The 58,212-nt window shown below is 51.2% G+C and overlaps 2 protein-coding genes across 10 annotated transcripts; one reads left to right on the top strand and one right to left on the bottom strand.

Annotated features, from left to right (window-relative positions):
• The first annotated feature begins 8,468 nt into the window (after positions 1-8,468).
• Positions 8,469-35,774, top strand: RRBP1 (ribosome binding protein 1). Of its 9 annotated transcripts, none has more exons than XM_075088589.1 (24): positions 8,469-8,552; positions 14,711-15,412; positions 18,705-18,853; positions 19,085-19,207; positions 20,217-20,369; positions 20,696-20,814; positions 21,620-21,773; positions 23,676-23,814; positions 24,166-24,353; positions 24,530-24,567; positions 25,745-25,835; positions 26,538-26,630; positions 27,006-27,098; positions 27,202-27,282; positions 27,383-27,472; positions 28,513-28,605; positions 30,501-30,572; positions 30,760-30,855; positions 31,284-31,367; positions 32,675-32,767; positions 33,599-33,682; positions 34,180-34,278; positions 34,798-34,941; positions 35,226-35,774. In XM_075088589.1, exons 2-24 carry the CDS (start codon positions 14,731-14,733, stop codon positions 35,262-35,264), a joined length of 2,997 nt encoding a protein of 998 aa, XP_074944690.1. In that variant the 5' UTR covers positions 8,469-8,552; positions 14,711-14,730; the 3' UTR covers positions 35,265-35,774. The 9 variants fall into 9 exon arrangements, with proteins under 9 accessions (XP_074944690.1, XP_074944686.1, XP_074944689.1 ...); XM_075088585.1 differs by having other exon boundaries at positions 33,599-33,709; XM_075088588.1 differs by having other exon boundaries at positions 8,474-8,571.
• Positions 35,775-40,361: 4,587 nt separating this feature from the next.
• Positions 40,362-52,630, bottom strand: DSTN (destrin, actin depolymerizing factor). Its single transcript, XM_075088581.1, has 4 exons — positions 52,388-52,630; positions 43,376-43,683; positions 43,063-43,139; positions 40,362-41,775 (listed from the first exon to the last, which is right to left on the bottom strand). Exons 1-4 carry the CDS (start codon positions 52,388-52,390, stop codon positions 41,666-41,668), a joined length of 498 nt encoding a protein of 165 aa, XP_074944682.1. The 5' UTR covers positions 52,391-52,630; the 3' UTR covers positions 40,362-41,665.
• Positions 52,631-58,212: the final 5,582 nt, after the last annotated feature.

Genomic DNA, 58,212 nt, shown 5'->3' with positions numbered 1-58,212 from the left:
GATCAGCTGCTGATGGGAACTGGGGAACATGGGATCATGTGAGCTTACTGTTGTCCGTACTGCAGTGTATCTAACCCTGCAGAGTATCCATGCCTGCAATTTCTTGGTGTCACCAGCCACACAGTCACCCTTCTGACTTTGTCCCTGACTGGTGCTGCCATCCGCACGCAGTACCAGTATGGACACTCTCTCGTGCACAACTGAAGAGAGGGAGTGTCTCTTCCTACCTCTGTGCTTTATGCAGGTTGGACCAGGCAAAAGGTACCTGCAAAAGCAAATGTCTCTGCTCTTCTCAAAGGGTGCTTCAACCAGGGGAGGAACAGTGTCGCACGAGTTTCACGTTTGAGGTGTGGTGGCAATAGGCAGACTAGGCTTGTGAACATGGGAGAGCTTCAACCAGAGAAGCCTGCCCCCAGAAGAGGTGTGTTTCTTTTGAGGCAGAGGTACTTTGTGGCTTTTTGTTTAATCCTGCAAGTGCATTCTTGTCCTTTTATGCTCTGTAGTGCTAGCATCCTCAAAATATCTTAAATTCTCCATCTGGGGCCATGCCCTGGGATTTCTCAAAGCTGGGAGCTGTGTTTATTCCTGGCATATTAGGAGGTCCTTCCTGGGCTATTTTCAGTTGGATTACAATTTCCAGATGTTGAGTCAGGCAATGAGCAGAGCAGAAACCCTGCTAAGATTATACATGGAAAGTGAGAAGAGTTCCCTTGATATAACCAGCGATTGCCCCATCGCAATCTGTTGGCGGTCAGGCAAGACAAGCTGCACGTCTCTGAATGACTGCAACCCTTCTTGCCAGATTCTAAGTCCTGCAGAAGTTTCTTGTTAAGCCCCAGCTCCTGGAGTCATGTGAGTTTGTATCCAGCCAACTTTTCAAGAGAAGCATGAAGTTATCTGGACCTGAACCAGTTTAGGGATGGGAAGAGGAGGACTCTCCAGCATCCAGTGTGGATGAAGAGAGTCTAGAGGAAAGAGCTCCCTATGCTTTTTTCCTTCCCTAGACAGGAATGCCCTTTCTTCCAAGCTTCCAAGCCCTGCTCCTGCAGACAGGGCACTGGGTTGCATGGTGAGGGATTAGGTAATTTCCTTCCCTTCTCCTCTGGAAGGTGTTTTGATTAGCATAACCATTGTGTTCCCAAATTAGCTTGTATTCTTGCCTTTGCCCTTAGGCTGGCTTTTCCTGTTAGATGCCTGCTCTGGCACAGTGGTACAGCTTTCCATGAGCTGCAGCATCGCAGGGTGCAGCTTAAGTAAGGATGGATCTAGCTATGCTCAGTCTATCAGCTGCCCTTCCTGAGTGATCTCAGGCTGATGCTGAGACTACAGAGAGCTGGGCCTACAGCCCTGCAGCTCTCCAGTGCCTGGCGTAGCTGTGTGGAAACTTTCAAACAGCCCAAGTTTTGATGCGAGGCTTGGGGTCCATGGCATGTGCTGGACCAAGACCAGGAGCAGCCGGGACAACGGTGCATCTCCTTCCCTGCCATCGTGGCAGATGGAATGTCAACTTCTGGCACAGGCTAAGGTGCCTACCTCTGGTATCTCAATCCATCCTGGCTAGATGGGCCGAAGCCTGCCTAGCACATCACTGTGGCATTCACTCACCTGTTCGCACTTTCCTCGTACCAGGGATCATTCTGAACTGAAACAATGCAAAGTTCAGGGTGAAAATTAAGAGTAGAATGTGAAATATTTTCCAAGTGCCAACAAGATAGACACACACACACACACAGAGTGATGAATCAGGGGCCCCTGAGTGCCGTGGAGGGCAGGAGCTGCTTGCACAGCGGGTCTGGTCAGACATGCAACTGAGAAGCTGAGGTTACTGGTTGACATGTCTCTTTGTTGTCAAGCTTTATCCCCGGAAGATGTGTCTGGAGGTCTGATATCAGCTGGTTAACACTCATTCTCTGCTGGATGAGCCACAGGAGGTGGTATAGCTTCACAACCCTCCCTCTGTGGAGATAGGTCTGTTTAAGTAAATTCTTCAACAGAACAGGTTTAAGTTCTGCTTAAAATATTGCCAAAGAGGGATGGAGGAACTGAAGAACCACATGGATATTTGACTTTGCCCCATTGCAAAGCGCATGTCATAATGCCTTGAAATGGCCTGGAGCAATCTTCCACCAGATTTCAGATGGACTTACACAGTGGGGAGCCCTGTTATGGCCAGAGAGGAGAAGAAAAGATGCTGCAAGAACATGATGTTCTTGATGAGGCCAGCAGGCAACGTGGGAAGTAGCTGGGGAGGAGAGAAAGAGGTTACCTTCTCAAAACCTTCATGAGCTAATTTAACTCCAAGTTCCTCATCAATGCCATCTACTTCTGTAGCAGTTTGATTGTCAGTGGGCCCAAAGACAAAGTCATTGAACTTTTGGTTTCTGGTTGCCATTTTTGCAGGCTGGAGTGGCTGGAAAGGGGAGGGGAAGAATAAGCTAAAGTACAGATGTGCCTCTTATGACTAGGTGGTGGTGATAGTGCAAGAGCAGGGGCTGGCCAGCAGCCTCCGGCACACACAACTGAGGAGTCCTCCACCAGGGACAGTTGCAATGTGACATCCTTTTCATCCTTGCTCTGTCGTGGCTGGCTTTAGGGGCTCTGTGCTCACACTGTCCATGTGCACAAGCAGCACAAGGCCCCACCAGGTACCTTGTTTTGTGCTTTGAAAACCTGTGGTTTGGTACCCACTTGTTTCCCTGCCAGCACAGACTCAACCCTTTGCTCTTCCCTAGCATGCTTCCCAAACTGTTCCCTCTCAACCTTCATTTTGGTAAGCTGAACAGCTAAACTTTTGGTTTCCTTCATAACTCTGTGTCTCCATTCCCCGATGGCCCCGGGGCCCTACCCAGCAGCTGCTCCTGGAGGGATTCACTTCCTCCTTTGAACATGAGCAACTAGAACTGCAGCCACCACCCAGGAGAGGTCCAAGGGCAATGCCAGCAGCAGTTCAGAGGGATTTCTGGGATTGCAGGTTTCTCTCTTGTGCCTTGAACACCCCCACCTGAACACACTCAGGTCCTTCTCTCCCACAACCCCTTCCTGTGCAGGGATTCCCCTGGGCATCATTGCGTCTCCAGGTACACAATCTTGCCCTTAGGACTACTGAGTCCTAATTTCCTCATGTCCTCAGGGTCTGCCTGCTCTGCCCATGAGATATTCACCCCTTCTCTGACTTAGGAGAAAGACAGCCATCCCCAGGTCCTGCATGACAGCCCAGCTGACCAGGAGCAATTCTTCTCCTATACAGCTGTCACTCCTATCTCAGAAGGAAAGGGCTTGGGATTCATGTCTAGTTGCAAAGTTGATTTGCAAGTTGTACGATGTTACTCCCAACTACTCTGGCCTCCCTCTAAAGTTCACATGTGCCATATCAGCACTTTCTTCCAGCTCACAAGAGATCCCTTAACTGGGAGCCACCTGAGGAATGTGGCTTCCACCAAAACCCATTCTTGACTCTGGGGTAGCTCTGTTCTAGAGGAACAGGACGCCCACCTTCAGCAGCAGTGCAGCTCAATTTTTTCCACTGGAAAGGCAGGCTGGGTGGGTGCACCTCCTTGGTTAAGTGGCTACCAGCTGCTTGGAGGTTGGTAGCACAGCAGTGAATGCCTCACTGGGAAAAGACAGAGGCTTTTGGGAGCTGTGTGGACTTCCCAAGGGGCGCTCCCGCCTCCCACCCCATGACTCCACAGCTAGCACTCCTCCCACCAGCACTTGGGGCATCTCATGGAGCAGAGCTGTGCGGACAGGTAAACAGTGGAATAGGGATCTAACAGGTGAACACCATGAGTGCTCCTTTATAAGAGTTATTTTACAAACACCCAGGGCAAAGCCCAGCTGTTGGGACACAGGGATTTAGTGCCCTCTGGGAACTGGGCTGTCCTGCTGGTCTCCGGCTGCCAGCCCACCAAAGCGGGTGTCTCCTGCAGGTCCTGGTTCATATTTCATATTCAAGCAGTATTTTCCAGTCCCACACGGAGTTGAGTCAAAACAGGGGGAGGCCAGGGTGTACCTTGCTCCAGAAGCAAGCACAGCTGTGGCATGGTGCATTTTCTAATCCAAACCCCAGCCGTGTCACTGCAGAAACATGGGCAAGGAGGGAGAGGAACAATCCAGAAGCTCTTCCCACCACTCCCTGCAGTCGCACCATGGCTTAGCACCATGCTCCGCTGCAGTATCCTCCTCCAGTTTCCATCACTGGAGCAGAGCCGCCACTTATTAAACCCAGACCAGTGGGCATTTGGTAAGGCGTGCGGGCGAGGAGGGACTGCCAGGGAGGCAAGCAAAGGCCAGAGGTACTCATCCCTGCTTCTATAAAAAAGGGGCAGCTGCTTCCAAAGTCTCCAATGGAATCCAGTGTGGATGTGGGGCTGCTTGGAGGATCAGACCAGCTGGTAGACAATGCAGCACCATGTCCATAGTGCAGGCAGCAGCCAAATCTGGAACAAAGGACTCTTCTGCTCTCACTCTTACCACCTTTTGGTGTATTTCTGTAGCAGTAAGTATCCCACCATGGCAGTGAGGGTGGCAGGCACTTCGCCACCTCCCTAAGGGCTCAGGATTGAAATGCACAACCGAGCCCAGGCAGAGCTGACTGCTCTCCTGTAAGAAAGCACAAGCCGTGCCTGTCTGCATGTTCAGCTGCAGCCTGGATGTGGATCGCATGGGGATGGGATGAAGCGCTTGGTCGCAGTTCCAGCTGGCTCCCCAGGTAGGATTTTGTGGTTGATTCTGCATAATTCAGCCTGGATCTTCAGAAGGAGCTGGGCTGCAAGGGGCCTTGGGGAGTCCTGCAGACCTCACCCCTGCCTTGCGGCAGGGTTTGTTTGACGACTGCTGCACAGAGCTAAAAATACCCCAGTGATGGTTATGAATTTAGGATAACTAATACATCCAGTGGAAAGATTTGGAGCTGTTCCAGGGCTTAAACAACAGCTTCTTCACCAACAGCCAAAGACTTGTGGATGCAAAAATAACTAGGAACTGAAAAACTTGAGCTGGAGCAAGGGATTTTCAAATCAAACCCAAGAAAAACTTTCTAATGGTGAGGACGACCATGGATAATCGCCAGCACTTTGGTTGTTTTAACAACAGGGTACACAGACCTCTGGATTCAGGCTGGATACTGCCTCTGGGCAGGAGTTGGGAGAGCTAGTAGTTAGGGATAACTCCTTTGATATGGGGTGAAAGCAAATTATTCTGATAATACAGGACCCAGTGGCCTAGATCAGCAGTGCACTGCAAGAATCAAAGGGAAACACCATGGTGGGAGATATAAGTTTGACATCTCAAAAAGTGGGGAGAAAGACCCAAGAATAGACCAACTGGAGACCACAGATGCTGGGAGGAGTGCTGTGGGGTGAACCAGCTTTGAGCCATGTAGATATCAGTGAGCAGAGGGTGAGCGAGGGTTCCGGATTTCTGTCTGCGGACACAGCTAGGGAGGGTGCCATCCTCTAAGCGTATCTGCATCTTGGTGGCAGAGGACACCCAGGTTCACATCCCAGATCTGTCTGACCAGGGTTTCATACCACACCGTGCATTTCTCCACACATGCATGTGTCACTCTGCCCTTGTTTTTCCATGATGCAGTGGACACTCAATTATTCATTTGGCTGGAGACAGTAAGAGTGAGCCCACCTCCCTGTGCCCTGGGTGGTTGGCTGGGGCAGTGTGTGCCAGTCCCTGTCCTGTTGAATAATGAAGTACTCAGGGCTTCGCTAAAAGTGCTTGAGAGAGACCAGTCCCACGTGTCCCACGTGCAGCAGGCATGAGATAACTCCCCCAGCCTCCTGGGATGCTCACAGCAAGGCAGGCGGCTGGGCAGGGTGCAGACAGGGTGCCTGGTTGCTGCTCCACCATGGATGCAGCTGGGGAAAAAGGGACTTGTGGGGCTTGGGCCGTCAGAGCTGTTCATACCCCCCATTCCTGCTTCTAAGCATGGTTCTTGCAGGGTTTAACCAGCTGATGATCCCAGGGGGACTGGGGCAGGGCTGGACCCTGAACCTTCATGACTTTGCTTGAAGAGCTGAATGTTGGATCAATCCCTGCCTATGGCCATCCTTCACGTTTGTGGGTCTTGCCAGTCCAGGTCCTGCCTGTGGTGGGGAGCCCTGCCCTGGCCGGTTTGACTGCAGTGTGTAGAAACCCCCCAGAAGTCTCCAAGTTTTCATGAGTGCTGAGAATAGAAGTGTTTGTGCCTGTTTCAGGTCCCTATGCAGAAGCTGTATTATCATAATTAGCCAAAACGCTTCTCCATTAGCATATTTGTTCTCTTCTTCCATCACATCAGTGTGCATGAAACGGTCACTTATTCTCCTTGCCGTTGTGTCGAGATGTACCAGGCTGCGGGCAGGACCTGCTGCCTGTCTCCAGCCCAGCCTCAATGGCACTGCTTGTTCTCTGTGCACAGGGCAACGATGCGGGATGATGCTGAGAGCAGCCCCAACCACCACCCCCGAAAAGGTCTGCCCACTGAAATACATTGGTGCCACAGGCTGCAAGAACAGAGATGGCAGGAGGCTGGAAGATCCCAACAGCCTGCCCTGTAATGTCTAATTATCGCTCCCTCCCAGCCACTTTTATAGCAAATGAATTTCTTACTCCACAGTCAGTGCCTAGAAAATGCAGAAGCTAGGGTGTGCACCGCAACGTGGCCAGGGAGGCACAGGAAAGGGAGAGAGATGGCCTTGAGCTTGGCTGAAAATATGGAGGCATAGGAGACATATTCCCACCTGAGTCCAGACCTTTTGTGCTATTTTGGGTGAAAAGTGTACCCAGTGCAATCTGTGTGTTTCAGAGTAGGCAGCAAACTTCTGCTCTGTCAGTTTATGGCTCCTGCTTGGTTGGGTGTCTGGGTGGTGGGTTGGTTTTGGGGGCACTTTCCTGGGGAGATGGGCCTTTGGTCAGAGACAGCTCTTATGCTCTTATGGCACAGACCAGCAGGGTACACCATCTCCTGAAGGGTGCCCTGGGTCTTCTCTGACAGTTCAGCCTATAGTTAGCCCCCTCCAACACGAAGGGAGTCCCTTCTAACCCCTCCCTTTCCATTTCCAAGGTTCTGGGGCATCCAAATCACTTTCAGATAGCTAACTGCTTCTCGTGAAGACAGGCACCTGTGTAATACACCTCCAATCTCTTCTGTCCCACCATGGAAGGGCACGGAAAGGCCAGGTGGCACGCAGAGGGCGCATGCCCAGAGGACAGCCACCACACTGGGTGGCACTGGCCATCGTGGACAGCTCTGCACACAGTTTTGTCCCTGTCCTGGGACCAATGAGCTGGTGGATGATGGATGAGACCCAGTGCTGTTTAAGCACACAGCATTTGCAAACCATGAAGAAAGGCTGCTGCTGGTGTCAGGCATGTTTAGTGTTTGACCTGCTTCATGGTGCCTGCACCCAGCCCTTGAGGAGGGTCCAGTGCATGAACCAGCATCCCCACCCCTTGCAGGGGACTCCCCAGGCTTCCCATCCATCCTCTCCCAGACACGCCTTAGGGCTGGTGCTGACACCCTTGGCAAGCAGGGCTGGCAGCCACAGTCAGCGCAGACTGATCCCTGGCAACTCGACCCAACTTGGGGAAGAGTGGCTGGAAAGCTGCCTGGCAGAGAAAGACCTGGGGGTGTTGGTTGACAGTTGGCTGAACATGTGCCAGCAGTGTGCCCAGGTGGCTGACAAGGCCAACAGCATCCTGGCTTGTATCAGCAATAGTGTGGCCAGCAGGAGCAGGGCAGTGATTGTGCCCCTGTACTTGGCACTAGTGAGGCTGCACCTTGAATAGCGTTCAGTTTTGGGACCCTCACTACAAGAAGGATGTTGAGTTGCTGGAGCATGTCCAGAGAAGGGCAATGAAGCTGGTGAAGGGTCTGCAGAGCAGGTCTTATGAGGAGCAGCTGAGGGAACTGGTGTTGTTTAGCCTGAGGAAGAGGAGGCTGAGGGGAGACCTTAATGGCCTCAAGCTGTGTCAGGGGAGGTTTAGATTGGGCATTAGGAGAAATTTCTTTACTGAAAGAGTGGTCAGGCATTGGAACAGGCTGCCCAGAGAGGTGGTGGAGTCACTATTGCTGGAGGTGTTCAAAAATCGTGTAGACGTGGCACTTTGGGACATGGTTTAGGAGGCATAGTGGTGTTGGGTTGACAGTTGGACTTGATGATCTTAGAGGTCTTTTCTGACCTTACTGATTCTATTCTATTCATTCGATAACCCGCCAGCACCGCCGGAGCAACGGTCTGCGAGCTCCCCAGCCCTGGGCTGGTGCCGGACCCCAGGCCGCCTCCCCTTCCCTCCCGGCGCTCCCCCGCTGCCCGCGCGCCTGGCCGGGCCCCGGGCGAGGCCCCACAGCGGTGGGAAGGGCGGGAGGCAGCACCTCCACCCGCGGGGTGAAGCGGGGACTGCCCGCCCCACAGTGCTGGGGCGGCGCGTCCCGCCCCGCCGCGCTGAGTGGGCCCCGCGGCGCGGCGCGGAGCGGCGGGGCGGGGCGGGGCGGGGCGGCCGAGCCCGGCGAGACAGCGGCGGAAAGTGCCACGACTCCACACGGTTGCGGCGGCGAGGAGGTATCGTGACCCGGCACGGGTGGGTAGGCGGCGGCAGTCACCTTCTCTCTCCCTTTCCCCTTCCACTTCCACGCGGGGGCGTCGCACCATCGGACACCCCCCCCCCGTCTGCCCCCCGCGGAGAGGCCCCCCCCTTCCCGTTCCCCCCCTCCCCCCGGCTGTCAGTAGACGTGGAGCGGGGTGGGGACACACACACACACGCGGAAGAGTGTCCCGCGTGGAACCGGGGAAGGGAGCGGGGGGTGGGGGTGGGATCCCGCGTTTGGGGTCTGGCCACGTTTGCGGGGGTGTTCGGGCGGATGAATGGCCCGCGGCGCGGCGGGGGCGGTGCGGAATGGCGGCGGGGGCGGCCGGCCCGGCCCGGGAGGGAGGGAAGGAGGGACACCCCCGGGCCCCCGGCCCCGCTCCCCGCCCGCCCGCAACCCCCCGGGCATCGCCGTCCGCTCCGCACCGCTCAAACCCATTTCCCTGCCCGAGCGCCGGCCTGATGAAATTCATTAATCTGATTAAGCGCGGTTACAAAAGGTCACAGCTGACAGGCTTAGGTTTTTTTTTTTCCTCAACTAAACCCCCCACCCCCCAAAATCTCTTCCAGCCCTTGGAGACCCCCGGGAGTGTGGGGTCTGACGATGCCAAAAGCATTTAGAGAGGGTCGGCGACCCTGTAAGCAGAGACCCCCTTACCCCGGGGTCTTTCTGAGCTGGATGTTGTTAGCTTCCCCGTGGGTTTGCCGGCAGGACACCCCGCTCCTTGCCGTGCTCCTCTCCCCGCTCCTCGTCCCGTCGGAGAAGCGGTCCAGTGGGGAGAGCGTGTGCTTGCACACATGGCTGGGCGCGACCGATGAACCTCCCCGCCTGAAATGTCAGCTTTCCTCTTCACAGAAGCGATGGCAGCGGCCTCCCCTTGCCCACAGCGCCGGGAAATGGCTGGAAGGAGTTGGGTGAGGCGGGAGCCACCTGGGATGGGAACCCCAAGCTGAAGCTGAGGAGGGCCAGTGGTGAAACGCTGCTGCGGGCCGGGGAGGGGAGGGAAAATTTGTGATAGCCGCCGCAGAGGTTAGTCAAGCTGCAGCTGCGTTATGGTGCTATTACACTCTTCTCGTGTGTATATATGGGGTTTTGCCTTTTTTTCCTTGTTTTGTTTTCACTCCAAGGCTTAGGAAGAGAACTGGCAGCCCTGCCAAGGGGGCTACGGCTGCTGCCGCTGCACTGCAAGAGCTAATGGAGTGCTAAGACATGTTCAATTAAGTTAAGCGATAACTGCTGATGATCGGCGCAGCGGCTGTTCTGGAGTTGCTGTGTAGAGTAACACATGCTGCCAGGAGGCTGGAAATGCACAGTCACTTACAGAGAAAATGTATTTAAACAGAGGCTGCCAGGGATGCAGGCAGGACCCGCTTACAGTGCCATGGGCTTTTTTCATTTGTTTTTAATTTTTGTCTCTCTCTATCACACCAGGGCGGAGACAGAAACTCCGGGACAAGTATCTGGTGGTTGTCTTTTATCTGGTAGCAGTGCTGCCACCTCCTCCTGCTGCTGGGCTGCCCTGCTATCGGCAGGATCAGGCCTCCCAGTTCTCTCGTTCTCTTGCTCCTTTGTGCTGGAGCAACACTCTCCCTGGCCATGTCTCTGCCCTTGTGCCACCTTTTGGCATGGGAAGCTGCAGACCAGGGGCAGGGAAGGAGATGAGACCTTATTTTTTTGAACCAGAGACCAGACAGTGCCCTCCCAAAACGGCAGCTGGTCCCTTAGGTTCTGCCAGCTTCTCACCTTCACGGTCGAGGAGGTAGTTTTATGCTTTGGAGGAAGCTGAAATCTCAGCCTGGAAACTTGTGTGCTGGGTCAGCAAGCTTCGACTGACTTGTGTGTGCGTGTTTAGGGAGGGGAGAGCTTTTTATTTGGGTCTTTTTAACCTGCTGGGAGGTGCTGTAGCAGCAACAGCTGCAGGTGCTTTGCAGGCAGGCGTTGCTGTGGGCTATGCAGAGCTCAGCTGCATGAACCCAGTTCTCTTTCTCTGCCCTCTAACACCCCATCACCTCTTCTACATTGCTGTAACCAGAGGTGCCACCCTGATGCCATGGCAAAGTGCAATCCCTGAACTGCAGGGGAAACAGCTGTAAAGAGCATCTTTTCCTATCTAGACCAGGGGGAGTTAACGTGTGTTTTCCTTCGGCTGTGTAAAAAAGAAAGTTTCTGTAACTCTTGCACAACCTGTCTCTTCCTTTGCTCCTGCCCACCTGATGCTTGACCTAGCTGGTTTAAACCAGGGCTGGTGGAAGGCTGAGTTGCAAAGATGTCGAATTCCCATGGATTTTGTGGAAGCACAGGGGAAGAAAGGCTGGACAGGTGAGGATGCCTTAGCCTGGTTTTTGACTTTTAGCTGTCTCTGGCAAATGTGGCTGCAAGACACTGAGGGTGGCCCCTGTGCTGTTGTGCTGCTTGTCTGTGGGTTGGTTAGTCCTAGAAATTGTTTGGTGCTGAAAACCCAGCAAGGCTGAGGGCTTTACTGGTTTTGCTTCCGTACAGTGAGTTAGACTTTTGCTCAGGGCAAACAGAGGTGACTGCATGTGGAGGCTGGCAGGGGAGGTTGGGTCTCCCAGGCTGTTATCTGGGATGTTGGGAAGTTTGATGGATAATGAGAAAAAGCCACAGGGGCAGAAGAGTTGGAGCACAGCATTTCAGCAGGCTCCTTTACATGAGAAGGCCAAGTGAAATAGCAGTTGTTTGTCTTGTTCCTATTCTGGTGGTGGTGAAAAGCTTTATCTGAACAAGGTATTTTGAGAATGGAGTTTGCGTATGGAGATGTTTGATGATTTCCACTGTTTTGGCTGGGTGATGAGTAGAGGATGATCCTGCTGAAGAAACTTCACGCAGATAAATGTGCTCAGTGTCGGACATGAACTTGATTTTTTCGAACGTGGACTCCTTGGACGTGATGTCCTTGCACCCCTTAGGCACACAACCCCCTCCCAAAGCAGCCTGGGCATCAGATAGAAAAGCGCCATCGTAGGGAGAAAATCCCATGCCCCAATCCTCCGGCTTGCCTCTAAAGACTGGGAGAAGGTACAGAAGGGAGGATGCTGAAGTCTTCAAGCCTCTTCAAAGCCTGTCTGTCAAGCCGAACCTATACACGCGGAACTATCCTCTAGGCATCTGCAAGCAGGCAAGAATGCTCTTGCATTTACGTATCAGGAATTTCCCAGAGGAAGACCTTTGCTTATACCCCAAATGCCAAAGCCAGCCTGGTGCGTGGTAGCGTACAGCCTGCGTCTGTCTCTGTGCCATCGGAGCGATAGGTTCTTCCCTGAACGAGTTGTTGGGCTGGTCCATGCCAAGTCTCGACCACAGGAGGAACTCTACTGGTAGAACTTGCTCCTTGGAATCAGTACCAGGTCTGCTAGGAACGGCCCCATGCCGTGGGCTGCAGGGCACGAGCGGTGAGACAGGACCAGTTTCTTATTGCCATGATAGCACTGCTGGGAGTAAGTAATTGCTGCCCAGTTGTTATCTCTCACTCTTCATTTCGGATTTTCTCCTGGCCTGTCCTGGGGAACAGCACAGGCTTTCTCTGGCCCAGCAGTGGGAGCTTGTGAATGGCCCGTGTGAGCATCTCAGCTGCTTTTGCAAGCCCCAGCTGTTGCAATGGCTCTTCCAGCAGGTCCTCAGTTCCTCTAGGTTAGTGCTCTGTGCTGCTTTTTTCCTTGTGTTGGTTTTGTTTTGGAGGGGATTGTTGGGGTTTTTTTGTTTGGCTAGGAAGGACTTTAATGCTAATCTGCATCATTATCTCACCCTGGCTGTAAAGCCTGAGAGGAGGCAAGGTACAGGCAGCTTTTACTGCAGTGGGGCTGGGTGAGGCTCCTGCCTTCTGCCTGTGGGGAGAGGAGGGAGTGTGGGGCTCAAACACCCTGCCTGTGTAAGGGCTTTGGAGAGGGGACAGCAGTGCGGGGTGAGATGTGGGGCAAGCAGAGGGCTCCAGCGCTGTGGTGCTGTATCTGGCACCACCATCTCACCCACCTCCCTGCCCCAGCCTCTGTGTAATAACACCATCCTCTCATCCATCCTCTGTGTGCTGGGTGCCTCTTTAGCTTAGCGAGGTTTGGGTTTTTTCCTCTGTTCCCATCTTCCATGGGCTGCATCCAGCTGCTTTTGGAGGTGGCAGTAGCAACTGGTGGGGTTGGAGTGCATTTGCCAGTGCTCAGTAGTGCTGTTGCCTTAAGCTGGAGCGGCAATTTTTTATCTGAATATGAAGCTGTGGTGGTGTAAGGTCAGGAAGGGTTTATTTTTACTGATGTGTTGGGGTTGCTTGGAGAGGAATGCAGGTCACCTCGTTCTGCCCCTGAAAGAGCTCCTGAGTGCTTTGGTGTAGCCCTAAAAACAGCACAACATTGTGGTTATGTGTTTTTCAGCCCTACTTTTTATTTACTGCCAAGGAGAGGAAATCCAGCCCTTTTCACCCTGCAGGTTAGGGATAATCTGTCTGTCCTGGTGGGGACCATCCCAAAGCAATGCTACCTAGTCAGGAGGAAGCGACTTGGCACCAGATGGGCTGCGACAGAGCAGGCTGAGGCTGTTTAAATCTGAAACGGCTGGGGCAGACATGAAATAGCGATGTGTGTAGTATCAGCTGGGATCTGAAGCTGTGCCCCAGGGTAGAAAGTTGGCCCTGCCAGGGGAGGCTGGTTCCAGCTGGCATTGGCAGCCTTCCTGCCTGCCAGCTCTCTCCTGCTTTGCCTGGGATGCTTGGACAGGCAGGTAGGGAGAGCTGGGCTGCTGTTTAAAACATCCTTCCCTGGCAGGTGGGTATCTCTGGTGGGAGATGGCTGCTTTGCAGCTCCTTGCAGCTCTGCACCTCCTGCTTAGGTGTTGGGGGGAGTTTTTCCTCACACTGTCATCACCTCGCTGCAGAAGCATCTTTGAGCTGCGTTCAGCTGTGAGTTTGTTGCTCTGGCTGTCGGAAGTGAAAAGGCTCCGAGGTCTCTCCCTGTGAGCACTGGGTTTTGAAAAGATGCTGATCTCCTTAGTTTTATTTTTGCCTCCTCCCCTTCCAGCCCCTCCCTCCCTCCTCAACCCACAACCTCTTAAAGAGGAAATTTGATAATGTTTACAGTTAAGCGTGGGGTTTGGAACTTCTGATAGCTGAGGACCTTCTGCATTTTCCTGACTATGTTTTGAGGCACATTAATGAGAAATGGCAGCCTGGCACCTCCTGGAAAGTGGCTGTCACAGATTAACTGCCTGACTTCAGCATCTGGGAGTTCATGAGCCACCTTGGAGCCATGTGGAGGTGATGCTCCAATGGGAGAAACACGTGAGTGGGACAGCAGAGAAGAGATTGGTTTCAAAACTAGGGACTGGTTTCAATTAGCAGTTAAGAGTGGAGATAGCAGCATCTTTCTCTGTGTGTGGCTGCACCCTACCTGCCAGATCTCAGACCAGGCTGTATGGCCTCCGTTGCTGCTCCATGTGTTATGGGTAGAGAAACTGAGTCTGGCGAGGAGGATGGGGAGGACCCTGTGCCTGGTTTGCCTGCCAGCTAATAGCAGAGGTGGAAAGGCGAGTGCCACATCTAGTGCTCCCTCTGCAAAGCTCACTTCTTCCTGCAGGTATCTGTTGGGGAGATGAGATAATTAATGACCATGTTTGGTTTTTTGGTGGTTCTTCCAGGGGGATGTTTTATCCCAAACTTGAGACCTGGATGTGCATCTGGGTGCAACAAAAAGGCCAGGCACTCCAGGGAGAGCCCAGATCTTGGCCAACCTGCACCAAACAGTCCAAAATCGGGTTCTCTTACAGCTGCAGATATTGCCTAGGGTCATGCAGAACCATGCCATTGGACATGTAATGCTCATAGCTGCCTCTGATTGAATCCCTGTTTTTTTCTTCTCCCTTTTTGGCTCTTCTGGAGAGTGCTGCAGCCAGTGAAATTAGTCACTGCAATATGACTGGACCACTGTGCGTAGGTAACATAGTGGAGAAGCACAAACTTGGGAGCATGTAGGCAGGTCACCCTCACCAGAGTTGTGTGCATCTTGGGCATTTGTCTTCTCAGTGCGTGGTGCCATTTGGAGACACAGATGTCTGTATGAAACTCACTGCTCTGAGAGGCTGTTGCATCTCTTTTTTTTCCCCTCCACTAACTGTTGTTCTGGTGTCTTGCAGGCACAGAAGAATAAGGAAGGATGGATGTGTATGACCCTCAGACGCTGGGTGTTATGGTCTTTGGAGGTTTTATGGTGATATCAGCCATCGGGATCTTCCTGGTGTCCACCTTCTCCATGAAGGAGACATCTTACGAAGAAGCCTTGGCCAAGCAACGCAAAGAGCTTGAGAAGACCCAGCAGCAGAAAATAGAGAAAAAGAAGAAAGAGAAACCTGTTGAGAAAAAAGGAAAAGCAAAGAAAAAGGAAGAGAAACCTAATGGAAAGATCCCAGAGCAGCAGTTGACTCAGGAAGTGACGGACTCTCCCAAGGATGTGGTTCTTGAACCTGCTGCCATGCCTGAACCTGTAACTGTTGAGCCTCCAATCGCAGCAGTGGCAGCAGCCCCCCAGGAAAAGGAGAAACCTGCTCCATCACCTAAGGAGAAGAGGAAGAAGGAGAAGAAGGTGGCAAAGGTAGAGCCTGCTCCTAGCCCGGTGTTGGCTTCGTCTCCTGTCAGTGTCCCCAGAAGTTCTCCTGTCTTGGAGGTGACCCCTAAGGAGGTGCCTGTTGTGGCCGTACCACCAGTTGGCACGCAGCAAAGTGTTCCAGTCATCAGCTCAGTCGCCATCAAGAAAGCCGAAGCTCTTCCAACCCATGAGGAGCAGAAGCATGATGGACCTGTCAAGAAGAAGACTGCATCCAAGAAGAAGAGCGAGCCAGGTAAGGCCAAATTCCTCTGCATATATCCCCATCGAGTAAGCCAGCAGGGCATCTTGGTTCTGTTAAAACAAAGCTATCCCATTCTGAGATCTCTTTGTCCTTCAGTGTTGGAAACCAGGCAACTGTAGAGAGGCTGCCTCTGGTGAGATGGGCCATGTGTGCCAAGAGGAAGGTGGGTTGAAAAACCCTGCACTGGACTGGTGTTCTCACTGCGGGGAAGTAGAGTTGAAGTCAAGACTGCATTGGGTACCCATGCTTGGTGTTTAGCTCCTTGGTCCAGCACATGGGTGTTGGAGAGTTACAGGTTCCTCTCAGATTTGCTTTTGTGTTGGGGTTTCTGAGCAGATCTGCACACACACTGAGAATGAATGGAAGGTGCACGTACCTGTCCTGGGAGAGGGAGCAGCTGCCAAGGTGCTGGACATCTGTGGAAAGCCAAGATGAGGTGTTTTCCCCTTCCACCTGTGATTATTAAAAGCACACAGGAGCTCTACCACTCTTCTGTGGGGAGGTGGGTCACTGCTAGAGTTTCCTCCTTCTTCAATGGAGGTTTAAAACAGCCTATTGGAGGAGAGAGGATTGAAGGGATTTTATGCTGTGGGGGATTGATCATAGGATAGTTAGAGGGAAGTGACTTTGGATGACACAGGGAAGGGAAAATTTGCCTGTCATCTTTCATGCCTCACCTGATAGACTTGGAGATGGAAGAGATTAAACTGTGGTCCTGAACTCTCCAGGGTGTAAATAGGTGTAGGGAGGAGAGAAACAGCTCTGTAGCTGGATTCTTGCCTTTCATTGCACCAACGTGAACAGTTTGGGTTTTATTTTTGGTTAAGTGATAATTACAGGCACTAAAAATGTGAGTGCTTTCAGACCTGTAGAAGTGTTCCCATATGGACATGTGGGAGAAATCTCTCAGGTGTTCTCAAAGATGTGGTGTGGATGGGAGATGAACTTCTAGCACTTGTTAAGTTGGGAGATTTTTTGGCTGCTCTGAACGTCCACTCCTTTGGGTATGAAGTGCTGATCCTGCATGTCTTAAAAGCCAAGAGTGATGTCTTAGCTGCTCCTGTGGGATTTTTCAAAGGAAAGCTCTTGGCAGTATTTGCACCACAAAGCTCGCTGTAGTTTGACCGAAGTATTGTGGGCAGCCTTTAGGCAGCTGTGGTCTCTCCTCCTCAAAGGCAGAAGCAACAAGTTATCCTGTGGCAGATAAAAATGGGTGTTCAAAGACATATGCTCAGCACTGACACGGATGGCAAACCTGACAAGAGCGTCTTGGGGTATTTTTCTCTTGTGCGGTTCATTTTTAGCCTCCTGCATCACACAAAAACTGGCTTGCAAGTGGTTAGTGTGTACTCAGATTCCAGGTCGTTATCTGTGATAACAGGAGCCATGCTCTCCCATGAAACACCTCCCGGCTCCACGCAAGGGTCACCCATGTTTCCCATGTCCCCCTGGGTTTGAGAAGTGGGTCTTCAGACCCCTCATCCCTGCTGTGCTTTCCCATGGCAGGTTTCCCACATGTCTGCTTCTTGCTTCGCTGCTTCCTTCAGCAAGGGGCAAGACTTCTGACTCTGCAAATGGGCTCGGCAGCAGTGTAAGCTTCCTTTTACTGTGGCTTGGCAGGCCGCCCCAGCTCTGTTTGCCAGCTGCAAGGTGGGGTTTGTGCCTTTCCCGCCTTGTGCAAGGCTCACTTGTGCAGTGCTGCCAGGAGATGGGCAAAATTTCACTTGGTGGGTCCCTCTGCCCAGTGGGACGGGACAGGGGATGTGATGCGTTGTCCTGCATCTGCACTGTTGCCAGCATGAGTAAAGTGTGAGCCAAGCTCTTGGGCCCCAGTTGCACAAGATGATGGAGCTGCCCCGGCTGTGCTGCCGGGAAGTGGCTGCTGGTGGTGAGACAGACTCTGCTGCTGCCAGGGCTTAGCATTGCCATCCCAAATGGATCTACCAGAAGCCAGGAGCAAACAGTGCATGCTGGAGATGCTAGGCATTCCCAGACTTTGCTGCTCTTCTGCTGTGGTGGGTTGACTGTGGCTGGCTGCCAGACACCCACCCAGCCGCTCTCTCACTCCCCCTCCTCAACAGGATGGGGGAGAAAATAAGATGGGGAAGCTCATGCATGGGTCGAGATAGAGTCAGGGCAATCACTTAGCAATAACTACACAGGCAAAACAGACTCGGCTTGGGGAAAACTAATTTAATTTATTGCCAATTATAATAGATGAGAAACAGAGACAAAAACAAAGCAACACCTTCCCCCCCGCCCCTTTTTCCCAGGCTCAACTTAACTCCTTCCCTCCCAACTCCTCTACCTCCCCTCTCTGGTGCAGGGGGATGGGGGCTGTGGTCAGTCCATAACAGCTCTTCTCTGCTGCTCCTTCCTTCTCACACCTTTCCCCTGCTCCAGCGTGGGGCTTTCCCATGGGCTGCAGTCCTACAGGATGAACCTGCTCCAGTGTGGGCTCCTTCCATGGGCTGCAGGGGAATCTCTGCTCCAATGCCTGCAGGACTTCTTCCTCCTTCTTCTCTGACCTTGCTGCTTTGGGGGTCCGAGCTCTGTGTTCCAGAGACCCTGGTGTTAATGGCTTCAGAGGCTGTGGAGCTACTGGAATCCAAACTGCTTTTCCTTCTGGGATTTTTTAGGAAAATAAGCCCACCAGGCCACAGATACCATGCAGGAGCTCCTAAACCACAGCCTGCCACCCTCTATCCATCGTGACCATGTGTACTGTGGTCCTACAACAGCATCGTAGTCCCTGATGCTACTTGGCTTTCCTGGGTTAGCAGAGGGATAGGGGAAGGGTTGGATTCATGTAATTCCCTTAGTAAAGAGCTGGAACAAACCTGCCTGGTGAAAGGTGGGAGATGACCTTCCTGCACTCTATACCACTGGCACTGCTGCATGGGATGACGTCCCCCAGCAAGGTTGTAACATGATGTGGTCCAGCTTCTGATGCCCAGCACATCTCTGCTCCCTGGCATTGGCAAAGTGTGCCTGGCTCCTGCCAGGAATCACTTGCTTTGATGGAGGGTGGTGGCAGGGTGATGGGACCAGTAACAGAGCCAGGCAGAGGCGACAGCTGGCTCAAGAAGCTCAAGTGTGTGGTGAGTGTCGCCTCCAGCACTTCTCATATTGCTTTCAGTTAGAGAGGTATCAAACTTGACTATGGAAATCTGGGTGGATGCTGGTTTGAAATGGCAGTTGTGGGGTTGAAGCCAACTGAGATGATGATACTCAGCTCTGCCATTGGCTCAAGAAGTCCCAATCCCTCCTCTCTCCTCGCTAGCACCCGCGGACTCAGACGGGCCCCTCTACCTGCCCTACAAGACGCTGGTGTCCACCGTCAGCAGCATGGTGTTCAGTGAGGGGGAGGCCCAGCAGCTCATTGAGATCCTGACAGAGAAAGCAGGCATCATCCAGGACACCTGGCACACGGTAGGGCTGCCAGTGCCATCATGGCTGCCCACTGCCGGGGCTCTGCCAGGCCTCGGGAGGTGTGGAGGGGAGGGAATGTGGCATGCTTTCAGGCAGGCTCTCCCCCAGGGTGAGTTCCAGAGAATGGAGCTGACTTTTCCCCTGGAGCAAAGGGCAGGATCCTGCATGTGTGGGGTGATGGGGATGGGCCCAGAGGTGGTGGTCCCCACTGATGTGCTGCCCTGCTGGCAGGCCACGCAGAAGGGTGACCCAGTTGCTGTGCTGAAACGCCAGCTGGAAGAGAAGGAGAAGCAACTCGCTGCCGAGCAGGAGGATGCGGCTGCTGCCAGAAACAAGCTGCGTGAGCTGAGCAAGGTAAGCACCATGCAGTGCTCCCGGCATCCCTGGTGTGGGCTCTGCTCATTGTGGTCATGCTGGTATGCCTTCTGCTTCCCGCATCTCACCCCCCTTGCAGGTGAAGCCCAGGGGCTGTCTGGATCCTTCACCTGTTTGCTGTTTTCTCCCCAAAAAGGGGAGAAGATCCCCACCTGACCTCCTCTCCTGGGCCTGATCCAGCCTGGGGAGGCACCAGCCCAAAGAGCTGCAGGGTAGCACCTGTTGGCAGATGCAGGGGAAAGCCCTTGCTGTAAGAGACTTCAGCTTTCTGCTGCTTTCAGGAGGAAAATAAAGCTCTTCTCATCTCTGCCTGGATCCCACAAGCTGAGAAGGAACTGATCCATCCCTTTTTAAGGAGCCTGATGCTATTTACAGCCTCTATCCCCAACTCAGGCCTGTGCCTCTACTTCTTTTTGGGTGTTGAAGTCAGAACAGACCCCTGCCACTCTGGATTTACTCTGCACCTCCTGCCTTGCTGCTGGCAGGACCTGGCAGTGGCAAGTCCATCTGCCTACAGGCAGGAGAGGAGAAGACAAAGCCATCCCATCCCGGGCATGGGACACTGTGCTAAGCCCCTGCCTGTGCAGACTGCACGGGGCAGCAGCATGGTGTTGCCCAGCCAGCCAACAGAGCATCCCTGCCTCAGTGTGGGGTGGAGGGTGTTTATTTACTTTTAATTTTCCTGCTTTGCCCCAGACTTTATGTGATGTTATTGATCCTAGTGGGGGGGGAAATAAATTTCCAGGCTGTCTTACTCCTTTCTCTTAGCTGGCCCAATGTGGAACAACAGTGGCATCCAGTGGCCACAGAGTCCAAAACAAAATGCGGGAGGAAATATAAGTGTGAAATGGTGTAGCTGGGCATGGGGGCAGCTACGAAAGGGCTGAACTTTTAAGTCTTCTGAGCTAGGAAGCCACTGGTTTTGCATCCCCTTAAAGCGGGGAAACTTGTACACTGAGGACTAACTGGGTGGCTTCTTTCCTCAAAGGAACTGGCAGCCGAGCGGGCCAAGGCAGTGGCCATGGAGGGCAAGCTGAAAGAGCAGCTGCTCACCCGCGAGCGGGAGATTGCAGCAGTGCAGGCACGTATGCAGGCCAGCTACCAGGACCACGTCAGCGAAACGCAGCAGCTCCAGGGCAAGGTGAGCCCCATGCTGTCGTCTGCAGCTTCTTCCTCTGGCTGCTGGGTGGCTTTTGGTGGCAGATGTGTGGTCTTCTGGAGGAGACTGAGATGTGCAAGGAGACCAGAGCCTCGGGGAGGGGGCAAGACCCCGCGATGCTCCTGGACCATGGTGCTCGAGGGAGAAAGAGGCACATGGGAGCATCCTCATGGGATGTCGCATCCCTGGGGGCTGTCAGCACCAGTAGACACGCTGCTGTGGTGCCAGTCCCTCTTGCTCATCGAGTAGGCATCACAGGGAGAGCAAGGGGGCTGGCAGCAGTATTAACCCCTGTTGGGCTCCTCTAGATCCGGACCCTGCAGGAGCAGCTGGAGAATGGCCCCAACACGCAGCTGGCTCGCCTGCAGCAGGAGAACTCCATCCTGAGGGACGCCCTCAACCAGGCCACCAGCCAGACAGAGAGCAAGTAAGGCTGGGGCCAGGAGCAGAGCCTGGGGCTGCTCTCTGGCAAACCCTGGGGTTGGCTTTCCATCGGGCTTGGCTACCCCCTTTCTTGAAGGTGCTTCTACAGACACCCCAACTAGCTGGAGGTAGAGAAGGGAGTAAGGAAGAGCTTGCCAAATGGCTTTTGGGGGGCAGGCAGGGAAACAAGGATGTTCTTCCCAAGTGGAAGGCCAGGGGAAACCCTATCTGCTTTGGGGTCACCTGTGCTGATGCTAGACCCAACAGGCAGCGGAGGTGGGGAGAGGGAACCAGAAGGCACCGTGGCACTTCCTCCATTAGGGGAGCTTTTACTCTGAAACTTCAGAAGAAATGCAGCTGGCTTTTTGATGAGAGAGACGCTGCAGAGAACCGAGACCTGCCTGGTGCATGCAGAACAAATAGGAGCTAGGTAGAAGAATTTCACACTCCTTTTTATAGAAGGTCTGAAATGGCTGGTGATTAACAGCAGTCAAATAATTACAGAGTAGACTCCAGCTGCTTAGAGTGCTTCCTCTTGTGTCTGGAAACACAGATCCTTGCGTCCTGTCCTCTACTTCATGAGAAAGGAATGTCTCCTGTGATTGAAATGCAGCTTTTGAAAAGTGATTTGTCAACTCTTTCCACCCCCTCCCTGAAGGACCAGGCGTGTCCTAGAAACAGGCGAACGCAACCATTGGGATATTTCAAGTCCTGTGTCAGGCCCACAGGAGGATGTGTTTCCCCCTAGGTAACATCAGAGGTGCCTGACTGGCCTGCGGGCTACAATAACCCTGCTTCTTTTGGTGCAGGCAAAATGCTGAGCTGGCCAAGTTACGGCAAGAGTGCAACAAGCTGATGAAAGAGCTGTCTGAGAAATCGGAGGTGCTGCAGCAAGAGGAGCAGCAGAAGAAGAGCTGGGAGAACAAAGCTGCAGCCTCGGAGAAGCAGATTGAGCAGCTGCAGGTCAGGCAGGCACTGGCACACCCGGTCCCCTGACAGAGATGGTGCGGGTGGCTAAATTGCACAGGATCTGTGGTCTTGGCCATGGGAAAGCTTGGAGGGAGATGAGCGTCCACGGCTGGAAAGCAAGCTGCCTTGTGGACTCCCAATTACACACACACACTGTCGTCGTCCCCCGTCCCCACCGTCCCCCCTCCCCCGTTATTTTGTCACATGCAATGTGCTCTTTGTGCAGCATCACTGCCAAATCCCAGGGACCGTGATGCCCTGGTTGAAGCTGTTGTTCTCACTCACCTGTGAAGCTCACAAGCCTCGTGTGAAGGTGTGGGGTGGAAGCCTAGATGGTGCACACTGCTGGGTGATACCCTAAGACAAGAGAGGAAACCCACTGGCCCCCACCAGCCTGTGCTCACACAGACATGGGTGCTCTCTCTCGACTCAGCTGTTTTTAAGCCCATTGCTCTTCCTCCTTGATGCAGGAGGTGGAGCTTGTGGCTTTTTTGTTGTCACCAGGGTATGCCTGGGTTTGGGGTTTTTAGGGGTGTTTAAAGAACACCTCCCAGGCGGAGCCCCTAAGCACACTGTCAGCAGGGGAGCAGCAGTGCCTTACTGTCAGGCAGGCTGCACCCATGCAGGGAAGAGCATCTTCTGGGGGCGTGGCAGCACTCCTGCTGGAATTTGGCTAAGCTGGGGCCTGGGAGCGTTGATCCTGGGTACTCCTGACCTGGGAACTTGCACTTCTTTCCCTCGGGGGTGGCAGACAGGGTGAGGGATGTGATGTGACCTCCCACACATGCTGTTGTCTCCCAATTGCTCTGGCCTCTTTACGACGGGGCTGTGGTGGTGGAGGCCTTTATCTGTGCATGACAAAATGGTTTTGTAGGTATGTTCCTAGAGTAAGGGAACTTTGTATCCTGCTCTTGATTTTTTGGGTGCCTGAGGATGGAGATCTCCTTTTGGTGGGCTCTTTTTGGCCTCTGCTGCTTTTGCAGGTGAGGAGCAAGAAGGGTGATGTGGGTATACAGCTGGTGTGAAAGCAGAAGCCACCTTCTTGGCTAAAACACTAGCTTCTAGGCATGCTTTTAGGAGAACTTCTCCAGGGCTGTCAGCTTGCTGCACACCTTAATGCTAATTAAATAAATCATACTAGCTGGAAGACTTTAAAGCCAGCAATGTGTTTGAGGTGCTAGGGAGGATGTGCTCCGTAGTAACACCTGGAGCTCTGAGCTGAGGATATGGAGTCAAATCCTCAAAAAATGCAGAAGTTCTGCTTCCTTGGTAGTTCTGGAAGCATCACTCAGAGACAGGGCTGCTGGTTTACCTTCTGTTTCCTTCATGCAAAGCAACATTTCTCCATCTGCAAGGGTGCAACTCGTACCCGTAGAGCTGCTGGTTTGCAGCACGCTTGTCCTCCTCCTCTGCCTTCCCCCTCGAAGCGCCTGCCTTGGCCAGGCCTCTTCCTCGCTGCTTTCTAAGATGGAAAAAAAAGTCTTCCCTGGCCCAAACCGCACAGAAAATTCCTCCACGTGTGAAAACACGTGGCTGGGTGTCTCCGTCCTGCTAAACACCGTGGCAGTATCTCTCCCTACTGGGCTGGGGCTGTGTGTTAGGACTAGGGCTTTAAGAGGTTTTTCAGAGCTTAGTTCTTTGGAGGGGAGGATAGCCATGGTCTTGGCCCAGAACTGAGACGTTCGGGTGTTGTCTGCTTCCCACTTGAGGGCTGGCAAATGATAAAACGTGAGCACGAGGCAAGATGCTTTATGCACAGGGGGAGTGTGGGGGAAGGATGACTTAAACCCCCCAAAGCCCAGCTTAAAAATAACATTGTGTGACACACAGAGCTTTGCTTCAAATTGGCCAGGGTGCCTGGCACGCTATGGAAAGCCTTCTCTTCCTGCCATGCAGGCTTCCCAAAGGGAGGTGGAGGCAACGCTGCAGAAGAGGCTGGATGAAGTAGGCGATGAGCTCCGCAAAACCCAGGCCAGCTACAAAACCTTGTTAGCAGATGCAGAAAAGGCCAAAGGACAGCAGCAGAGCATTGCTGGTGAGGTGCTTGGATCGGTGCAGGGAGAGCCATGGGCAGACTTGGAGCTTTCAGGGCTGGGTGCTTGGTGGACCTTGTCTGGGCAGGACAGGTAGACCCAGGGATGAGTTAGGCTGCTTGGTGTTGGTGTGAGCAAGATGTGGGACTGGTCCATGGTCATATCCCAGGATGCCACTCCAATGCCTCTCTTCTGTGCTGTTCTGCATCCCTGCCTGCCCTTTCTGGGACCCCTGAAAGCATCCATGGCCAAGGCTTCTTTGGCCAAGAGCCCTGCTTGGGCAGGGCAGGGTGGGGAGTCTCCAAATCTGTTTGCATCTACCTTACTGTGCTTCTCATCCCTTCCTCCAACAGAACTGCAGGCCAAGCTGCTGAGCTCTGAAGCAGAGGTTAAAAGCAAGTTGTTGGAGCTGGACAACGTGAAAGGGAAACTGCAGGATGCCTGCTTGGAGAATACGAAGCTCCTGGAGAGGATCAAATCCATTGAAGCATTGCTGGAGGCAGGCCAGATGAGAGAGGCGGAAAAAGAGAGAGACTTGCAGGTCGCCTGCTCGTTTAAGTGGGGTGGGAGGAGGAGAGGGTTTTACACCGCTCAGGCAGCTGTTTTTACACAATGTTTACACAGTACCTGTGTTATCTTTGCTCTGGGATGCTGCAGAAAGGGCTGACCTGCATCATGTGCCTAGGACAGGTAACGAAAGTGCTTTCTTTCTTCCAGGCAGCCAATGAAGCAGAAATGAAGCAGCTGCGGTCAAGGTGGGTCTAGGTGTACATGGAGAGTGCTATGGCACCTCCAGCTTGCTGTCCATGTGTCCCAGGCTTCCCTGGGCACTGAGCCCTGTGGGTGAGGGCTTCCCGCCCTCTCCATTTGGCAGACTTGGGGACTGCAAAGCTGTGAAGGCAAGGTCAATCCTGGCCAACACAGCTGTTTAAAATATTAATTGGCTTCAGTGCTGGCCCCAAATAACAGCCAGACCATTCTGAAGTGAGACTGTAATTGCTGGCAGGCACATGGAGGCTGACTGGTCCTGCAGAATAAGAGGTTCTGGTGGTATTGGTGCTGGGATGGGATGTCTCTGATCCAATCCCATGCTCAAAGATGGGCCAAGTAGGGGAGGCTTTTTGGGGATGTTTCTAGGTATCTCCAAGGGTGGAGATTCACCACCTCTCTGGGTCCCTGTTCCAGTGTTTGACAACCTCTTCCCCCAGTGCAGAAAGGTTTCCTGGCATTTATTTAGAGTTACCTATGTCACAACTCGTGCCTGTTGCCCCTTGGTCATGTGCTGGGCACCTCTGAGAAGTCTCAGGCTCTGCATGGGGGGAGGATTTCTCAGATGCCCTCACTGCCAGTGAGGATCTACCATTCATCTAAAGGAGGACAGCTGTTCAGTTGTCCTGGGACCCAAGAGACTTGGCTGGTTCTTCTTAAGGACCTGAACCTTCCTTGGTCTGCTCAAGTTGAGGCTTCCTTCAGGGCAGATGGTGGATCTGAGGGTGTGGAAGGAAGCTGCAGGCTCTCGGGCATCTAGTCAGCAGTGCTGATTTATGATTACTCAAGATAGCAGGGTGATGCTTTCAAAATGCAGAGCTGTGGGCTGTCTTGGCCTAATGAGCCATGGACAGAAGTGTGTCTGGGGCAGTCCCAGTTGTGTAAGCTGGAATTTCTGCTCTTTGGATCAGGTTACTTCTTCCTCTTGTCCTGGGTGTACAGCCAGCCAGCTATTCACTTGTTATTGCTGATAAGCCAGTAGAAAACTAGATCCCAGTCCAGCATTGCCATGGCTGTTATTTTAAGTCCTGCTCCTTCCTCCTCCCGCTGTGTGTATATCCCTGAGCAGACCGGGATAGGAAGGGCTGTGGTCCCCTTCTCAACAGCTTGCTACCCAGGAGGGAGGTGGATGCTGAGACTCACTCCTGCATCCTGCCCTTCCAGGCTCCAAGAGAAGACAGACCAGCTGTCATCCTTGGAAAGGGAAGCCACAGAGCTGCGAGAGGCAGTGGAGCAACAGAAGATGAAAAACAACGTACGTGAGTGAACTGGGCTCAGCTTTTGCTGCTCACAGTTTTTTCCTCCAAAATCCAGATCCCTGGGGTTTGAATGACAACCCATCATAGTCAGATACCAATGGCTCCATGGTGCAGCCAGAGACTCTTCCAGCCCCAGGGAGCACTGGAGATCAGGAATCCCTTGGCAGGCTGTGCAGCTCGAGCTGATGGGCTGCAGTAGGCGGTGGGCTGCCTGGGTGGAAGTGTCTGTCCCCTGTTCTCTTGGGAGGTTTAGGACCTGGTAAGCCAGGGAGATCCTACCCCAGCAGAGTCAAGGCAATCCCTGAGCTGGGGTCCCTCAATCCTCATTGCTCCTCTGCTCCTTATCCCTCTACTACAAGGTGGTATTGGTTGTGTTGAGGCAGCCTTGCAGCCCTCCACTTGGCCTGTGTCCTCTCTAGGTATCCTCAGGGCTGTTTCTGGAGCTCCTGCCTCCAGCCAGCTCTGCTCTGCTCCCTCAAGGCCACCGCCCGAGCGATGCAGTGCTCTGGGCCATGGCAAGGACAGAGAGGAAAGGAGCGCACATGGGCAGTGGGATGGAAGAGCCTTGGAAAAAAGCAAAGGGCTGCTGCCTGTTTTCCTGAGCCAGAGGCTTTGAAATCCTCTGCAGTGCCAACAAGCAGTTTGGTGGCCTTCGGCGTGATGTGTGGCTTATTGCCCTCTGTGTGTGGTCTCGGCAGGACCTTCGCGAGAAGAACTGGAAAGCAATGGAAGCGTTGACCACAGTGGAGAAAGCATGCGAGGAAAAACTACTTGCTGCTACAAAAGCAAAGGTGAGCCCGGCATTTCTCTCTAGCAGTGATGCCGGTGTTGTAAGGGAATCATTCGGTCCCTCCAAGCCACCAGAGATGCTTGCCCTGGGCTGCCTGGCTTGTCTTAGGAGCAGTGCTGGCCCAATACTCCTGACAGCTTCTCCAAAGTTTGTCATGAGGGCCATGTATTCCCGGTACAGGTCATGGTTGGGGAACCAGGAAGATGGGTGAACTGGAAGGGACAGTTTTGTGGTTCTCAGTGGCAGCAGTTTTCTCTGTTGGCTGGTTTCCCCATGCCGGCACACCCCTGAGGGACAGAAAAGCAGGACTGGTGTTGGCAGCCTGGCTGGCAGGCACCCAAGACCTTCATCCCATGCCAGTTTGTCCATCTTACAGGAAGAGCTGGCCCAACAGCTGGATGTGATCCAGACGCGAACCAAGCAGACGCTGCTCTCTGCCCTCCCGGGAGTCACCATGTCCTCACAGCAGGTGGGTGCAGGCTTTCTCAATCCCCCACAGAGCCTCTGACACGTGGCAAGGACAGATGTCTAAGTGTCCTTTTCTTCCTTGTCCTCTTTTTTGTCATGCTTAGGATTATGACACGTGGCTACAAGAGTTCAAGGAGAAGACCATGGATGTGCTAAAGCAGCAGACAGTTACAACAGAGCCCCCGGTAAGTGAAGGGGCTGGAAAGCGGAGGGGCAAGGGAGTGCCTGAGGGTCACTCTTTGTTTTCCTCACATCTCTCTCTCTCTCCCTTCCCTCTCTTTTCAGGATTCAGCACTTAAATTAAGAGAGGCAGAGGAAGCGCAAAGCACTTTACAAGCAGAATGTGAGCAGTATAGAGCTATCCTTGCAGAGACAGTAAGTTGCAGCCCTTTGTGCTATGTTGGTCTCTGTCGTGGTTCAGCCCCAGTCAGAAACTTAACACCACACAGCTGCTCGCTCACTCCCCCTACCCCGGTGGGATGGGGGAGAGAATCAGAAGAGCAAAGGCAAAAAAAAAAACAAAACCCAAACCAACAACCTTGTGGGCTAAGAACAGTTTAGTAATTCAAATAAAATAATAATGATGATATTGATTACAATAATAATAACAATAATGATAATATAATAAAAAGGAAAAGGGAAAAAGGGAAAGAAACAGAAACACAAACGATACAACCGCTCATCACCCACTGACTGACACTGCCGGTCCCTGAGCCACAATTGCTGCTTCCGTCCCCCGACCAGCTCCTCCCAGTTAACATACTGGCCATGATGTTACGTGATATGGAATATCCCTCTGGCCAGTTTGAATCCACTCTCTTAGCTGTGCCCCCTCCCAGCTTGTGCACCCAGCAGACCATGGGAAGCTGGAAAAGTCTTTGACTAGTACAAGCACTACCCAGAAACAACCAAGACATCGGTGTGTTATCAACATTGTTTTCATACTAAGTCCAAAGCACAGCACTATGCCAGCTGCAGTGAAGAAAATTAACTCTATTCCAGCTAAAACCATGACAGTGTCCCACTAGAAATACCTTGAGAGGTCTCCTGGTAGCCCAGGCTGCCCATGGTGGGCATCCCTCAGTATGCTGGGGGCGGCCATGTGGAAAAGTATTTGCCAGTGAGATGGGGATAGAAGCAGCCTGAATTTATAGAGCTCTTCTTCAGCCTAGTTGTGTTGGAAACCTTCCTGGTGGTGGTGAGATGTGGCACAGCAAGGACTCTGATGAGCAGGGTGGTTGAGCCAGCCTAGGAACTGGGAGCCCCTAGACCCACCTGGGGCACCTAATTCTGTCACCTGTTCTTTGGCCCCAATCCTTGGAGAGGTGTTTGTTATGCCAGGGCTTCCAGCCCAGACTCTGCTCAGCTTGGGAGGGCTGGAAGAGGTTTGGGCTCAGCTGAGGCTTTGCCAACAGGAAGGGATGCTGCGAAATCTGCAGAAGAGTGTGGAGGAGGAGGAGCAGGTATGGAAAGCGAAGCTGACGGCATCTGAAGAGGAACTCCAAAAGGTGTGTGTTTGGGGCATACTTGGGTTTGTTGCTCGTGGAGCTAAACTTCCAGTAAGTCAGATGGTGGCCCTAACTTTTACTGCCCACCTTGAACTCTGAGACACGGGGATTTTCTCTTCTCCCCAAATCCACCCCTCCTGTCACCAAACCAGCAGACAAGAAGTCCACCTTGTGTAGGAGCTAAGCCTCTCTTCCTCCTGGATCCCACCTGCCTGCCTGGTGTGTGCCTAGACCCTGCCAGTGGAGCTGGAGGAATGGTTGCAGGCATGGTAGTTGGGAAACCACATCACCACTTCAGTAATCCAAGCTCTGATGCTTGGAAATCGGGCTGAGCCCTCCTGGCGGGCACTGGCTTGAGGGGAGAAGAGCACGTGCAGGGCTTTTGGACTCTCATTTTCAGAAGAACTCGGCTTGCTCTCAAAACCTGGGTTGACCTTGGTATTCACTGAGCCTTCGGAAAGTAGTTGAGATTCCAAGCCACGTATTGCACATAGTTTTGGGTCCAGCTGTCTGTCTAGCTCTGGATACTGCTCTTCCTAGTTAAAAAGCCAACCGGCAACTGCCAGAGAGCTGTTGCTGCCCAGGAGTTTGGTGGGGAGCATGTTTTGTGAGCTCTCGTGACTTAGCTGGAGTCTAGGAGAACTTGGCTGGCTGTGCCTTTTCTGCAAAGCAGACTTGAGTTATCTCCTCCCTCTTGAACGCAGAACTGAGGTGAAGCTACTTTCCATGGTCTGGCTGCTCCCCATCCATCACATGGGGTTTTGAAGTTAACTGGGGCTGCAGGGAGGTGCGGGAGTTCTTGTACATGAGATCTTTGATTTCTCAGCCTGTTGCTGGCTTCTGCAGCGCTAGCACTGCTGAGGGCTGGTGTAGGATTGCACAAGGATGACGTGGCTCATGGTGTGCTGGCAGCAGGGTGTGCATGATGGGATGAACGTCTGTTGGCTAGGGCAGGTCCCAGAGCAGTCCTGCCTCTCTGTGGAGAAGAGGTGAATTCCTCCTTTCCAAAAAATTCAGCAACTGTGGAGTCCTATTCAAAAAATCAGTCCACATTTAAATGCAAACCCTGTGTTTTTTTTGATAGCTTGGCTTCTCTTAATAACAAAGCCCATGACACCTCATTGGAAAGTCTACCTTGCTGCTTCCAAACCAAAGGCACTTTCAGTAGGAAACTTGCACTGAGTCTGGTGCTTTCTTATGAGGAAAGGCTGAGAGACCTGGGTTTGTTCAGCCTGGAGAAGAGAAGACTGAGGGGGGATCTTATCAGTATTTATAAGTAACTAAAGGGTGGGTGTCAAGAGGATGGGGCCAGACTCTTTTCAGTGGTGCCCAATGACAGGACAAGGGGCAATGGGCACAAGTAGGAGCACAGGAAGTTCCACCTGAATATGAGGAAGAGCTTTACTGTGATGGTGACAGAGCAGTGGAACAGGCTGCCCAGAGAGGTTGTGGAGTCTCCTTCCCTGGAAACATTAAAAACTTGCCTGGACGTGGTCCTGTGCACCCTGGTGTAGGTGTGCCTGCTCAAGCAGGGGGGTTGGACAAGATGGTCTCCAGAAGTCCCTTCCAACCCCTACTGTTCTGTGATTCTGTGGTGCTAGTTTCTCCGGTGTTGAAAGCTGACTGCAGCCAACTGCAGTCCTGCAGGCAAAAGCTGTCACCTTGCTCCACAGTTTATGGCCTGGGTTTGTGGGACTCTTCTTCCCTGGGAAGAGAAGTTCCTGCCCTGCAGGCTGTGGATCTCCACTTTGGTGTCAGGTCTCTTCCACACTTGGATGCAGGATGAAGTGGGAGAGGTGGGAGTGAAACACTAGCTGGTTTTTGGTTGAATGAAAGATGCTCAGTGTTCATGTGAGACACCGTTCACTGACCTTCCCTGGTTCTTTCTGGCTTAGTCACAACTCCAACTAAAAGCTCTTGAAGACACGGTGGGGAAGTTGAAAGCAGATCTGCAGAGCACAGATCGGGTAAGATTTTTTGGGTATGGGAGAAGGTCCCTGCGCAGGTGCCAGACAGATGTGCGCTGTGCTTGGGCTGAGTCAGGACACATCTCCTGACTTGCCCTGGGGAAGGCAGGCTTGGACCATGGGATGTTTGTGATGTGTTTGACCTCAAACGATCCACTCCCTCCTGCTTTCCTCCCTTTTAATCTAGCTAAAGGAATACACTTCTCTTCTGGAAACACAACTGGAAAATCACTTAGAGACAGCCAGCTCTGAACGCCAAAACTACACAAAAGAAGTTGAAGTAGTAAGTGTGGTGGCCGTTACCTTCTTACATGCTTCTTTCTTCTAAGCCTGACTGACCACCTTTCTTTGTTCTGGGGATTTGGGGATCTGCAGCTTTGCACAGCAGGAGAAAACAGATGGAGGTGTTTGCTCTGGTCTGGGTTGTAGACACCTAAAGTCAGGAGATTCATTGGCAAGGTGATGGGACAGGGAGATCTGTGTGGAGATGCTGTCCACTGCTCCTTGGTGGCCTGTGGGATTTCTGTGGCTCAGGTGAGATGGAGCTGTCTCACAGCCGTCTCTGAGCAGGCATCAGCAGGCAGGTTAGCAAGTGATGCCATCATGGCTTCTTTGAGATGATGGTGAGAAATTCTTCCTTGGGCCAAAGTGCTCCAAAACCAAGTGCATAAAAATGGACATTTTTTTTCTCTTTCTGTTCCTCCTTGACAGCTGAGGCAGCTCTTGTCAGAGTCCCAGGAGCAGCTGGAAGCAGCGAAGACAGAAACACAGAAACAGAGCAAGGAGCTGGCCCTGGTAAGTGGGGGACACCTGGGGCTGCCCTGGCACCTCGCTGCTCTGCCTGGGGCCGGTTTGCAAAGCCAGCTGTGGGGACAGCGTCCTTCCTGAGGGTTTGGGGAGGGGAGGAAGGCACAGCCAGCACACAGGGAAACCCAGTGCTGCCGGGTACCAGGCTGATCCGGCTTTCAGAGGGGATGTTTGAGACCCAGGAGGAGATTTTATCCTGCCGTGATAGGGATGGGAAGGAAGCGAGAGCAGCAAGGCCTGCACAAGCTGGTGTGTAGCTGAAAAAATCAGCTGCCCTACCACTCGACACTGGCTACCCCAACACCACCTTGGGGCAGGGTTTGGGTGCCTTAAGCATCCGTCCATCCACCCACCTCTGGATGGGAGGACTGAGGCTGTGCAGCCTGTGTGTAGAGGTTGCTGTGGGGGTTGAAGTATGGGGCTAGATTTCTGCAGGTAAGTGGGGGAGAGGACTGGGATATATGGCTAGGAGAGCTAACAGACCTGCCAAAACCTTGAAGGGTTTTGTTTTTAAATCCATACTTCGACTGTGAGAGGCTCAGGAGATTGTTATTAAAATTCTTGGTGGTACCACCGGCCTGCAGAGCCGCTCAGAGCAGAGCAAGCCAGGAGAATGGTTTCCCTTGGGTGCTGTGACTCTTCTCAGCCTTGCAGCTGCTACTGTCCAGCTCGCTCAGTGAGCCGATGCAGCCCCTTGCTCTCGAGGGAACATGACACGGGGTCATCATTAACCTTAATCTCATTAGTTGGGCAGGCGGTTGTAAGGGTGGAACACGTTTGTGTTTATACAGCAACGTTCCCTTTCTTCTGGCCAAGGCACACTGTTAGCTTGCAGCTTGACTGCCAGTTCTGCTGTGATGCAGGATGGAGCTCTGGTAGACGGAGTGGGGAGAGTTTAATCGAGAAGGGGTGGTGTTCAAGTAACTGCTTCCCCTCCCCAGGCATCCCAGCTGTGATCGATGGCAAAACAGGACCTTGACTGCTTTATTTAACACTTCAACTATGTTAGTGCAAACCCTCAGCAGTGGCTTTAAGCCAAGATGCTGAGTGATCAAAGGAGAGCAGACAAGGCACGAGCATGTGCTCTGTACCCCTAGGAGCTGTTGTGCCTCAAGCTGCCCAGGTTAGGTACCACTGTCCTGTGTGTAGCAGAAACTGAGGTGGTTTTCCAAACATTTCAGCTCATGTGCAAGCAGAAAAGCTGGCGTACTTTTATCTATAGGTCCTTGTGGGTCTTATAACGGCTGTGGAGCGGGGATGTGTAACTGAGCCAGGCTTGCTGGTCCTCCTTCCAGGTCAGGCAGCAGTTGAGTGAGATGAAGAGCCATGTACAGGATGGAGAAGTAGTGGGGTTGCAAGCTGACCCAAGGGAGCCTGTGCCCCTCGAGGTTAGGGTGGTGAGACCACTGCCTGCAGAGGCGCTGACCCTTAACCATGTCTCTTGTCTTGTCTCACTGTCTCTAACTGCATGGAGAACCGCACGTGGCTTTGCTCAGGGCTGTCGCGACTGTGTTGTCTCCCGTCCCATGTGCTGGGGGGAAACCAGTCCCCTGTCCCTTCAACCATCCAGGCTGTTCCCCTTGGGAGCCCTCTGTCACGGCATCAGACTAGCATGATTTTGGGGGAGGCAGGCAGAGGATGCTGCAAGCCCTCGGGCCGACTTCACTACCCATCGATGCCCCATTGGGTTCAGGGCTTGGATCTCCTTGGAGGCACCCTGACAGAACTGCACTGGGATGCCTTCCCGGCCGGTGGAGATTAGGATTACAGAGGCTCCGTAAATATTGCTGGAGCCAGGCTGAGGGCATTAGCAGTAGCTGTTCCCTTTCAGGCTAATGCTTCTCACTGGTGGTGGTATTGCCATGAGCCGGGCTCTATTTCCTTTAATCCCGTTAAGTGTGGAGGCTTCTCCTGGGTGCGGGGACCTGCCAGGCACACCCTCTGCTATGGGGTGCCTCTCAACCCAAGTCCCAGCTGGCACTGCCAGCAGGAGCAGGCAAAATTTGACAATGCAAAGCCAAGCTCCAGGCTCGCTATTGGCATCCTCCCGGCTGTTGTGTGGAGAGCGGGAATGCCAGTACCTATTGCTTTTGGTCCCCTGGGGAAAGCTTTATTTCTTCTCTCTAGCCCAGCTTTCTTGGTGATGTCCCCGCTAGCTCCTCTCTTGGATCTTTTATTTTAATTTTATTTCTGGGTGTTTTCCCTTTTTCTCAACACAGTTGAAAACTCAGCTGGAGCAAAACGAAGCGCTGGTGGAGAAGGAGCAAGTGCTGCGGCAAAAGCTGGCACTAGAGCTGGAGGAGGTACATGTGGGCAAGGAGGATACCAGGGTTTGTAAAGCCTTTATGGGTTCTTGGCTGCTAATGAAGCCCAAGAATTAATTTCAATAATTAATTTGAAGTTTTTTCCACATCCCTGTCTGTATTGCAGACATCACTGCATTCCCTCGTACATCTGAAGAACTTCTTGTTGCAGCTGTGCTAAAGCCATGTGGCGTTGCTGGCTCCTCAGATTGACCCCCTTTTCAGTCCTCCCAGTTTTTTTGCCAGCTCTTTCCCGTGAGGGTTAAGGGCTTTAGTTGGGTTTTATCTGCTTCTGGCAAGAAATGCTGTCTTCCCGATGGAAACTGGATCAGCAAAAGCAATGCATCGGGTTTAGCATCCAACTAACAGTGGCTGTATGACCTCCCTCTTCATCAGAGGCAGACCCACAGGGGACCAAGGGACTATACGGGGCAGGATGCGGGAGGTGCCTGCTGCCGTTAGCTCATGTGCTAATTAAGTATGTGTCCCCCTTCCAGGCCCAGAGCTCAGCGTGCAGTTTGCAAGCAGAGCTGGAAAAGCTGAGACTGGCTGAAAACGCAGCAGTTTCAGACATGGAAGAGGCCCAGCATCTCAAGGTGATTGGCTGCCCTGCTCTCTTGTGTTTGGTGTTGAGCCAAGACAGCAAAAACCGTGTCTGGGCAGGACTGCAGGCATTGTTTATCATTCTTGGGGATGGCGGGGCAAGGTGGGTGGTACCCCTACAGGTCGCTCCCTGCCCTGGGACTGGCTGTGAGCTCCAACGTGGCTGAAGGACAGCAGGGTGCAAGTCACAGCCCCTTCATCCAGATAAGGATGATGCTCTGAGCAAACATTCTCACAGGCTGGGCTTTTCACATATTGGGAAATGTTCTGCTCCTGTGAGGTTGTCTCAGCCCATGGCATCTCCTGGGTTTGACGGAGAGCCAGAGTGAGCGGTGGGTGGTGGGGTGACACCTGGTATCTCCTGCAAAGAGGGAGCTGGGCGCTTCTCCAGCTTGTGGCCATTGAGGTGGCTTGGTGGTCACCCAAGGTGACCAGAGGCGTTTTATGGGGGGGAGGTCACCAGTCAGCAAAGGGAGGCTCAGGCAGACGCCTTCTTTGTACCTCCTATGTAGGAAAGACTTGAAAAAGAAAAAAAATTAACAAAGGACCTGGGCCAGGCAGCAACCAAACTACAGGAGCTACTGAAGGTTACCCAGGACCAGCTGGCCAAAGAGAGAGAAACGGTGAAGAAGTTGAAAGAACAGCTTCAGGAAACGGTACTTGCAGTGGCCGCAGCCATCCCTCCCCTTGACACTGTTGGAGGCTGCAGGGAAGCGTGCATCAGGCAGTGCTGTTTTAAAATGGGAGGCAAGGTGGCAACTGCTGCCAGAAACCATCTGGGTGGCTTTTGGGAAGCCCTGGACCCACGAGATGGTGGTCACAGTTCTCCCTGCTCAGAAGGGAGGACTTGGCCCATCTGTGAAATGCTTTGATGCTTGAGCCACCATGGAAATAAGGTTGAGGCCCAGTTGAGTAACCCACCTCTGTTTTCCTTCTCCAGGGGGAAGAGGACAGTTCAAAGGAAGGGACTTCAGTTTGACGAGTCTGTGACCTAGACCTTACTGTTCAACTTACCAAAATGCCTTACACATTCCTAAAAATAAAAATATATGCTGAATTTACTGTAGCTAAAAGATACAAGCCATTAGTGACCCAAAGCCTAGTTTTGAAACTTTTAAAAAAAAAAAAAACAACCCCAAAAATCTCAACCAGTCAACACTGCAGGTGTACGTTTGTAAGAAAATCTTAATACTGTTTTGTACAACCATTCGTTCCCCAGGGAGCTGCTCTGGCTGCGTCGGGGTGAGTGCCGGTACTTCACCCTCCCACAAACGTGTGAAAAGGGAAGAAAGACTGTGTTTGTACATCAACCGGTGCAATTATTATAATATATATATTTTTTCTTTTTTTCTTTTTTTTTTTGAGTGAAAGACGTGTGAAAGTAAGACCCACCATGGAAGGAAGCCTCTCTTTGATGGGTGGCTCTTGCCACACATCCTTTTGTGTATTTCTGGGTGTCGATGCAATTAAAATTACGATGTAGTGAAAAGAGCTTGTCCTTGCTTTATTTTTCTGGTTATTATTTAGGGGTGGTTTGGTGTGTGTGTTTGAAGGCCAGGCAGGTCTTGGGGTCACCGGGGAAGGACACTGCTTTGTCCAGGAGCAGTTCCTTTATTCTCCCTGCTCCTTGCTGTGCTGTGAAAGCCATCACCTCTCTTTCCTTTGCTTATATTGGAGAGAAGAGAAACTTCTTGCAGCAGCGTGTGTTTTCCGGCTGGCAGCGCGTGCCGAGCTCCCCGTGCGGGGCCCGGCAGAGGGAGCGCCACGCGTGCCGTGGTGGCAGGGGACATGGTGGCAGCTGGGACAGGGTGTTGGTGCTCCACTGCTGTGGGGTTACGCCGAAGGTGGGCACAGGGCAGGGCGGGGTGAGCCACGCCGGTAACACCAGCCCCGCAGGGACCCTCCCTCCTGCTTGCTTAAACCTCAGCGCTCCCACGGAATTTTGTCCCTGCGGGTGCGGCATGGTGGTGGTCCTCAGTTGGGGCTGGGCTCCCCAGCCCTCTGCACTCCCCTTCTTGTGGCTTTCCTTTTTTACTTCTTTTTTTCTCGCTTTACCACTGCCCCTTCTTTTTTTTCCGTCTCTTTTTTTTTTTTTAAGCCCTGGTTTCTTACGAAATGGCAGAGGCCACGTGACGGCTCGGTGCCTGTCTCCCCACAATAAAGCTGCTGAGCCCGGCACTGGCATCAGCAGGATTTGAGAGAGGGGGGAAAAAGGCCCTGAAGCGCTTGGCTCTTCCCACACCCCTGAGGGACCAAAGCTGGGGTGGAGGATGAGGGACAGAGCTGCCTCCATTTTGTTGCTGGGGAAGGCAGGGTGTGCTCAACCTCTATATTAGATACTAGAGACTCCATGCAGTTTTGAGGTGGGCTCCAGGGCTGTGAGGAAGATGGGGTGTGCAAGTCACATTTTGGGGGTGGGGGAGAGGGGTGGGGGCATGGTGTGTGTGTATGAGATCCATCTTTGACCAGGCCAGAAAAGGAGGCCTGGCTGAATTGCGGCTGAGGAAGAGGCAACCTGAGCCCACTCTCCCCCAGACCTGCCCCCGCCCTTGTCTGAAGGCACCCTTTTATCCAGCACTGGATAAAGCTGGGGCTTTGCTGATGGAGGCTGAGCAAGGGCTGCTGCACCCAGACATCAGGGTGCACATCAGCACTAAGCCCATCAGCACTAATTGCAGAAATGGGCTGAGCACCTTTCGGGGCTGTGCTGAGCTGCAGGGAGAAGGACCACCCTCCAGATTTGGCTCCATGATGCCCCTCTGGCACTCCTGCCTGCATTTCCTCGCAGGATGGGAGGTGATGCAGCTTGCGCATGTGGCTGGAGGACTGTGGCTCCCTGTGGGGAGGTGGCCCCAGCCCTTTGCATGGCAGCTGAGACCCTACATGCTCATTACAAGCCCTGCTGCTGCTGCTGCCACCCACCCCACCTCTTTCAGCACTACTCCATGATGGCTGTTGCATGCATGTAGGCAGCAGATCCTGCACATGCCCCAGGCTCCGGCAGCTCCATCTCCCCACAAGGGAGGCACAAACTTGGGAAGAAGACCTTTGCCCTGCAGCAATGATGAGTCTTCAGTTTCTCTTTCTGGACTTCCAGATGCTCAAGGAAGACCTCATGAGACAAGGACGGCTGGTGGCCTCAGCGCTGTCAGCAGTGCCTCTCCCCACAGAGCAGCATGCCTGCCACCTTTTGGCTTTTAAGAGCCCCAAAAGTGAGGGAATGCCTGGATTTTACCAGGATTGAAAAACAAAACCAAACCCACCCAACACACAGGCTAGACTAAGTTGTTGAGCATATTGGGATGGCTGTCACCCCCCCGAGAGCCATCGGTGGGAAAGGCCCCAGAGCAACAGGCGCAGCGAAGTGATGCAATCCTCGGGTTTTCGGTTTTTTTGGCTTTTGCAACAATGATTTCCTTTATTGTGACTGCTTGTGCAAAACAGAGCAGATGACACCCAGGTGTTAACACAAGAGCAGTAACGGAGGCCCCAGCCAACACAAGTAGGGCGGCTGCCATCCTGAGTGTGCTATAGGGCAGGTGGGCTCTGATGGGGCTCCAAAAGCCACACAAGAGCAGATCTGGTGACCCCCCCAGTGTGGAGGGATATAGCGCCCTTCCAGGACCCATCGCTTAGCTGGCTGTTTTAGGAAGAGAGTGGGGCTGATCTTGTTACGCAAACCTGAAAAACACATCTCTGGAGAAGAGGTTTAGCGTAATTTTCAATACCTGGTGTGGCACTGCTGGGTTCTTTTTCTTCCCTCAGCACCTTGGTGGAAGGGGAAGGACATCCCAAAGGGCTAGGAGAAACCCAAGCCTTGTCCACCAGCATGCTGAGAACTAGCCAGCCCCTGCTCTCCCAGGAGCTGGTGGATTTCGCAGCGTGTCCACCCAACAGCACAGGCTTTGCAGAGAGTTATCTCTTTTCCTCCTTGTTACGTGTCAACCTGTGACTCAGGGCAGGTATGATCAGCAGCTGGGTGCCAGGGTGCCACAGGCAGGCACTTTATTTAAAGATCAAGCAATCGCTTAGCTGGGGTGATTCTGAATGGCAGCACTGGATCCTTCTGCTGAGTTCTGCCAAGGCTGGAGTTACCGTTCAGCTTAGGTACGTGGGTTTAGCAAGCCATAGCTTAGACACCCAAGTTCACCTTTACTGGCGCAGCTAAATTATGTTCACCCCATCTGCTGCTCACACTCAGGCCTGAATTACCAGTCTCCCACCCCCATCTTCTCCCCAGTATAATGGACAAAAATGGCTTTCAGGAAACCCTTGCCTGCATGTGCACTTAGAAAGGTTTCTAGAAGCTCTGCTCCTGCCACACCTGAGCTACATTACCTGGACTGCAGTCCTGCTGAGCTTGCACAGCTCCAAGCCATGTCTGTCATCTGAACCCCTTCACCTTTCTCTTCATGTAGTCCTGTTAGAAAGTAGTTTCTTTCCCCAGCTGTAGGAAGCATTCCTGATGTCTCTCCCTGCTTGCCTTGCCTTTTCAGAAGGTCTGGGTGTTTTGGGAGAAACCTTAACTGAAAGGATTTGAAACAGTCACAAGAGGAAATATCTTCCCATGCTTTTCATCCCCTCCAACTGCAGAAGGGCAAACAGTCTTGGGAGGTGGTGAAGTTTGGCCCACTAACTCCGTGACATGGACACGCCTGAAGCATTATAGCTCTGAAGGTTAAGTTACTGCCAGCGCTGGAGTGCCAGACAACTCTTCCAGTTAGGCCAGTATAATACCTCAGGGATTGCTGCAAGGCTCCTAAAAGCATCCAAAGCCTCTTAGATCAGCTGATGCTGCAGGACCACACCTAACCAAGGCCCAAAGCGCCACCTCAGACCTCTCATCCCTCGAAGTCCCAGGACTAAGACACTTTATACCCAAGTCCCTGATCCAAGGGCTTGCATGTTGTGGGAAGTGCACTTCTACCTTGGAGGTCTCACATCCTTCCCCCATTGCAGGGACTCCCGCTCCATTTTCTAACCGAAGAAGGAAATCCCAGGCAGAAGTCCACCATGTTGTCACCTGGGCTGTGTATCTCTTCAAAGATGTCTGCAGTCTGGAGACCGTAGTTATCAGCTGGATCTCGGCTGGGTGTTCCCTTTGTTTGTCAGGCAGCACCACTCCCACTGTGTCACTCAGGTTTCCTTATCTTGACCTGGACTTCAGACAGAGACCAGTACTGCAGACACCTAGGCAAGGAGGAGCTGTTTATGTGGATGATTACCCACTTGGGCACACTGAGAGTTGACTGAAACACAGGCTAAACGCACCCCCAGAAACCAGGCCCGTGTGCTTTTCCCCAAATGAGAAAGCTTCGCTCTGGTGGATCTCTGCATCAGAGAACCTTGTGCTTCCAACCGTGTGACCCATGTGGGTGCCAAGTTAGAGCAAGCAGTCAATGCCTGCCTTTAATTGAAGGTTTTAACTACACAGCATGGCCAGAGAGGGCACATGCTGAGTTAGGTAATGGACCATTATTACCCTGGCCGTGTAGATAAACCAGCGCAGCACTGCTCTGCCAAGGAGCTGCGGGGACAGTACAGCTTTCTGTCCCTGCACATCTGGCAAGAGCTTGCAGAGGAAGGGGCAGCCTGTAACTGCCTGGGCTTCATTGCGCTGGCCAGAGAAAGCTCCCTCAGTTCTTACAGGGAATGCAGCACAAAATAACTGACACGTGCTGGGTTTCTCCCACTCAGGCTGCAATACCCCATACTTCCCAGGAAGCTCCCCAACCCACAGAAATCGGGGTCTGAAGCCTAAAAAGAAGAGACAAGGTGGTGCCAGGGAGCTAGAGCCTGCAGCAAGCTGGCAGTCACACAGCTGTGAGAGGGAGGCAGGGCAAAGGAGGGCAGCACACTTTGCAGGCAGATGAACCCGCTTTCCACCTCCCAACCTCCTCTGCCTCCACCAGCTCTTCCTTCCAGCCTGCTTCCCACCCTGAGAGCCACACACGCCAGTAGCTGCAAAAGATGTCACAGCTCCTTGAGCATCTGGCTTACACGGGGCACTGGCATGCTCAGCCAGCAGCACCAGCCCCACTGCAGGAAGACTAATCCAGAGGAATCAGTCACTGACCCAGGGGAGGGAAACCCCATTTATTTAGGGTATTCAAATTTGGCACGCACAGAACATATCACAGTAATGCACTGGAGGCTAAGGGTTTGGTTTTTTTTTTTTTCTTTTTCTCTACAGACATACAGGAAAATTCTATGCAACTCCCATGAACACATTACACAAAGGAAACAGCTTTAATCAACCACTGGCGAAACATGGAAGCTTTGAAGATCTCCGTAACTGGCACAGGAATGTTCTCTACCCCCCATACAAAAGGCATTTCAGGTCAAACTTTCTAGTAGGTGATATTTCCATGCATTTCTACAGAATTAAAGAAGCTAACAGACAAAGAACCCAAATCAAGCCGTATTAGTCAGGCTGATTGGTTCTAAGTGAAATCAATAGTCACTATGGACAAATGGACCAAGAGACCAAAGACTGGGGCTAAGAATACCACTTTTTAAGACGTGGTCCCTTCTCATTATAATACCCATAACTGGAGAGCTCTGATATAAGAATCTGCATCTGTAAAAGCCTCAGAAGCACCTGATCTGCTAGCTAGCGTGCATTAGTAAAACTAAGGTATTCTAAATTAAGCTGTCAATTGAAAAGCAAGTTTTATAGAATCACTCAGGCTGGAAGAGACCTCAAGACACTTCACAGCAAGAAAATTGGACCTGCAGAACAAGTGAACCTTGAAATATCATTACTGCACAGTGAATTTACAAGAGACTGGATTAGGACTATTTCTCCAGAAAAGTGTGTCTATTTTATCCTTAACTTCAGAATTAGCCTTTATTAGTACTGGTCTGCAACTGCAAGCACTAAGAATTTAACCCAGTATTGGTGCCAACAGGTTGCTTTAGTCTAACTTCAACTACAGGTTTTAAGTCCTGTATTAAACTGTTACAGGGGAAACGTTTTTGAGTTTGGCAATTTGGCCAGTAGCCTCAAGAAGATTGACTGAATTTTGCTTGTACAATTTAGAAAAGTAAGAACAGGAACCAGATTGTTCTCCCCCCCCAACTCCTTTTCATCCCATGATACACTGCTGCATTGGACCAAAATTTTTGGAGACCTTTAGTGTTAATCCATCAGGGACAGTATTGGGCTGGAAAACCAATGCAAATATTAATACACCAAGATCAATCCTTAGATTTGATTTATTTAGGGTCATTTGTACATACAAGCTACATCTCCAAAATCTACTTTATTCTATAAGACACCTCCCTACAGTTAGTGAAACCCTTGCCTAGAATGGTTGCTTTACATAACTGATATATTAAAACGTGGAATGCTTGTAGAGTTGTGGCACTGTATGACATCTACACGGGACTTCCTTCAAAAGCTACGACTAGGGAGCCTCCTAGCTTCTCAGCAATGCAAGCTCGGTTGAGGTCCTCTGGCCCATTTGCTTGGCATTCATGCTTTATGCCTAAAAAAAAAAAAAAAGAGGCAAAACACTCAACAATGCACTAGTTCAACATGCTAGTAATCAAAGAAACATACTTGGTAGTAACATTAGAAGAGGCAATTGGTCACTCAAGCAGGTAAGTCCTGACTTAGCTTCGGAATTTGGATGTTCTTCCCCTGGTATGTCACATCTAGCTACACACCAAATAGCAACGTAGAAATATCAGGGAGAAAGTTTTCACTAGATCAGCACTCAGACTGTTAGCCTTGTCACTGCAGGCTATCTTATGAGTGAATCTCTCTTTTCTAGTGCTAGCCTGGGTACAGTAGCTGAGGATGCTACATGCAAGTACACTAAGATGGCTGACTCAGCTCCCGCTGGCTCTGGAGAGGTGGGTAAAAGAATCAGCGGTAATTTGAGATGTAGAGAACAGAAAGACTTTGCTGGTCTAATGAATTAAGCATGATTTATTTTTTTGGAGGGTGGGGAGCCCAACCCAAGCCTGTATTACATGGAAGAACGCAGAAAAATCACAGGATTCCTTTTTTTCATTTTTTGACTTCCACACGTGCAGCACACAATCTCCCTGGATAGTTCCAATCCACTACCGAGTTGTCCTGTGAGAGCTGGTACTGCTGCACAATGATCCTGTCAGTCTTGCTCACTGCAAGACTGTGGCCCAGCGCAGCATGAGGAACTGAAGCAGGGGGACAGCGCTGTCTGGCTACGAGCCATCGTAATGACCGACCTAACATGAAACTTGTGAATGCTGCAGCAAGGTGTTTACTCCTTGGTTAATGGTGCCTGACAGCCTGAACAGAACTCAGTTTCTCCACTTGGAGATGCGATGCCTTTTGCAATAAGTAATCACAACCGCATCTCCAAATCAAGTGAATTAGTACTACTGCAGCACAATAAGTTTACGAGATTGTGTATTCCAAGACACAGGACTGAAAGTCCTCTGCCGCAGAGGCAGCTCCGCACTAAATCCAGCTCACTGTTATGAGTCTAATGGTTTCTAGCCTGTATGGTGCAGATATGCTGCTCTGTACAGTACAAGTACGGTGTTCACACATAGCAAAGCCTGCTCTTGTCCTGAGCACAGCTGTAGTGCCTCTAAAATTCAGAGTCAGGCAGTATAAGCTTTAGCCAGAGCTCATTTTAGCTGCGCCACAGGGCATTTCACCTGCAAAGTTGTCACCTCTCATTAGTATCTCAAAAAAAGGGCCAGTTAGCCAATGGTTAAGCCTTGCTGTGTAAGCATTCTAGGAGCATGGCATGCCTAGGAGCATTAGCTGTATTACATACCTTGAAACTTCTTTTTGATTGCATCCTTGGAGCTTGCGTAGATCATCTTACTTTTGAGAGGTGCTTGTTCTGGTGCCCTAGTGGGATACACCAAAAAAAGTACAATTAGTGGCATTTATTATCCAGCATAGACAGAAGCAGTGTCCTACTGATTATGAACAAGTGAAACATTTCATGGCTCAGAATACAGACATCAGGCTGCCTGGCTCACTTTAAGCCTGCCATCTTGCCAGCCTGGGCAATACAAGCGCTCAGAGACCTCACCCAGAGTGTTCGGACTGCATGTTAGGAATGAGTTGGGAAGACAGCTTACCACAAGAAAAACATCAGCTCTTCTTTTTTGGATTCCTTGGTCTCGAAGCTTGCGTCATACAAGGCATAACGGCAATCCTTCTCAGGAAGCATTTGCACAAAATGCTTGAATGGGTCGGTAACTGTCACACCAACATCTCCCACCAGAATCTCTTTGCCTTCTTCCACAATAATGCACTTTTTGTCTGGACTGAGGCAGAAGATGACAGCCTTCTTCCTCTTCTTAATTTCCTCAGGCGTAGAGCACTTCCGCACCTTCATGTCATAGAAGATACGGCATACTTCATCGGCAACTTGTACTCCAGATGCCTGCAAAGACAAGAGCAAAGACCTTTAGGCCTACTGCTGCCAGTTTTCAGAACTACATTACTGCACTGCCTTAAATTCAAGGCTAGAAGGCAACTGATACTGGCAATAGTCGCCAGTAGCCTGAGAGTCTTGTCAGAAAAGGCTGCAGACCCTCTTTTTCCAAGACAAGTAAAGAATCTGGAGTCTCGGTGATGCCCACAGCCAGCTGCCAAACCAAAACTATTCTGAAGATGGCACAATCCTCCTCATATTAGAACATTGTTTTGGGGTTGTTTTACATGCATATCCACCCCTTGTCCTCCGAGATTTAATTGTGGCAGATCCTTTGGCATTAGAACAGCTTAATTTTGTTACCCATTTCAGGCTGGCTAGACAAGCAAGGCCACTAGGATCTTCTGTTCAAAGTTTCCTAGCTGTTTCTAGCATGTTTACTAGCAGCTTTAGGAACGGAGGTAAAACACGGCCAAATTCCATGCTTGTCACATGGATTTCATTTAGAGATCAAGAAAGACGTAGTGGGGTACCGAGACTGTAGTGGTACAGTTTTCAACTGAACAAGCCAACTTTAAAACACTGACTTCAGAGCAGCTTCTGAAAGGGAGAACTTTCAATTCTAACAGTTAAAGTGTCCACTTCCCAGCAGTTCCTCCATCAGTTTTTAAAGCCAACTGCACTTTCAGCCTTCCTCCCTCCCCTCCTTGAAGTCTGACAGGAAATTCTAGTTACTCAGTGGTATCCCCCTATGCTAGCTGTAATAGGAGGTGCAGATGCAGCATCACCAATCTAATGTTAAAGGCAGCTGCACAGAATAAAGAGGACAAGACCTAGCAAGAATGACAAGAGGCTGAACTGCATTTTCAGTCTGCTGCTTTTTTGAGAACAAGACCAACAAAAAAAAAAAAAAAAAAAAGAGAGAGAGAGAGGTGGCAGGGTAGAAGCATTTCTATCTGTGTTTTGTTCTCAGAGTGCAGCAAAGTTGGAGAGCTTAAAAGCAGCTGTGCAATAGCGAATACTGCAAGTGTGGGGAGCCATACTGGCCAGTGGACACTGCTGGAAGGACATCACGCATCTTGGCCAGAGTAGTAAAGAGCGAACTGAAGCCTGTCCAACACTCAGCTATCTGTTCAAAATGCTGCATGCAGTGTAAACAGAGAGACTCCTTCTAGTATTGCTTCTTTCCCCACTGGTTTTTGGTCTTCCAAATTCAAATGACATTATCCTCAGATGCAGCAGTTCATATCTTGGAAGGAAAACTGCCCTCCTCCCTTTGTGTAAACTGCCACATGTCACTGTTACAAGCACAGTCAGCAGTACTAAAGAGTCAGGTAAAGTAGCATGCAGATATACCAACTGAAAAAGACTACAGGTGGTTATTAATTTTGTTTTTCCTTAAGCTCAGCCCCAAAACATCTGCTCGATGGATCTGGATTACTTTTGGGGGGGGACACTGTACCTTGTCAGAGTGGGAACGTTCTAAAGAAACAGCAGAGCTCAGCTGCAAAACTAGGGAAGTCAGTGGTAAAGGGAACTGCTTAGTGCTAACTTTCAAACAAGCTGTCCTTGAGAGATGGTTATTGATTGAACAACTACTTAATGTATTTATTTTTTTAAAGCCTTGACCAATGCCTACCATGCAGGACCTCAGATGAGCCTGGATTCTCCTTTTTCTACCAACATCTCTCCTTCTGTAACTTGTAATGGCGGCGTAGCTTTGCTAACCCAGTTGAGAGAGGTGGCAGAGCTGGCAGAATCTATTACCATGGGAAATCTACATGCCAGCCTCCAAGTGCTGGTCATGCAAAATCAGGGCAATCTCATACAGCAGTGAATGAGACAGAAGCTTTTCTCTAGTGTGGAGAACAGTACACTTTAGGGGTTTACTCAAATACAAGGAGATCTCCCTCAAGACTTAAAATGCATGGCTTGTCTATTAGGGGTAATCTATCCAGAATCCCTTGCACTCTCTTTGGGATAGTAGAACATCCTCATCTCACCATGCCTCAGCTGCCTGGCAGGCAGCCACCCTTCTGCACATCTTCAATAAGGAAAGTAAGTGAAAAAAGCCTATTCCAGGATAAATTCAAGTAAAAGTGCAAGCATCAACGCAAAATGACTCACTCCTATGTCACCTCCTCCATACAGAGACTGCACTTTGTCAGAGTGTGACTGAGAACTAACAAGGAATAAAGGTCTTCCTCCTCCCATCCCAGTAGTTGGTGTAGATAAGAGCTCTCTGGGAATAACACAAGGTTGCCCTAATAAAGCAAACAGTGCAGCAGCTAGAACTGTTGCATCATTCACTAAGGACAAATCCAGAGCGAACTCAAGACAACTTTTTTTCCCCCCTGAGGTTTGTCTTCTAACTAATGGCACCTCAGTAGCTGACAACAGGTTTCAAGACTCAGTTTTCAGTCACAAAAAACTCAAGATTCTAAACAGAAAATGCTCAGAAAGCCTGAAATAGCATGGGAGTAAGTTTAGTGATTAAAAAAATAAAAAAGCAGTTCATGTCACCTAGCTCTACCTTTGTCAATTCTTGGTCTTTGCTCCAAGGTGACAACTAATTCCCCTGCACCAATTCCTGTTGCCAAGAAGTTAACTCTGACAGAAGAGATTAATGCTCAGCAGAGAGCCAGGAATAAGCAGCAGCAACGGAGCTGCAGGTTGATGCAAAGTATGCAGTCAAGAGCATATACTTGTGCTACTGCACAGCCAGAAACATTCTCCAAGTTGGGAGACAAGTTGTTTCCTTATAAAGAAACTAAGCACTGCTGGCAAATCAGTTCAGATTCCAAAAATGTTGAGAGTATTCAGTCTGGAAACTCAATTCACTGTTAATCTGCAGCTGATAACAGGGGCTGACCAGAAGCTGAAGACACAACAGTAAGAACTGGATTTTTAAAAAAAATTTTCAAAGCAAAAGGCTAACAGCTGGTAGCTGGTGCTACTCCTTTTCACAGCTGCTGTACAACCCCTGGATTCATCACACAGGCTGATATTAGCAGCCATTATATTGCTAGGGACAATGCAGATTTGTTCCATCTGAGAAAACCCTATAGCTGTGTCACAGTATGGGTTGAAATGAACCCATAAACTCCCGGTGCAACTAATTGCTTCCAAAAAGAGGATCTACTTTTGTAACTGTAGGACTCCCTCTTCAACCCTGAGCTTGTACCAGTCATGACTGGCTTCATAAACACACTAAAAAAGGAAAAAAACCCAAACCCTAGGCAGCTTTTGTTATAAGTTGGTTGCAACCATTCTGTGCAGGGCTGCAACAGGATGACTGTTAAGAGCACTGAAAGAAGGAGAAATGCTACACTTGTAAATACATGTCCTCAGTTGACATTTTAACCATGTCTCCACTGATTTGTCCAGAAGAATAGCTGGTGAGAAGCCTCCATCCCACCAGTGATGACAGAATAAACGTTTATTTGTTAGTCTGGATTCTCTCTCTTTGGCCCAATATTGCTCTGCTCAGAGGATTCAATACAGCACATTCATTATTATTTTGTACATTCTGGCTTGAACACTGCAGGGCTATGACAGCTAGCCTGGTTCTGTTCCTTTTCCAGTATGAAAGCAGTTATCCTGCTATGGCCTGGTTCATGGGTGGCTGCTCATTGAGCAGTACATTTTGCAGGTACTTGTGGGGTACGCAACCATTAGCAGGTGACATTTTGTTGTAGTGGACAGATAAACCCTGTAACACAGGCACACCAACTTAAAACCACTCTAGAGACACAACTGCAGAGAAAAGACTACCTTCAAGTAACTGGCCTGCTTCTGGCTAACTGTCAAGGACCGTAACTGCAGGGCCTGTTAACCTTATTGAAACAAGGCAGCAGTAAGGAGGCAAGCCACCTAATTATCAGATGGGAGAATGACGCCAGTACAGCATATTCAGGGAGACATTCAGGCAAGAACAGAGAAGAGTAAATTTCTCTGAGGGAATCAGCAAAATGAGTCCTCCCCCAGTACCTCTGTGCAACCATTGCAAAGGTGGCATGTCTTGCAGGCAGCATTGCCTCAGACATTATTCTGGAGTACTTATACCAGTATCTCCATTGTATTTTCATAGGGACTGCTGTAGGCACATGAGGTAATGGTTGCATTAAATGCCTTGTCAGCATGTGCTGCAGTAACACAGCGGCTCTTATTCCCTACACAAAGCCATCGTTCCTGCCTTAAGTGCAAAGCACTGCAGAAGTCTTGCGAGAGCAGAATGCCATCCCTACACAGGACAGCCCAAAGAGAGAGCCTTCTGTCTAGCAGGCTTCCAACTGCAAGAGCCATCCCCAGCTGCCTCCACTAATAGCCTCCATCACCAAGTGCTCTACAACTGAAATTTAATCTACATGGGGGAAGACTGAGGAATACTCCAAAGCTTTCTCAAGAAAATCCCCATATACAGGAAGCCATTTCAGGAGTGAGACACATGCCAGACACCTGATAAACTGGATTTGTAGCAAGCCTGCACTGAAACATGATTTTGACACAATGAAACTTGCCCCCTCTTTTGTCAGGAAGCACTGTGAACTCCAGTATTTTCCTTAAATACTTAAAATATTTTACCTAAGAAAAGTCTTTGTTCCCTCCTCAATTGTAAGACAGACAACTTTAAACTAATGACTTAGTTTGCCTCAAGACAAGTTTGAAGGCCTAAATTTCATTTTAAGCATTGAGAGTTTTATAGTCTGGGTTTTCTTTCCCATGATCAGAACCTAAGAACCCTCCACAGTGGTGCCTGTGCATATGTTATCTACAGAGACATTTTAAGAACCAGTTCTTGACTTGTTTTGTTTGGGAATCATGCACACACATCGTATACACCAGCATGGACTATCCACAGCTACTCAAGTGGAAACTTTTCCTCCTTGGAAAAGCATCAACAATTTTTCCAGAATTTGACACCAATAACTTATTACAGTACACCTCATTTAACTGCAAAGGCAGAGATTTGAGAACACTGTGCTCCCATGTTTGCTAGTCACACTACTGCCATACACTTGGTTCTCAGTTGCTTCGGCAAACACCTTGTTTCCCCTATGCTTGGCATACCATCCCTCCTATCTACCTTCAAAATCCCCTGCCACTGCCAGAACTGCCTGTGTAACCATGTGGCATTTCCATCTGACTCAGTAATGTGTCATCTCTGCAACAAACATTTTTTCAATTAAACCTATCACCACCCGGCTGTTCTGGGATAGCAGCCTTCACAAAGCTGTGCCTTACTTTGTCACACAATACATCATCAGCACCAAGATCCTGAAGGGAAAGCTGAGCCAAGTTAGTTGTGAGAGCACCTAGCAGACAGGGAGGGTCACATAGCCTGGCTGCAGCTAACAGGCTGGGACAACATTTTGCCAAATCAGGGCTCAGAAAAGGTGTCAGCTATAGCCGACAGGCCAAATAAAAACGTGGGTGGTTAAAAATGTAAGGATCTTATATACTGCTTTGCTTTTAATCTGTTACTTGAGCACTCAAGAAAATCCATCTGATATTACCATCCCTGCTTTACTGAGCGGGCAAGGAAGCAACACATAGAGCAACTAGTTTACCTTCACCCCAAAGACCAGCACCAGTGTGGGAATGCCAGTGACTTCAAGTCCCCAATAGGCTCATGTCCTCCGCTACCTACAGCCCAACACACTGACACCTCCAATTACTCCAGGCAACCTATGCATCTGAAAGTCCAAAGCTTCAATTCAGATCTGAAGGATGACAGGAAACATAACTAACTGCCTTTTTACTGCTGTTGTGTAAGAGGCCATTATTTGCACACCATAAACCAGCAAGAAGTACAGTTATTTACTTATCACTTATAGACAGATCTTACCAGCTAGACTTAAGTTTTTCTCTTCCATTATTTGGTCTCTTGGGGGGGGGGGGGGGGGGGAAGGAATCAAAACTATTCAGTTTTTTTTCCCTGCCAATACGAAAGGTTATTGACCAGACGAGGAGAGATGAGCAAGAAAGCAATTACTAAGAAAAAGCAGAAAAAAGCCTCCCCTGAATTCATGGAGGTAATTTCCTCAGCTTCCAGCCAAAGAGGAAATCATCTCCTCCTCTGAGCTACCATGAAGTACACTCCCAATATAATTATCAAGGTAGGTAGAACAAGCAATACCTGCAAAAGGCAACCCCAGCAACACTGCTGAAAAAGAGGAACCGTGGTAGCCAGTAGGGGGGCAGAAGTTTTGAGTAGTACCCATTCCTGTGTTGAAACGCATGGTTTTTTTAAGGTAATGTGGGTTTAAGCTGGTACACACAGCGGTTCTTGCAGGAAAGCAAAGCTTCTTAGAAACACATTCAGCACAGAAATCAGCTATTATGAACCCAAGTGTCTGCAAGAATTTTCTTGTGGCCCTCCAGGCACCTAAAGCTTAAACCCTCATCCTTAAAAACAGGCTTTAAAGGCCTGCTCTGGACACCCCAGCACTCCTTCCTGGAGATCACTGTGAATACTGAACAGTCAGACAAGCAAAAGGCTCTGAACAGCTTTACATGCAAGTTCTGGCTGTCTGCAGTCTCTCCTGCATGAGATTGCTTAGGTCAGCCCTTGCTCCCAGCAGAAGCCTCTTGATAGCGATATTCTGACAAGGCAAGTAGGAACATGCCAGGCACCCACAATATCAATTGTCAGGAGGCTGTCATCTTGTAGATGAGGCATGTGTACCTTGTAATTACAGATTTGGGAACAGTATTGACTAACAACCAAGAAAAATAATTTGCGTAGCCCTCCAAAGACCATGGACTCATTTAATCCGGTAGCAAAGAAACCAAACCTTGAGGCAAGACACTAAAGCAGAAAATTCAATGCTCTTTTGACACCAAATGATGCTCTCCTGCTGGCATTACTGTATTTTGCCAGAAGGTCCACACTCTTTGCCCGAAAGCAAGTTCATCTGCGGCAACTGGAAAGCATCTTAGAAAAAAACTCAACCCAGACACTGTTCAAAAAAGGAGATCACTATGAGAAATACTAGTTTTGACTGAGTGAGGAATTCTCTGGTCCTGAAGCAAGATGAAGCCTGACACACTGAGTAGTCATTCTAAACTAGGTTTGCGTACTGTAGAGGTGGTAGCTAGCTTGTTCAGACAAGCCTGTTTTAAACAAGAGCTGCAAGTCTCATCAGACTTTTAGCAGCTTCATCTGCAACTCCCATTAGCTCTGCTCCACACTGCAGACCAGCCGTACATGCTTCAAGTTGGGTGTTCTAGGAAGCAGGAAGATTAGTAGCACATCCTGTCTGCCGGGTCTATACAGACTAGAAGTTTATTTACTAGATACACCACATGTTCAAGAAACTAATGGTAAATACCATAGGAAGGCCTCAATATGTAACCCTTCTACTAAAGGCAAATAACCTAGGCAAACGCATCAAAACACAGGAATGTTTGTTGCTGGACAAGCATTTGTGCATGACTCAACCAAAAATGGGACAGCAGTTAAAACTGTAAGAGCCAATGATTCAAGGGAATTTGTCAGTCTCAGTAGCCTGAGTTAAACGGGGATGCAAAGTTTTAGTGTAGGTAAATCAAGAGAAAATAAACCACCATAAAGCATAATAGCTGTTTGGTTTATTCTGCCCCATTTCTGAAAGGAGTCCACCCGCATTTTTTTTGAAGGCCAGAGAAAATGGGCTAGTGTGTATGTTTAATGCATTTTTACGTTTCCTCCACTTCCAGCGTTCTATCTTAGACATAATGTGTCCAGCATTGTATCTTCTCCGTGCAGAGAAGCAAGACAAAAATCTCCGAAGCCCTTGCGGCAAGTGCCTTAAAATTTAAGCTTTTTCGAGCACTTGCTGCAAAACCGCGTTTGTTACGACCAGCTCTTTCCTTCCGCCGGTTTTGCTTCCCCCGCTTTTGTCTGCTGGCAGGACTGCTGACTGCAGCTAGGGCTGGCTCCGGGCGGCCGGGCCCCGGGAGGCTGCGCAGGGGGGACGGCGGGGCCGGGCCCTGCCCTGCCCGGCGGGAGAAGGGCTGCTCCCCTCCGCCGCCGTTTTCTAGGCCAGGCTCGAAACCCCTCGGCTTTGGGGAAGATGGCTCCCGCCCGGGGCCGCCCGTCGGGGCGGATGCCAGTGGGGCCGCGCTTCCTCCGGAGGGGGGCAGCCCCGCGGCGGCCTCCCACACCCCCCGCCGTGGGCAGGCTGCAGCCTGCTCCCCACGCAGCCCCTCGCGTGGGGGGAGTCCCGCCCCTCCCCCCCGGCCGCGCCCTGCGGCACGGGGAGGGGCCGTGCGCATCGCCCCGCGGCGGCCGCCGTCCCCCTCACCCCCGGCTCTTCCCGCCTCCCCCACCGGGCGAAATGGACGCGCCCGCCCCTAGCGCCTGTGTGCGGCGCGGAACGTACCATCACCTCATGGGGGAGGTGGGTGGAGGGGAGAGGACAGTTCCACCGCCTCAAGGGGGGGAGTAACCTTCCGCCGCCTCATGGCGGGCTTGGGGGGAGGGGGAGGAAGAAAGGATCCGCGGCCTTAAGTTCAAAGGCAAAAGGACCGGGGAGGAAAGGGGGGTGTAGAAGGAGAAAGAAAGCGGGGCGCGATACGGTCGTGCCACCGGGCTCAGCGGCGGCGCCGGCCAGGATGCGGCGGGCGGTACCAACCGCCGCCCTCCCCTCTTTCCTCGGGGATGAGGGCGAAGGAAGGGGGGATGGGGAGAGGGGGGGAAGGGTGACGTCCTGCGCCCCCCGCTCCCTACCATGGCGTCGGCGCGGCGGGCGTCGGAGCGCGGTGCGGCGGCAGCGGCTGCTCCCCTCGGATGCTGGGCGCGGCGCGGGCTCCGGCAGTAGGAAGGGAAGCGGCGAGAGCGCGAGCCGGGCGGAAACGCTGCCGACGTCACGGCCACCGTGCCCGGAGGAGGAAGCGGTTGCTATGATGGGAGCCCTGCGTGGCAACGCCCCACACCCCCTTCCTCCTCCCACCCCGCACCCCACCCGGCTCCGCGCGCAGGCGCGTGCCCGCCCGCACCCGGGGGGGGGAGGGGAACCCACGCACCCACGGACCACCTCCCGACCGAGGGGGGTGGGCTGCCCAATCACGGGGGGAGCCGCCAGGTGATTGACGGCGGTCATGCGCCCACCCACCAATGGTGGCGGCCTCTTCTGCGAGGTGGGGCGGGATTACCTGCCCCAAGGTGTGAGCGAGGGGAGGGCGGGAAGGAGCTGAGGGGAGGGTTGGGGGGCGCCAAGGGGAGCGTGAGTTGGAGGGCGAGGGCGGGGGGCGTGAGGGGAGGGTGGTTGGGCAGCCGCTGGGGGGGGAAGAAGGGGATTGGGGCTGTTGGGGAGATGAAAGGGACGGAGGTAGTCGTGAGGGGGCAGGGGCACCTTTGGGGGTGCTGGGGGTATCCAAGGGGGCGGCTGCGGGGCGGCCCTGGCCCTGGGTCGAGCAGGCGGGCGGCCTGCGGCGGGAGGCGGCCTGAAAGAGAGGGTGCGGGGGGTCAGGAGAGCTGGCGAGGAGGAAGTGTGGGGCTTTTCTTTCTTTCTCTCCGTTTTTTTTTTTTTTTTTAAGTTTTTTTTTAATACCTACTTTGGTGCGATCTCAGTCAGGCACTCCTGATTGGTTCACGCTGGCGGCGCTCGCTGTGTGCTGCAGGAAACCCTGTGCATTTCTTCCCAGCGACGGCGGCACCAGCACCAGCCGCACAGCCGCAGCAGCAGCAGCAGGGTCCCCGCATGAATCAGAGCGGCATCTATCTCAGGTGGCTGAAACAATGAACCGTTTGTCTTCAGGACAACGTTGACTGCTGAGAAGACGCTGCTGTTGAGACCGGGGGGCTCGGAGAAGCTCCTGTTCCCTGTTTATTGCAGTACTGCTCGCTCTGAAATGCTACAGAAATATTATTTCTGTAATGTTTGTGGGCAATGAAGCTCGGGTTTTTGTAATCAGATTACAGAAGCAGCTGCTAATGTTGAAAAAATGTATAGACAGTTAGGTTTCATTACTGGATCCTGACTGCAGTGGTGTTCCCGTCTTGAACTGATGAAAAAAGAACCCCTAGCATCGAGCTTTTTTTGTTGAGTCTCTGTGCCTGCTTGTAAGCAGAAAACAAAAACAAGACTCGATGGTATGTTATCAGGGCTGGGGTATGAGGTAGCAATACTTCATACCACGTTACAGATAGCATAAAGCTGCAGTAATAAAGGTGTGAGCCCTACCTTACATTTTTTATCCATATTGCTGTTCTAATTAGGGGGTATATTTTGATTTCCCCCCCTTCTTCCTGCATACATTACCCGTAAGTAGATGCCCTTTAAGATGCTGTTATGCCTGTTCACATTAGATGGAAGTTGCTGAAAGACCCTATACTGAAGATGCATGTACTGGAAAAGCAGTGCTATTGTGTTAGGCTCATGTGTTGGGTGGCTTGTTGCTGACCAGGGGTCCCTTTTGGAAGAGCATTTGCGTCAGTTTTGTGCTGAAACTACTAAAAGGCCTACAACTATGACTAAGGATTAAATTGGGGTGAGTGGGTAGTTCCTCCCTAGACTCTTTTCTGATGTATTTAATCAAGGAATGTTTAAATTTATGACTTTGGAAGTCATAACAAAAAATTGAGTAGGAACAGGATTGGGTTTTGGGTTTTTTTTTAACCATGTATTTCTAAAACAGGTCAGATAAAATGCCTGTGTGACAGTAGAGCTTCAGTCCTACAAATATGTTTCTCTGGAGTTGTCCTGGTCCTGTCTTTCTGCCATGGCTGTTAGCCTGGTGGCGGCGCATGCCGCACCAAGTCAGGCACTGTTTGGCAAGGCACAGTGTTGTAGCAGACCTCCATCTCCGGTGGCATGTAATGGAGACCTGGGGCAGCTGTGCTTTTTAGTCTCAACTGATACGGGTAATTTGTCTGTTATTGTTCTAAGCTTGCTCTTCGTAGATGGTTTTTGCTGTGAAAGAGGGGTACGGAAGTAAGACATCCTGGGGAGGAGGGGAAGGGATGATGCAAGGCCAGGAGAACAGGGCTGAGGCTGTTTCATGTTGTATACTTGTAAGGGAAAATGAGGTGGACCTGGCCTGCTGGCTCAGTCTTTTTCAAGAGGTTTTGTGTTTTTGGAAACACTCTAGTGCGTTGAAAAGGTATCTAACTAGTTAAAGGAACCTAAGTAACGACAGGAACTCCTTCACCGGCAGAGTAAGGGAGACCTCTCTCACTTGTTTCTGTCTCATGGGAAAGATGCGCTTGCTCTGGGAAGGGCACTTACTGAGAACCACGATGGCTTTTTGAAAGGTTTCATTCCCCAAAAGACAAAACTGTGTAGCCTGGCGAGGTGTAAACACAGCGGCTGTGGTGCTTTGAAGAAGCTGGAGGCAGGAGCTGTGTGCCAAGGTGCACTGACAAGTGCCTGGCTTATGGTGGTACCAGCCTGCCTGAGCACTGGGCTCCACAGACTGTGTGCTGTACCAGCATGGGCACTGGGAGCTCCAGCTTGGCACCGGGAGCTGCCTGCCAGTGCCTAGCAGTATATATGTCATGGTTTGGGAACCCCTACTGCATGTAAATCCTGTGCTGCTGCTTGTGTAGGGGGAAGGGAGTGTGTTTCCAGTCCTGTGCTGCTCCTCCGACTACACAGCCCGTTGGTCACGTGCCTGTGACCTTAAGCATCACCCAACCGTTCGCAGTGCTGCGGTTTCCCTAAGGGAGCCCTCTGAGGGCACAGCAGGGTCCTTGCGTGGCAGCTACTGAGGGGACGCTCACCATTTTGGGGACAGCAGGAGGGAATTTTGGTGCCGCTTCCTACTAGCTCCCTTTTCATCAGTCCTGCCTTTTTGATGGGACAGGGACGTGGGGCAGAGGCGAGGAAGTCGTGGCCTGTGGCTTATTGCCATACTGACACTAACCTCTCACGGCTCACTGCTCCACTAATGCGCGCCCCATTACAGCCAGGTGCTGTGGTGGCGTGAGCAAGGTTAAGGCTTCCAGGAGCTCAGGCTCACCCCATTGCCCCCAAGGTTTCAGGGCAATACAAGGTTGTTAGGAATTAAAAAATGAATGCTGTGGATTGCTACAGCATTGTGGAGATGGAGGTTTTTTACTAGATTTGCTGCTTTTCAACACTGAATAAGCTTTGTCCTTTTTTCCTAGTGTTAGAGCTATAAATAAGCTAGGCTGAAAAGTTCAAGCTGGATGTTTGCACAAACCATTGCGAAAGGTGAATCCCCCTCTCTCTGTTAAGGCAAATGGCAATAACCTGAAACTTCCCTCCAGAAAACCCACCCCCCAGCCATGGGGGAGCCCAAGAAATTTCAGCAGTCCTGTAGCTGGCGGTGACCTCTTTGCCTCCAGTCTGAAACACCAGAGTGAATTGCAGCCAACAAGCGTCTGCCCCGTGAAGGACCGCTTCAAAACCCAGCATGGTCAATATAAAAAGGCGCCCATGGGCTCCCAGTGGTGAATGAGACCCTGCATCAATAGAAACCAAAGATAAATACATCCATTTCATTGATTTTCTAGCATTTGAGATGGTGACTACTTGCTTACTTTGTATGCCTCAGTTATTTGAACTCCCCCTCCTGTCCTCCAAGCTACTGACTCATTTCCTCCTCTAAAACCTTCCTTTTTTAGCCTTTCGCTCTGAAGTATTTGGTGCTGTTTTGAGCTGCCTGCTCCATGCCTTACTTAGGCAAACTCCTACATGACAGCCCAGCAAGCTTTGCTTTTGTACCATGGAAATATTTTTTTTTTTTCCCCAGTACCTTTAGTTCTGAGGGGCAGTTTTAGCTACTGAGTGTGCAAATTGCTGCTTTGCTGTTAGAAATCAGGGAGTCAGACAATCAGCAAAGCAGCTGGTGAGCTGAGACTGCCACTGCTTATGCTAATTGCTGTTGTCTCCCTCTTAGCCCCCGCTTCCCCCATCTGTCTGTATCCACCTGCTGTCTTTTCATACCCATTCACCCTGATCTCGCAGTGGGAGAAGGGATTGCAGAGACTCCCTCTTTGGCTGGAGACAACCACCCCGCAACTGCAGAGCACGCAGACGGCAGGATCAGGCCCTGACTTGATGTGCTCTCTCATGCAGCAAAGAAACAGGAGATGACCCCGTGTGCGAGGTCTGTCGTGGCGGTGGTCCTGAGCTCTGGTCATGGCTGATGGATGCTACTGTAACCACGCTAGCTGAGTGTGCCTGAAATGTAGTCCGTTTTTCTCAGGGCTTATGGAATATTGGCTCTGTGCTCTTGGCGTCGCAAGGCTCAGCAAAGATAATTTTAGACAGGAACAGAAAGTCTCTGTAAATCTTACAGTCATAGCTATTTCACTGGCAGAAACAAAGCACTGAGAAGCCCATTGCTGTGCATTCCTGAAGCATCCTGCTTAGTAGATGCACCGGAATCAAAATTTAAAGGGAAATTTTGGGGGAGGAGGAGAACCTAAAGGTGATTTCCAGAAACTGCTGTGATGCTCCATGCCTCTTCAGAGGAGATGGTGTGGCACAGCAGGCAGCGTGCAGGAACCGAGAGCCCTGAGTCTGGTCCAAATGCCTGCCCTATCCTGTGGGGTGAGGCTGGGCAAGCTGCTGTTCTCCTTTGCTTTAGCTTCCAGTTTGCAAAGCGTTAATGTTGTTACTTCCTTTTCTATAATGCAGCTTGAGATTTAGTGGAGATAAGAGCTCGATGTTGCTTATAAATACATGCTATTTTTACAGTAATGAAAAAGCTGTCCTAAATTGCTGAGGACGAATGCCAGAACTCGTATTCTTTTTAAGTTGCTCTCAACTTCCACAATTGCTGCAGGTTGCAGTCCTTTTAATTTCCATACGCTGAAAACTGCAGGCTATGAACAACCAGACCAAAGTCTGACCCTGCTTACTGCTGTAAAACCTGGCCAATTGTGTCAGCCTCATCTGAACTATTCTGGATTGAGTGCAATGGGGAAGGTAGCCCCGTGCATGCTCTGGGGCCTTTTCACCACTAGAAGGACATAGGAGGGATTAACACAAGAAGGCAGCTCAGGGATGGAAAACAGCCCCATGTTAATTTAAATATGCAAGAATGTAGTCAAGCTACTCTCCTACACGGCTTGTTTAATATTTTTCTTTTTTTTTTCCTGCTTTTGTTGCCGCTAAAGTGCCTGCAGAAGAACTTTGTGTGATGAGAATGAAACCCATCCTGCCCCAGAATTAGTAAAAGACTAGCCACTCCTCAGCTCTTGCTTAAACCCTCAAAGTAGGCAACAAGCAAGACTTATGATGTGTTCGTTTCCCTGCATGCATGTGAATTGGATCTTAAATCCCCTTCAGTCTGAGACGGGAGGCTCATGTTGAGCATGCTGAGGCCTTGAGCTCCTCTTAACCAGTGGGTAAAGCTTTGAGCAGCATCTCTGGCTATGTTACCAGAATGCTTTGCAGCGCTTAGTATGGTTATGCTCCTGTGCTTTTGCTGTGAGACACGGCTGTGTGTGCAACCCCTTTTATAGAGGGGGAGGGCTGAGCTGAGAGGCTGTGTGACTCTCCCAGCCTTGCCTCGGGCAGGAAATCTGTGGTAAGTCTGATGAAGTCTTCACTGCCTTTACAGGGTAACACCCTAACCTTT

This window comes from Phalacrocorax aristotelis, chromosome 3 (assembly GCF_949628215.1).
Source record: "Phalacrocorax aristotelis chromosome 3, bGulAri2.1, whole genome shotgun sequence".
NCBI lineage: Eukaryota > Metazoa > Chordata > Aves > Suliformes > Phalacrocoracidae > Phalacrocorax > Phalacrocorax aristotelis.
The sequence above is the reverse complement of the archived record's forward strand: the minus strand, read 5'-3'. Positions and strand labels throughout refer to the sequence as shown.

Bases quoted from the DNA above. Each gene is read 5' to 3' on its own strand.
- RRBP1 (XM_075088585.1), top strand. From the start codon at position 14,731: ATGGATGTGTATGACCCTCAGACGCTGGGTGTTATGGTCTTTGGAGGT. The intron at 23,815-24,165 runs GTGAGGTGCTTG...TTCCTCCAACAG, and splicing joins ACAGCAGCAGAGCATTGCTG to AACTGCAGGCCAAGCTGCTG. The intron at 28,606-30,500 runs GTGTGTGTTTGG...TTTCTGGCTTAG, and splicing joins CTGAAGAGGAACTCCAAAAG to TCACAACTCCAACTAAAAGC.
- DSTN (XM_075088581.1), bottom strand. The intron at 43,140-43,375 runs GTAAGCTGTCTT...GTATCCCACTAG, and splicing joins GAGCTGATGTTTTTCTTGTG to GGCACCAGAACAAGCACCTC. The intron at 41,776-43,062 runs GTATGTAATACA...TTTTTTTTTTAG, and splicing joins AATCAAAAAGAAGTTTCAAG to GCATAAAGCATGAATGCCAA.